At 32.7% G+C, this 54,994-nt stretch overlaps 1 protein-coding gene across 3 annotated transcripts; it reads left to right on the plus strand.

Moving 5' to 3' along the window:
- The first annotated feature begins 29,659 nt into the window (after positions 1 to 29,659).
- On the plus strand, positions 29,660 to 47,629 carry LOC110103022 (14-3-3-like protein). Of its 3 annotated transcripts, none has more exons than XM_020831566.2 (6): positions 29,660 to 29,804; positions 30,346 to 30,796; positions 30,882 to 30,960; positions 31,183 to 31,305; positions 47,064 to 47,180; positions 47,294 to 47,629. In XM_020831566.2, exons 2-6 carry the CDS (start codon positions 30,390 to 30,392, stop codon positions 47,339 to 47,341), a joined length of 774 nt encoding a protein of 257 aa, XP_020687225.1. In that variant the 5' UTR covers positions 29,660 to 29,804; positions 30,346 to 30,389; the 3' UTR covers positions 47,342 to 47,629. The 3 variants fall into 3 exon arrangements, with proteins under 3 accessions (XP_020687225.1, XP_020687226.1, XP_028552352.1); XM_020831567.2 differs by having other exon boundaries at positions 29,796 to 29,927; XM_028696519.1 differs by lacking the exon at positions 29,660 to 29,804 and adding an exon at positions 29,922 to 30,041.
- The last annotated feature ends 7,365 nt before the right edge of the window (positions 47,630 to 54,994 follow it).

A 54,994-nucleotide genomic window follows, 5' to 3' on the forward strand; every position in this document is an offset into this window, starting at 1 on the left:
TTAAGCCCCTTAATTAACTTACTTAAGCTTAAACCCTTAATTAATCATTAAAACTTCTAAAAATTATAATAAATCAATTTTAAATCTAAAAATTACAAATAATACCTCAAACTAACCAAAATTTGATTTCCTACTTAAGAAAATTAAAAGCTCCTTGATTTGATAGTAAACATGAACTTAATTTGATTATAATTAAAACTAAATATTTAATTAATTTAATTAATTAAAAATAAAAAAAAATTTAGAAAATTCTCAAACATTGGAAATCTCTCTTTAAGTCATTCCTGACCTTTGAAATTAATTTCAAGGAGTTAAGAGTTTATTTGGAGTAAAATTAATAAAAAGGCCTTTGATTAAACATTTTTTTGAAAAAATTCAATAAATACAAAAAAATTTAAAAATCATAACTAATTTTAAAAATTTTCAAATTGATCAAACTCAAACGAATTAAATTTAAAAAAAAATCTAATATTTATAAAAAAATATCAAATCTTCAAAAATAAGCCAAAGTGAAAAATTCAATAATTCGATCAAACTTTAGTCAAAATCAAGTCAAAACTTCAAACCTTTATAATAAAATGTAGAAAAATCCAAATACAACAAACTTATTGTCTAACAACTCATCTAAGGTCTAATATTTTATAAAAATATTAACTTTCCAGAATTTGAGCTTAATTAAAAAAGTAAATTTTTGACCCATTAATTAAATGATTAAAATAATCCAAAAATTCCTAAAATTTAAAAATCACTTTAAAACTCTAGAAATATTTAATTATCCTTAAAACCATAAATTAACCAACTTTAATTAAAATTTATTAATTGCTTAGGATTATTTATTTAAATATGATTATTAAGATAACCCTACAAGTTGTTGAGTCTAGATTTCTTTTTTTTATATTTAATATAATTTAATCTATTTTGGTTGTACTTTAAAGTGATTTGAGATGGGATATTTATATCCAATTTGAATTCCAAAGAGGAGAAAATATTCCTAAAGGTGAGAGTCTTTGTCCATTTGGAAGATCAAGTTAGTATACCTTTTAAGTATTTAAAGAGAAAAGATAACACCCCTTTCAAGGGAGAGTTTCTTTTCATTTGGATATCTGAAACCGATGGATCAAGAAGCTCATGAGAAGACAAAGAAGTGGAAGTTGAGAAGAATCCTAATTCTCAAAGTCACTTGTCTTTTAGGAGTTAGAATCCGGGTTGTTGTTAGTGGTGCCCGACCACTTTACTTTTCTGAAGATCCTAGTTTATAATATTAAGTGACACTTGTCATATGAAATTTTAATTTGAGTAATTAATTTAATTAATTTATTTAATTGATTGTGCTATATAATTATATATATATTTAATATTTTTACTTATATGCAAGCTCATAAGGACTCCCTTAAAACTTTTTTTACTTAAATAAAATTAAAACTTTTTTTAAATGACATAATAACTCTAACGATTTAAGAAGTATGCCTGGGATCGTCGGGAGTTCGCATGCATAATTGTTACATCTTCTTTCCTTTTGCTATGCACCTCCCCACCTGCGAGTTTTGGTAGACCACCTGATCTATGAGGGTGCAGATATGTCCAAGGGGAATTTGTGTATTCTTCTATGATAAAATCTATTTTTAAGCCTTTTTAAAATTTCTTCATTCAAATTTAAATATTTAATTGAGTCGATTTACATACATTGCATTAGATACAAACTTAAAAGAATCTAAACTTTAATTACATTTACTTAAGCATCAACACCCTACATAAGTTAATTGGGTCAGTTAAGAATCTGCTCTAGTTGTCGACCCCACTCCTTTAAACCTTTCTAAATAACACCCTTAATCACTTTTTCATAAAAGATTGGACTCATGATTTTGAAATGCCTATGTGGTTTAGCTAACTCCCTAATCTAGGTTGGGGTAAGTCTAGATTACATTGCATTAGCTAGGTTCGGGTCATTAATATTTAGTACCCAATTTAGACTTAGGTTCTGAGGCTGGCTCAGGCTATACGACCTCAACCTTCGGGAATTAAATCCCAACTTTCTAATAAAATTGATCTCTCAAATTAAAAATATCTTTCAATCAAATTCAAGCCCAACACTTAGGATAAACTAGGGCACTTCTAAATTGTTTTAGAATCCCAAGTGCCTCCTACTTCTCCTCCTTTGACTATAGAAATAAGTGTTTAACATTAATCTAGTCCCTGTTGAATTTCAATTCCTTACCTTCTTCGATATCTAACTTTAAAATCTTAAATGGAATTTTTATCGCTATTTTAATCGAGGGTATTCGTAGGAAACTCCCGTTTTCTATGATATAATTAACTATGAGGGCTTACGCTCATAGAAAATTTAGAAACCCAGATCTAAATTTTCAAAATTCAATTTTTTTAAAACCCTTAATTAATTATCTTTAGAAAAATTCAAAATTCAATAAACATTATCGTCATTTTCAAACAATCAATAGTGATTGATAACTTCTTTTCTCGGAGAGATATATCAATTACTATTGTAACGTTGATTATGAAATTAATGATTTCTTATCCGAATTATTATAGTCAAACATTTGATTGAACATCATTTTGATCTTTTGAGGTCATATGTTGTCTCTCATGAGTTTGCCTATGATAATCAAGATAAAATTCAAAATTTTGAGATTTGAACCCATTAAGGAATAATATGTTTACCTTCCGAGGTGATATATCGTTCATAATGATGCGTTCAATTTCAAAATTTTAGAAATTAATCTTTTCTCAAAGAAAATTAATCTTTTTCAAAACTACACTCTTTTAAATCAAACAATGATGTTTAGTTATTACGTTGTGCTAAGATCTTCCTGTGAGGAAGGTTGTTATTTGTAATCAATGATAAATACTAGTGGAATCATTTCAAATGGGCAATGCCCCATGATTTTTCCCATTTTTAGGAATTTTCACGTAAAAACTCTGGTGTCGCTTATGGCTCTTGGATCCTTCTTTTTCATTTGTGCTTGTGTTGGATTTTTATATAAAGCTAGGATGCTAAACTCTCTATATCTCTCTACTGTTGTGAATGTTCTAGCACGCAACAAGATTATATTATTATATATGAAATTATAAATAATAGCAAAAATTTTGAGAGATGCAAGTGAGATAGTATGTTGACTTGATTTAATTTCAAAGAATATAAAAAAACTTGATAAATAAAATAAACTTATTACAACAAATGAATTTTATCATGATTGAATAAATAAATATATTAATTATTTATAATGTTATAATATTTAATAAAATGTGCATAAATCAATAATTATTAATTTTTTACTTAATGATATCTATACATGGCATTTCCTAGTAAACTAGTTCAACTAGGAAGTTCTATCATTTAAATGAGTCGTTCTCATTCAAACATCCTTGACCTTGCACTCTAATTATTGGGACCTTACCATAATACTTAGAGGGTCTATTTAATTTTTCAAGTCTTTAGTGCCACATTTAAATACATGAAACTTTATGGTATATGATTGATAGCTTCAATCATCTTCCTCTTATATAATGTGCATTTTGTACATCTATGCAGTTTGAGTCAACACTTTATTGGTTTATTATGTCTAATCATTGTATTATGACTATAATAAGTTGATCATTATCATCATATAATTATAATATTCATTATATCATAACCAAGCCTCATATGATGATCAACAAATACAAATAAACTTGGGCATGTCACATTACTAGTTTTCAAAATTAAGTCCACTACTTAAACTATATGTATAGCCAACACTTTTAAAATTTTATAATTTCTACCTTTTTATATTTATTGGCAAATATATGTTTATCTTCAAACTTCTTTCAACCCTATAAAAATTTGTTTTCAAAATTAACTTTTATAACCTAATAAGATTAAGGTAAAATGCCATAACTTTATTAGGCCCTTGAGGTAGGCTAGCTTGGTAGTTCATCACATTCATGCATTTCCCCTTAACCTATTTTAACTTCCACACACATTAGGTGATGTAATAGGACTCCCATAGTCAATTAGCCTAGGGTTTTGGTGTAGTAAATTTTACTTACTATAAACTTTTGTTGGTGTTTAGCTTTGTGTATTACATAAATTAATGTTTTCCATACATTGGTGTGACTCTTTTTTCATACCAAGATAAAGATATTTTTTCTTTTGTAAGTGCCTCTCATACAATCATATGTCATTTTATTTTATAGAGAATATGTGTCAATATAAAATGCTAAATAATAGAGGGCATAACTAATGCTTAATATAATAAAGTGCCAAGCACTCCTTTTTTAGTACATTATACACTCTTTAGTTTGATTAGAGAAAATGTATGTAAGGACGTGATGCTCCCCCTATACTTTTATTTTTTTTATTATGTGCATTTTAGTTAGAAAAAATTTGTGAATGCAATAAGAAAAAAATAATGGTTATCAACAATTCATGTTCATGAATACTTTCCATTACCAATCTTCATAAGTACTTATGATGTTCAAAAAGTTAAAAGACCAATAGTAAAAGGACCCTAGCACTTGTGCCTTATTTCATGTGCTAGTTTAGGGTACTTATATATTTATGAATAGAACTAGGATTGGATTATAGTTATATAGAGTCCAACTATCAGTTTCTATTTTAATTGGGATTATATTTATAGACCCAACTTCATCTAAAGTTTATTTATTCCTTTATATGGCTTCTTATGTTCTACTTTCTTTTATAATATTGGATTGCAAGTTTCCTACTTTTCATTTTTTGAATTTTATATGTAATGTATTGAGAAATAATACGATGTAGTAGGTTCATAGAAAAAATCATTTTTATCAAGTTTAAATAAAGTAATACTCAACTTATAATTAGTTAAAAAATATTTCTCTTTGAATCTTAATTATATGGCATTAAGGCCAGTGTTTTAAATCAATTTGTTTCCATTATACCTTATTGAGAATATTGAGAGTATAACTTATCACCCTAACTGATGCACATGCATAATATGGCCTATCCTAATTCATATAATTAAAATCCCTCGCATTAATGACAAACAACTTTACATTCATTATTTCCCCTTTGATAGTTTTCCTAACTCGATAATATGATTTAACTGAATTTACCTAAGCAGATCTATAATATGCTAGGTATAGACAATAGGGATCCAAAAAAATTTATTAAGTTTAATTGGGTAGTTTTAATTGTAGATAAGCAAACAATTCATTCAACTTCTTTTGTTGCATTCCTTATGTATCTAAGGAATTACATTCATGGCTAAATAATTTCGAGCTTGATGACTTGTGATGATGAGTCCATAAAATATTGATTATGTCATTTCTATTTTTTTCTTGTTTCCTTGCCTGCCCACTTTATTTATTTTGTATTTTTTACTTTTAGTGGTTTATCTATCATCATTACATAGGTTTTTTATGAAAGAAGATAGTAATCTGCATGGTTAAGATGATTCACCCCTTGCTTTGTTGTTGGACTTATCTTAAAGTATAGAAAACCCTATTTAAATGTTAATTTTTGAATCATAGTCTACTTTAGATACTCACAAAATTAAGCCAAAATACAAGCATATTTTTTTTATTGAGACCACCTCTTAGAAGTCTTTGAGAGTATAATTAACCTTGGGAAATGTATTCCCTTTAAGAGACTGATGAAACATACTTTTTTATTTTAATTTTTTAATTTTAAAAATTAATAATATGAATTTTTATGAGTATGCTATATGAGTTAATATAATACTTATTAATCCTACTTCATTAGACTTTTATTTTTTTTTTCTTTGTTGAATCTTCTGTACTAAATGGCACCCTCTTATTTTCTCATTTATCTCTAAACAAGACCTTGGTGGTTCATTCATGCCAAGTTATGGGTGAAGGTTATGTATAATCCTCCTATATATAGCTCTTTCAAATGCTAGCTTACACATTAAGAGGTTATACATTAAAGGATATGCAATATATGTTATCTGGAAGATCTTTAAAAGGAATTAAAGTTGATAATATTGTAGCATTCTTGAGTCTACATGACAAGTATAATCTCTCATTTTTTTCATGTGTTTTCCTCTAAAAGTAAACTTCCTAAGTACCACCAGCCCTCTATCGAGTCCTCCACTTAGCAATAATTATTTCACTTAACATATCTCACTGAAAAGGAAGGGTCAACTATTCCCTCAAAACTCCTTTAAGCTTACATAGAGGGGGACCCCTTAACCACCTTTTTAGTATGAGGATTTTATTATACATGTTTAGATGGTTGTAATAATTTATCTAATAAGTGTTTTTCAATAGAGTAAGTTTTAACCATCTTACAAAAGTATATATACTAACCGAGCAAACCTAAAATAATGAGAGTCCATTACCTAATACTCTTCTTATGAGTTTTCTCCTCGTTATTTACATTATATCACCTACGCTTGATGTAATAAACACTTAGGTAGTTAAATTAAAAAGCCTAGTAACAAACATTATAGTAAAGAGTTAATGAAACATTTCTCATTCTCTATGTAAACTTTATCATTAATATAATTTTCCACTATAAGAAGTTGTCTTGTGATGATAGCAAAGCCCTTACATAATGAAACCCATCGAATAATTTTTTGGTGGAATTTTTGTCAGAAATATTTTTGATGGACAATCCACCGATTGTACTAAAGGAACAAACACTATTTCCCATTCACGTTGCTGTTCAAAGTCGTATGCTCTCTTATTATGTGATTTCTCCCATTCTCTCTCTTGTTCGATGCTCCTGTTTGTGTGAGTCATCTATCGTGGTTTGTCGTTCGTCGATGTTCTCTGTCATTCACTGCCTCATTTTTCATGGTACTGCCACTCATCATCTCATTCGCCGTTGTTCTCCGTAAATTTTTCAGCCACAACCATTTTGGTTTGAGCACTTATTTTCATTACTTCAAAATAAATTTCTTCAAGTTGGATGGTGGAAGTGGATGAATGAATCAGGCATGTTTTGTGATAGAAATATACCTCTCAAAATTAAGGGAATTTTCCATTAGATGGTTGTGGGACATATTTTTCAGGTCTATTTTGTGATAGAATGTTGGCCATTAAAAGAGATGCATACAATTAAGTTAAATGTTGTAGAGAGAAAGATGATCAGGTAGATGAGTGGCTTTACTTTTATAGATGGAATGAGAAAAGAATATATACATGAAAAGGTTAGACTAGTTCTAATAATAGTTAATATTAGAAAGGGTCACCTTATATGGTTTGGTCACATAAAATATCAGCTTTCTAATGACTCGGTTATGAGAGTAGGTTATCATATTTGGACTATGTTAAGAGAGATAGAGGTAAACCTAAAATGGCTTGATAAAAAAAATTAGAAATGATCTTTCTAGTAGATTTAAATGAGAATTTGACTCTTAACAGAACATACTGGATAAAAAATAATTCATGTTGCCAACCCCACATAGTGAGATAAGGCTTGATATTGTTATTATTGTTGTAATGATATATGTCTATATGAAAGTTTTATGTCAATGCCATCAATGTCAAGAAAAATGGGTAGTCTAGGTCTATCCTTTTTAAAGAAAAATGCATACTCTAGGTCTATCCATTTTAGATATAATATTAAAGAAGTGAGAAAATGTGTACTAAATAATATATTACCACTTAAAAAAACATAGTTTAAAAGCCACAGTGAACTAAGTTAAGTTGATTAGAAACTATCACCATCCAATTTGCAAATCATTTTGAATTATATCCATGTAACTCTAGGTATATCCATTTTCCTTCATAATCCTCTGACATTAGCTTTATCAACTCATCTAATGTCATTATTTATCCTTCATTACAAGTGTTCAAATTAATTAAAGCCTTTTTAATCAATTTTTCTTCGATAGATGTCACTCAAATCTTTAATAATTTCAAATTATCTGTAGAATAAATTCTTCATATTATGGATATTAGGATTCAAAGAAGTTGGATGTATAATTGATTAATGCAAGGATAAAAGATATTAACATATGAGTTAGTTAATAGGGTGAATATTTTCATTTAGAAATCCTGTCAACTACCTTGCTTTATCTCAGATTGAATGTTTTGTTGTCCGTATTCTAAACATAAAAATTAAGTGTACCTCACACTAGATAATATAATTATCGATCTATGTCACAGAGAATTCGTGCAAGAATATTGGTATTAAACTTTTCATGGTAGAGTCACATTTTGATTCTTGATGTGGCTCATCTACAAGTTCTACTATAGTTAAGAAAGAAAATAAAAGTTCGACATCGATGTTATGCCCTAATGAACTAGTCCCAAGGCAAACCAAGAGGGGGGCGGGGGGTGAATTGGTATTTTAAAAAACTTCTTTAAACAAAACACAAACTTAAACCAAAGTTCACCACATAAAACAAAGTGCAAAAATTAAATGTGGAAGCAGTAATAAAGAACATATAAATTTATAGTGGTTTGATGAACTCGACCTATGTCCACTCCCTAGAGGCGCCCTCCGAGTATTGCATTAAACTCAGTGTCTCTCCTTTTACCCCCACAGTAAGGTGGATAAGCCTATATAAATCTCCTTTTCACCAACCAAGATGAGCCAGAGAACCTAACTCCTTTTGCTTCCTCCAGAAGTAGGTAGATAACATAACTCCTTTTGCTTCCTCTTGAAGTAGACAGAGAACCTTTATCAGATACTGAAGTAGATCTCTCTAAAATCCCCAAGGAATTATGGATAATGACCAGAGAAGATGACGACGGATCCTTACTTGGAGCAACCTTTGTGAAACCCCTCACAAACTCCCCCTCACAAACTCCCCCTCACAAGATCTTCTCTCTCTCTTCCTTGCTCTCCCTCTCCTCTTGGCTCTCTTAGGTCAGGACAACAGCAAAAACTACTCTCTTGAAAGGAACAAGAGGTCTTAAATAGAAGAGCTTTAGAATAGCTCTTAATTGCAACAAACTGACTTTATCATCCAGGATGACTTATACGATAAGTATAAATTTAGCTCAATCTTCCAAGACGATTTGGGACGATCAGAAATTTTTTATTCATATCATCATGTATGATTAGTGTAAATCATTAAATAATGCCCAGAATATTTCCCTGAATAAAAGTTGGCTGATGTTTGATCGTCCAGGAATAACTAAGGTTTTTAGATTGATCGTTGTTGACCTCATTTTTCGCTCGAGTCCACTCGAGCACCTTCGATCAATCTAATCGAACTTCGTCAGGTCCTATTCGAGCTTGAATCGACCCGACTCGAGCCGGATTAAACTCGACTGTGTTCAATTAGACTCGATTAGTTTATTCTAGTCGCGCCGTGCCCGATTTTGATTTAAATATCGATTATTTTGAACTCAATTTAATGCAATTAATTTTACCAAGTCGGTTTGAACCAAATTTGATTTGAATCGAGTCAAGTTTGGACTCGAGCCTAACCCGATCTTAGCTGAATTCGATTTGATTCAGCTCAATTCGATCCTATTAAGATACATTTGACTTTTCAAGATATTTGAATTCACTTCCTTAATCCAAAAATTGCACCGACGGTTACGATCGAGCGAGATCTGTGATTCGGCCAAAATCCTGCTATTCAGAAGATTTCTGTGATGTAAGCAGGCGTCGAGCGAAGAGCAGAGCTGCTTAAGGAAATTTCGGAAGCTCGAGCACGACGACGCGAATTGGCGGGCTTCAAAGCTTATGAGGTGTTTGACGAAATGCCTTTAAGAAATTTTGTGATATTTTTGTCGGTGACTCATGAAGCACATGGAGTTACTTAATCAAATGTCTTGCGAGCATATTTAGATCTAAAGTTTCACTCTTCTTTCATGAGGATTGGACATGATTATGTTTGCACAATTCTTCATAAATCTCCTTATTGTAATGTTTAAGGCTTTTCCTGTTAACTAGTAATATTGGTAGTGAGTTTTGATGAATTTCAATTAGCTTTCGTGATTGTTTCGTTATTTTGAAGACTCTACATGCAATTTTCTCATTTTCCTACAAATACTCATGTATTGCAAGAGAAGAGAAGAGGTCTTGACCCCTTTCATTGTGAGATGAGTTTATGGATTATTAGAGAAGTTTATTTAATGAATGTGTAACCAAACATAGCGATATATTCTTGTGTGAAATGCCTTTTACGAACATGCGGTTTGTTCTCAAACCGTGTAGTTCTATTCCATATGTAGCTAGATCAAGGTGCTTCATGGTGCATATTTGTGCTAGTACTCACATATAGTTTGATGTATTTGGTGTAAGTTATTTTGCTAAATAATTACATTCTCTCATGATTCATAATTAGTTGATGGGATTTCACACATGATTCCATGATTGCATTGCCTCATTACAAAGTTTAGAGAGGAATGATATTGAATAGTCCTCTTCTTATCTATTTTTTTCCACAAGTAATTATTTGTTACAAATTGATGGCGCTATATTAATTGTCATTCTCTTTATTCGTCATGTCAATATGTGTAAGAAGAAGAAGTGTATGCCAAGTGCCAAATATGCCAATCTCTTGGGCATGTTTGATTTCCATAGGTTTTACATGCTTTGCTACTTGGGTTAAATGCTAAGGTCATATCTTAGAAAGGTATACACATAAAATTTCACATGTTTGAGACTTACTTGAAAGCGGTTATCTTGCTAGCATGAATAAGTTTCACATGCTTCTTATGAGTTTGGATATAACTATGTTCGCAAAGGTTTTTTTTTAGAGCATGTGAGAGCCATGCATGTTTCCCTAAGCAAGTTATCCCCTCTATTTGAGGGAGGTACCCTCACATATGTTCTATTTGTTTCAATATCATATTTACTTAATTTAAATGGAAAGTTTGATGGCTATGTGAGAAGTCACTTGGCAAAGAGCTTTGAGTTAGAATGGTTAAATAAGATGGAGATTTGTTTGGAGTACTGTATTTTAAAGAGCCATAGCATTTAAGTTCCTTTAAAAAAATATATATAAAGCTTGACATTCCCTTAGTTTTCTTCTCTATGTGCATACACATGTGTTTCTTATTGAATTGGTAATTACATGAGTCATGGAGGGTTTTGGAAGGATACTTAGTTGGTAGATTTGGTTATCTTATTATTATTTTACTTTAATAATGCAATATTGAAGATGGCTTTATCCTTGCTTAGTGATCTATCTCGGATATGGTTAGATTCATGCTTCTATGTTGATGAAAATTGCATAGTTATGGTAAAGAAATAAAAAATCTTCTTAAAAGCCTCATGCGTGTTTAACACAAGCATTGTCACTCTTAGCCAAATGCATAATTTTCTCTATTTAGCTTCCAAATTACCTTTTAGAGACAAAAATAAGTGCAGAATTTTACTTTTTGAGTTTCTAAATTGATTTGGAGAAGGACTGTATGCAGTTTTTTTACTTATATTAAGTCCCAAACTACTTTGGGAATGATTGAAGTGCAGTTTTTCACTGTTTTGAGCTTCCGAATTATTGTGGGAATGAGATATATGCAGTTTTTTACTATTTGGAGCTTCCATTGCTTATTTGTGAAAATTCCTACAGCTTTTATGGAATTTTTTCTCACTGATTTTGTAGGAAATAGGTGCAGATTTTTAAGGTTTTCTCTCTGTTTTTACATAAGAGCCCTCACCGCATTCGAATGGATCTTGCATTGCTTCTTGGTAGGGATTCCTACAGTTTTTGTAAACTTTTTTTTTTTACTATTTTTTGTAAGGAAAAAGTGCAGATTTTAGATGTTTTATCGCTGTTTTTGCACAAGGATCCTTATGGCATTTGGGTAGGTCATTCATAGCTCTTGTATAAGAATCCCTACATCTTTTATATGGTTTTGTGGCTGATTTTTTGTGAGGGATTAGCGCAGATTTTATTGTAAGGTTCTCGTGAAGATCGACATATGTTGTCTCCTTTGAATATCGCTCTTGTTTTATGTTGCAAAATCATATGCTTAGCATGCAAACACATGATTCCACTTGTCGATAGGAGATATTTATGCATTCTTTTATGTTCTAATATCAAATATAAACGCGATTCTCTTTTGGATATTTTTGGTCATATATAACATAAAAAATGAGATTTTGTTGGGAAGATTTGGGAGGGTTTTGTGAATGTTTTAAAATTAGAGCTTTTATGTGATTTTCTTTTTGAAGGTTTTGATTTCAATACCCCACTCCAAATGAAAGAAAAGGCACTTGATTGTTGGTCTTTTTTTTGTAGAGTTTTGGGTCAAACAATAGGAAGAGAATTTTGGTAGATGATTTATGTAAATGTTTGGTGTAGTATTTCATTTAGAAGTTTTTACAAGTCATGTTAGGATTAATTAGACTTGTGTAGTAAAGTCTTTTAGTGTCTTTTGGAGACAAATGGTGTTTTCTCATTTGAATTAATTCTCTTAGTGTTTGGTTTCTAAAAGATGAACTCTGAGATTTGAAACTTTAGGTAGATTTGTGTTGGAAGGCTTTTAGTGTCTTTTTGGGGCAAGGTAATCCTTACTTATTTGAGTTAGCTTTCTTTAATGTTAACTTTTAAAAATATAGGATTTTGGATAAATATAAAACAAAAGAGAGACTAGTCTTAAGTTTAGTTTTAGGAGTTTATTTCCCTTAGTTGTTTTGGGCTTTATTTAGAGTGTGTTGTAGGTAGACGTTTCAAATGTATCAAGTGCCTTATTTGGATTGTGGGAATATTAAAGGGCATTGAATGTTGCTTTAGGGTACACTTGACTTCAAAGAAGTGTGCCCAATAACAACAATGCCTAAATCCCTTTTGTATTTGATTTTCATTCTTTTTTTCTTTCATTGCATCTAGTTGTCTTTTGCTTTACCTTTAGTTTTCTTTGTCGCTTCTTTCGTATTTTGATACTAAACATTTGCAAAATAAGGAGAACCCAAAACACAAATAGCTCAACCAGTACAAAAAGGTACGTTCTATGTTTTATTGTATTTTTCATTTCTTTTTGGTCATTATTTATATGGAACATGTTTTGATCCACCCTTCTTTTGTGTTTTGCGAGGTACCGTTTGGAGAGCAATGGATAAGGAGCACTTGGAGAAGGAGCAAGGACAACCGGATCCGAGCATCAGTCGCCCCTATTCATTCCGGTAGGGGTGCTACGGGCGGAACCACCGGGTCGTAGCCCCCGGTGCTGTAAGTTTACTTTAAAACTTAGAAAACCTTTAGGGGCCTAGATGTTTGCACGTCTCCCACCCTTTAGGGCCTTGTAGAAGCTTCATTTATAATTAGAATTGTTTTTACTTTATTAGATTCTTAAAACCTCTTGACATATGTATAGAAGTCTTAAGGGTTAGAAAATAACACTGCTTTTAGTCCTACAACACTAGTGACACCTTAGGACAAAAATTAACGACCGAGTCTTAGAAAACATAGACTTAGAATGCATGCTCCCTATAGGATAGAAACATTAAAATAAAAAACTTAGTGATACGCTTTCCTAGATTTAGTTTCTTTTTCTTAATCCACTAATAATCAACCAACTAACTAATCTAATTCTTAAAATCTATTAAAATACTTAATTCTTAATTAAGTTATTATTAACATTTTATAATCATTAAACTATAAATCTAAAACATAAATTTAAATTTAATTCAACTAATCTAATAATTAACTCCTAACCAATCTAAAATTTAAAAGGTATAGATTTAATTAGGGGATCAAATTATAAGCTAAAATTCATTTGGGTAAGATACATCTAAATATCAAACCTCAGAATAATCTTTAAAATCAACCAACAAATTTGATTAATAAAATACTTAATCTACATTTTCTTTTTCTTTTTGTAACAAACTAAAACAATTCAATAAAAATTGGTTGTCACTGGGTAACCTAGGCCTACGAGGCTACTAAGTTAGCCCCAAGTAGGGTGAAATAAACCTCACGGCTTCGGAGTGAAAATAAAAGTGGTAATCAATCAAACACTAAAATAAAATATTTAAAATCAATCCTAAAAAATACTAATACTTAAACTTGAATTAAAAATTCCCTTCTACCTTTTAACAAATCAAATACAAATAACTCTAATTAAACTATCCTATATAGGACCTACCAAAATCACACAGACTACACACACTTAGACTGGTTTGCTAGGACACGACTACTAGTCTTAGGTTAGGCCAATCCTTTTCTTTTCTGTCTTTGTGTTGTGACGCTTTGCATGTGACTTGTGTACTGATTGCTTTTGCTACTTGTGTTAGCTTTTCTGTGATGATTTTCTGTGATGTTTTCTAGCTTTCTTTTTGTACTGTTATTGTGAGCATTAGAATACCCATAGGTTAGGCATGCTTTTTCATACTAATATTATCTTCTTGCAGGTGGCCATGCTTACACAGCGCTAAAGGGGGCTAAAACTAATAATAATCATGTATAATTGCTTTAGGTACTCGCTTCAGCTGCTTAGCCCCCAATAATTAGAGCATGGCCAAGTGCGATTTATTTCAGTATTTTCACTTATATATAACTGTTTTGATGATTTTTTATTCTGATTATAACTGCTTAGGATAACCCCTGCAGGAGAGTCTAGATTTTCTCTTTTCACTGATGTAATGTATTTGATAGTAAATATTGTGAAAATCTCTAAAATAAGGCATTTTAAATATATAGGGGGTCCAAAGGGAAAAGAAAACTCTTATAAGGGATTTCCTTTTTCATTTGGACATCCTTTTGGAGGACGTACTACAAGGAGCCCGAAGAGATGAAGATGATCCATAGACGGATCAAGGAAGGGAAGATGCAAACTGAAGATATAAAATGCCTTATTTTAAGATTTGCGTCGTTCCCGGGTTGTTGTCGGTGGAGCCCGGTCACCATTACTTTTTCGTACTCTGTGATGTAATATTGTGTGGCACTTGCCATGGACACTCTTTTTCATGGGTTTTCTTTGTTTTACTGTGTTTTCTTTACTTTACTTACGCATTATAAATGACATATTTTTCATAGGTTTCTTTCTTGCATGTGTTTGTGCCTGACCGTTAGCCTCTTTTAGGATAAAGTTTTTCTACTCATAATTAATAATAAAATTTTAAGATTAACTCATATAGAAATATAACGATTTAGGGAATAGCCGGAATCGTCGAGGGTCGCATACATGCATTCTCTCTTCTTTTAGACAACTTTCCCGCCTGCGGGTAGAGTCAGGATAATCTGGCCTATGAGGATGAAGTGCCGGACCTGGGAAAGTTTAGTCATTCTCAAAAAACTATTTTATAAGCCTTTTTAAAATTTCATACATTCCTGATTTGGAGACTTTGACTAGCATAAACTGTATTAGCAACTACTTAAAATTAAAATTTAATTGCATTAGCAACTAAATAAAATTAAAATTTAATTGCATTAGCAACTAATTAAAATTAAAATTCATAAGTGTGAGATCACTTAGAAATTTCTTTAGTTGTCGATCTCAAATTCCAATGTCTAACTACCCACCCATCTTTCATATGGACCTGATAATATGGATTTTATACGATTAGGTGGTCTTAGCTGGCTTCCTTTTTTAGGCAAGGAATAAGTCCAGGATTGCATTAGTTAGGTCGTAGATGTTAGTGTCGTGTGTACGACACTACATCTTTTATAGATTTAGGGTCTAAAGGTGAGTGGTACGAGTGTACCACTATACGCCTTATTGGTGGGTAAGCTCTCCATTATTTCGGAAGCTATAAATCCTACCCATCCATGTCACACAGGTGACGCCACCTCCCTCTTTCTCTCGTGCTTGCTTGAGATGTGTTGCCTCTTTCTTTTCCTCAGTTTTCTCTTCTTCAGACCGGCCTAATGTTGACTAAATCACATGTGATTGATTGAACCAAGTTTGGACATTCTTCCCTTTTGATTAGGAAATCCTAAAAATCCCTTGCGCTAAACCCATTTAATAAGATATTCTAACATCCTTAATCGAGAGTCTTCTTAGACCGAGGTCTAAGATGTAATTAACTACGGGGGCTTGCGCCCGTAGGAAATCGATCCCCACAATCAAATAAACTCCATTCGAGTTGATGCATCGAGTGGGGGAAATCTCGTGAAATTTTGGGTTATACATAATATTACCCATCGAGGTGAGTAGGAGAAATCCACTATCCTCCATGGCTAATCGTATGTATAATCTCATATGTCCTCCCATTAGCGGGCTTATGTCAAGTGTAAAGGTCTATGACCATTTTGTCCCACAGGATAGTGTGATCGTATTCTTTGCATTCGAACCCATAAGCAGAATCCTTTCGGAGACCCATAATTATCCCGGTCGATCTTGCGATCGTCTAGGACGATATGATCAAGTAATCAAATCTTAATTGCTTTCCTTAATTACTAGATTAATTTAGGCATAATTATGTTGCATCATCTAGGACGGCATCCAAAAATATAATGAGGTCAACAATATCTGATGGTTGATTCTTTCTGATTTGAGCTTATCGTCCCAGCCAATATGAATATTGTACAGGATGATATGCTTAATGATGGCTGCCTTACCCAGGATGCCCTAATTAGGGTTTCTATTTAACTGATCATCCAGGCCGATTTGTGGATCCTCCTAGATGATTTGATTAAAAATAGAAAACTCTAAAATAGTTAAAAAATTTCCCCCAAGTGTGTGTGCAAGACTACTTAGTATCAGGAACCACATTATTTACTTGACTCAAGAAAAGGAAAAGTTTACAAACTGACTCAGACCTAATCTTCCCAATCTTGAGCATGTTTAAATTGTTGTTTGATCTTATGGTCCTAAAATGTTAGTATGCAAGGTAATCGTAGAGAAATAGAAGAGTTTGCTATCATCAAAATTATATTTCCTGAAAATAGATTCGCAACAAAAATATCTAAAAGTTCAAGGACTTAGTTTATGACTGAGATATAATTTGAATAATATATATAAGATTCACCAAATAAGGAGGCACAAAACTTCAATGATTTATTGTGTGCTGCTCCACAACTAATTTAAATGGGGTACACTACTTACTTAGAGTTATCTATTACTTTGAAGATATTACACATCAAGATATAATATAATATCTGTTATGAATGTTTTAATTAATTTGTTGGGCTGCTTAAGAAGACCAACCAGATAGATAATATAATTCCTATAAATTTATATCAGAGTAAAAAGTTAGTTTTTAAACTTGTTACTATAAAGACGATTTATCAAAGATTGCATGTCGCCATTACAAATTGATTAATCATATGTTAACTTTTATAGGAAGAGTATACACGGCTCCGAGAGAGCCATATTGAAGCATATGAGGGATCCTATAAGGGATCTATATATTATTCTAACTACCACACTTATTCACAAGCAGAAGGTGGAATGCAAAAATGATAAATTTAAGGTTTAAGCTTCCAAGCCTACCCATTCATGGGGAAAACATCTGGTGGCTCCAACTTCTCAACAAACATGCAAGAGATAATGCATAGCCAATATGTGGCTACCCTTACATTAGAGCTAGATCAAGTTTGAAAATCACATGCTAACATGCAAATGCATCAAAGTTAGATATTGGAAGAGTTGTAGAGACTTGTTGATCTCATTTTTGTATGAGGTCACTAGGACTTTTCCAGACTCAATATCAATCTCGACCCCAGATTAATCTAGCCTCCAGAATACTCTAGATTATAAGATCCTCCTAGATCCAGACCCTAAGATCTACTCTAGACTATAGGATCCCTCTAGACTCTAGACTCTATAAGATCTACTTTAGACCCTATGATTCTTCCAGACTAATCCAGAGCTTAAGACCAATCTATAATTTAGGATCCTCTTAGACTCTAGACCTCAAGATCTACTTTAGACCCTAGGATTCTTCTAAATCCTAGATCCTAGGATCTTTCTAGAATCCAGACCTTATGATCTATCTAGACCTTATATACCTCCAAAAAAATCTAGAGCTTAGGATCTATTTAGGTCATAGGATTCTTTTAGACCCTGGACTCTAGGATTTTCTTATACTCTAGGATCTTTCTAGATTCTAGACTTTAGGATTTACCCATGCCCTAAAACTCTTCTAGATTCTAGACCTTAGAGTCCCTCTAGATTCTAGGACCAATATAGATTCATATTAATCCAAAATCACGATCAATCTAGATCTCAATTCAATTCAAACTTCAATCAAATCCATGCTTACAAACTTACCAAGATCTTAATCTCTAGTTCAAACCTTGATCATGCCTTTGATCAAGCTTCAACCTTATCCTATCATTTATAATCATCCAAATGATCATAAATGATTTAGATAACTCAAACTTAATCAATTAAATCTAGAATCTAACTCAAACTCAAAAATTCAAGTGAAAATCCAAGGTTCAAAGGCCCTGTCCTAAAGGCCTTTTCCAAGGATTTTTCAAATCTTTCAAACCCCTATCAAATGATCTTTGATTTAGAGTCTATCATTTCATATTGATAGAACATTTCTTTGGAGGCAACTCGCCAAATTTGAGCCCATTCTGAGATCTATAACCTCAGAAGCTGGATTGATTTTCAAAGGCTGTAAAACCTTCAAATATTTATTGCCTATGCCACTGAACCTATCATCTAGTGGAATTTGACTTTAGATCTTACTCCAAAGTCTCTAAACACTTCCAAACCCTCAATTATGTCAAGTTAAGTGATAAACTATATTTTGGTAGACCCACTTTGACATATAGTTGACCAGGGGTCAAAATGACCAAAATGCCCCTAAGGGATAATTTTGAAGTTTTCTCCAAACTTCAACAACCTTTTTTCAAACTTCAAAACCTCTTCCAATGCATCTTAATCATCATTAGGAGTGCAATGGACTCAGCCCAAATCCTGGTCAAGCCTGGTAGACCAGATCGACCTTTTTGACCTAAATACCCCATAAGGGTTCAAACATTAATTTCGAACCAAATGAACTCCAAATTGCTTGGAACAACTTCCAGCAATTTTCAAATATCAAACCAAACCTATTGAGACTAAACCTGGGTCTTGGGTCAACCTGGTTGACCCAAATACCCCTTAATATTTTAAATGGGTTATTTTAACCCATTTTATATCTCAAACCTCTTTCAAGCCTCAAATCAACTCCAAATCATAGCTTACATTTTTTAATGAAGGATAAATCAAACCTAAATGACTTTGACCAAGTCAACCCTATATTACTTGGTGAAATCCCTCTAATCTTTTGTGTTTTAATTTAAACTCCAAACCTAGCTTAAGTCTTGAGCTCTCTCCAACTTGTCCAATCAGTAGCCCTTCTATGCCACATCACCCTATTTTACATGTTGATTGGTCAAACCGGTTAAAAAAATGGTTAAGGGGGCTTTTAAATGGTCCAAACCATGTATGACATGGCACTCCTTTCATTCCAGCTCATTCCATCAATCTAGAGCCACTTTAGAACCTTCATAGGACTTCCTTCAGCCCTTGGATCCATATCTAATAGCCCTCAAGGATCCATGTGTCCATGAGAGGATAAGAAGACACTTTACACCTAGAATGTCCTTGGCTCATCCTTGCCCTCTGCTCCCACCTCCCCTCCTGGACAGATGGCAACATCCTAGAGCCTAGTTAAGCCATCCTAGTAGTCCCTTTGGCCTAAAGTAGGTAAAATAGGGCAAAACTATCAAGCGAGCCCTCATTCTAACTCCTACCCTCTCTCACTTAATTCTTCTCCTCCAGAACTCCTCTAGCCTTCCAAGCTTTTTCCTACAAAAATCTAGCCTCCAAACCATGTTTTGGTGAAGAGAGATAGAGAGAGAATAGAGAGAGAAAGTGAGATTTTGAATCTATCTTCCAATCCAGCCAAAATCAAGCCTTAAACTCTTCTAGGAAATTGAAGAGAACATCTCCAGATTTCTAACAAGTCCAAGAAGTTAAAAATCCAACGGTTGGATTGTAAGTTATTTTCATTTTTAGTTAAATTTTAAATTTGGAACTATAGAAAATCTACAATGCATGGAGCCTCCAAACTCTAGACATTGGAAGATCAGGCTACCATGATTCTAGGTTTCAAATTTTATCTATTTTGAAAGTAATGGTGATTTGAATATTTCAGTTCATTTTGAACTAATCTGCGCTAGCTCAATCATAGCCGTCCGATTGTTTGTTCTGTGCAATCGGATGGCCAACAAAGTGCCACATCACCCTTTCTAAAATGACGCTTCATTATTGGGTTTCAAACTCGAGCCATTTGGAACTGCGGGGTCGATGTGGCCGCATCTGAACCATCAGTTTAGATCATGTGGATCAGACAACTTAAATTACCGTCCGATGTGTTTAAGTGGCACACGGATGCTCGCCACATGTCGGACACATGTCACCATGCTGTTTACCACCTCTATTTCAGCTCTAATCATTGATAATGATTAGCGCCGGCTGAAATTGAGTTAAAATTTTAATTTTAATTATCAGAACTTTAAAAATTCATAGTAAATTCAATATTTCACCAAATTTAATGTTCTTGGGCTTTTTGGAAAGCTCTTGAGCTCTAGTATTTATGAAAATTAAATTAAGCTTTTTTTAATCAATGTATTTTGATATATTTGGGTTTGTTTTAAATCCAATTTTTTTTCAATTTTCTCTCAATCTAGTGCTCAAATGGAGTGCAACTTTTGGTGAAATAATTTTGGACATCTTAGGCATTATCTGTAAATATCCTAGGTCTAGATGTCCATTGAATTACTATGAGATGAATTTACAAAGTAATGGGTCCATTTTGGATCCAAAACTTTGAAAATTTATAACTCTTTAAATTAGTAGAAAGGCTTCATAATTATTGTGGTAAGCTTGCACATGTCTAAGGGTTAGGTGAACAGCAAATCTAAACTTAATTTTATTTTAATTGAAATTCAATATTTAATTAATTAAAAATAATTAAAAATTCCAAAAAACTCTCAAATATTTGGTAATCCCTCCTCATATTATTTCTGATCTTTGGAAATGATTTCAAGAAGTTTGGAGTTCATTTGAAGCAAAATCATAAAAATGGCCTTCCATTAAACCAATTTAAAATTCAATAGATACTCAAACTTTGAAAAACTATAACTAATTCTAAAAAAATCTAAATTAATCATACTTAAAGGCATTCTACTCAAAATAAAATCTAGTATTTATAAAAATATCAAACCTTCAAAAAAATCAGTCAAAATCAAAAAGTCAATAATCCGATCAAACTTAAGTCAAAACTTCAAATCTTCATAATAAAATGTAGAAAAATTTAAATCTAGCAAAATTAGTGTCTAACAATTTATCTTAGGGTCTAATATTTTATAAAAATACAAACTTTGTAGAAATCACACTTAATTAAAAAGTCAACTTTTAACCCCTTAATTAAATGATTAAAATAATCCAAAAAATTCCTAAAATTAACAAATCATTCTAAAACTCCAGAAATCTTTAATCAACCTTAAAACCAAAAATCAACCAATTTAATTAAAATTTATTAACTTTTAAACCTTAATCAAATTAAATCACTTAATCATACCGGATACTACTAGGTAACCTAGGCCTACGAGGCTATTAAATTAGTTCCAAGGAAGGTGAAATAAACTTCATGGTCTTGGTGAGCAACAAAGGTAGTATCCAATAAATAATTAAAATTAATCTTAAAATCAATTTCAAAACATTAATACTTAAACTTTAATTTAATATTTCCCTTAAGCCTTCCACCTAATTAAACCTCAAATAACTTTAACTAATGATTCTATTTAGGACATATCCAAACCATACAACCTAACTTACACACTTTAGATGATTTGCTAGGCCACCACTTCTAGATTTAGGCTAGACCGGTGTTTAGTTTTCTAATATGTGCTAGATTTTAAGATTTCACTAAATGTTATTTGCTAGCTTAGATTATTATGACTGCTTATTTAATTTCTACATTATGTGTTTGATTGTGCGTTAGATCTACCTTTAGGTTTGAAACGCATTATACTAATTCAATCTTGTGCAGGTGGCCATGCTCATACAGGGCAATTAAAATAAAGAGGGCATTAAATAAAAAAATATATTATTATGCTTTGCACATGTGCTTGCTACGTTTAAGATCCCCTTTAAATTAAAAGAGCATGGTCAAGTATTGTTATAATTATGTATTTTAATTCTTAAATATTAATTGTTTGGAATTAATTAACTGTTGATTATTAAGATAACACTGCATGTTATTGAGTCTAGATTTTTCTTTTATATCCAATATAATTTAAATTCAATTTAGTTGTAAATATTTAAAGTGACTAGTTGAGATGGAATGTTGAACATCCAATTTGTAATCCAAAGATGAAGGTACATCCCTTAGGGGAGACTCCCTCGCGATTTAGAGATTCAAATTAGGATGTCTTTTAAATATCCAAAGAGAAAAAGTAACACCTCTTTCGAGGGAGAGTTTTTTTTCATTTGGATATCCAGAACCGACAGATAAAGAAACTCGTGAGAAGACAAAGAAGTAAAAGTCTGTAAGAATCTCAATTCTCAAAGTCACTTGTCTTTTAGGAATTAGAATCCGGGTTGTTGTCAGTAGTGTCCGGCCACTTTACTTTTCTGTAATTCTAAGATGTAATATTAAGTGGTACTTACCACATGGACATTCAATTTGAGCATTTAATTTAATTGATTGTGTTGTAAAAATACATATTTTCTAGTCTTTTTACTTACATACCGTATTTATTTTAACTTGAAATCTGATCGTAGGCTCATAAGGACTTGTTCAAAAGTTTTTCTTCTTTAATCAAAATTAAAAATTTTAAGTCAATATAGAAACTCTAACATTTTAAGAAGTAAGCCAAGGATCGTCGGGAGTTCACTTGCATATTTGTTGCATTTTTTTCCATTTGTTAGACACCTCCCTGCCTGCGGGTTCTAGCAAACCAGCTGGCCTATGAGGGTGCAGATCTATCAAGGAGAATATGTGCTTCTTTAGAATAAAATATATTTTTAAGCCTTTTTAAAAAACTGTTTCATTTTAAATTTTGAGCATTTAATCGAGTCGATATACATGCATCACATTAGTAACAAATTTAAAAGAGTCTAAAATTTTAATTGCATTTATTTAGGCATCAAACACCCAACATATGTTAAGGGGACAATTAGGATATGCTCTAGATGTCGGCCATATTCTTAAAAACTTTTATTTAACAATGTCCCTACCACTCTACATTAAATGTTCGGATACATAGTTTTAAAGCGCCTAGGTGATTTAGCTGGCTCTCAAATCCAAGCCGGGATAAGTCCAAATCTTGTATTACATTAACTAGGTTCATATTCTTATTTTTTTAGAACCCACTTTAGACTTAGGTCCTGAGGCAAGCTCAAGCAATAAAACCTCAACCTCCAGGAATTGAATCCCTATTTTCTAATAAAATCAACCATTCAAAACTTAAATATTTTTCAATCAAATTCAAGCCTAACACTTAAGATAGACTATGACACTTTTGAATTATTTCATAATCCAAAGTGCCTCCTACCCTTCTTTCTTTGACTCCTGAAATAAGTCTTCAATTTTGATCTAATCCCGTTTGAAATATCCAACCCTTACCTCCTTTGATATCAAGCTTTGAAATCATCAAATAAAATTTCTACCGCTATTTTAATCAAGAGTATTCATAGAAAATTTTATTTTCCTATGATGTAATTAACTACGATGGCTTGCGCTCGTAGGAGATTTAAAAATCTAGACCAATTTTTTAAAATTAAAATTTTCAAAACTTTCATTAATTATCTTTGGGAAATTTAAATACTATTGAGATAGTTGCAACTTAATCTTGATTATTGATATTCTTACAACATATATATTTTTGATGATTCTAAATATTATTGTTTTAATTATTATTTCTCCTAACATATTTTGGATGCATTATTATGATGTTTGTGTATACTAACATTTCAGGAAAATCATACTCCGGATTGTTGAAGACTACAAATCAGATCAGTTTAGGTTTTATTCTAATTGAAGTACGTATTTTTCATTTTATTGAGTCTGAGAGAGTGTGATTGTAATTGAGTAACTGTGCACACACACATCGAGGGAGAGTCTAAAATCTATAATTTTTAAACTGATCTTACTATATGAAATCTCTTCTATGAGACCATTTAATCAGTTATTTTCCTCTGCGAGCAGTCAAACAAACATGAAGTAAGAAATTTTTCTAAGTATGGATAGTACTGTAAGATATCATAATCATATGTATGCCGTCTAGGGTATGAATTGGATGGGTCCCTTTTCATCCAGATGAATGTGAAGAATTTCTGAACGGTTTGTACCATACGATGATGTTATCATACGTACGCCATCTAGGGTACGAATTGGATGGGTCACTTTTTATCCAAATGAACCTGAAAATTTTTTGAACAATTCGTATCGTATGATATCGTCATCATACGTACGTCATCCAGTGTATGAGTTGGATGGGTCCCTTTTTATCCCGACGAACATTGAAATTTTCATAACTAATCGTACCATATGATGTTATCATTGTATGTACGCCATACATGGTATGAAATTATGGGGTCCCTCTTCATCCTAGCGAAGTTAAAAAGTTTTTTAACTATTCATACTAGACGATCATTGTGTACAAAAACATTTCGTACTGATTCATATAAGATTCACATGCAACAGTTTTTAAACTGTTCGTACGTACGAACATACGATCGTGCACGCTCAAAATAGAAAATTTTAGTGTTCTGTGTATTTTTTTGTGTCTTTGATATAAAAGCTCCTCTAAAACTAATGTGATAAAGTCTTGTCTTTATAAATTTTCAAGAGTAAGTGAAAGATAGAGTATGGGAGAGTGTTTGAGAGAGATTTCTTGCAAGTGGAGTCTGAAGGGTTCATAAGGTTACTCAAAGGTTAGGATCTCTTTGTGTTTTTGGTGACCACTCTTCTTTTTTTCTTTTTAGTTGCTCGTACGAAGATCTTTAAAGAAGATCAGGACTCTGTCAACACTTGGAGGGTGTGAAAGGACAACGATTCTCTGTCGCACAGGAGATTTGTGGAAGAGAGTTTTATAAAGGCTTTCCCGCCTTGCACTGGAGGCAAAAGGAGAGTCATTTTGGTAATATTACAATACTTGAAGAAGAAGTCTTCAATGAGTGGATGTATGTCGTGTTTGACCGAACCATTATAAATCTTTATTTCTTTTAATTTATGCATTTATTTATTGCAAGTTATTTACTGTGGCTAAAAGTTTATTTTGAAACTTAAATTAACTTGCTACAAGATTCAAAATGATTTTCTATTTAAAAATCTAAAAAATAAATTTAAATTACCAATTCACCCCCCTCTTGGTTAGCCTTGGGACAATAGCTTAGGTTTAACAACCTATACGAAATCAACAAATATAATGATCATTATCAACATTCTCAAATGATTGATAATAAATGATATATTCTTTTTCGGAAAGATATATCATTGTATTATCATAATTTTGATTATAAAATTAATGATCCCTTTATTAAGATTAACGTCGTCAAACACTGGATCAAATTTCATTTTGACCTTCCGGGATCATATGTGATTCTTTCATAAGTTTGACTACGATAATCAGGATGAATTTAAAGTTTTGAAATTTGAACCCGTTAGGGTATGATATATTCTCCTCCTGAGGCAATATACTATTCATAATGACGTGTTTGATTTCAAAACTAAAATTCTAGAAATTAATCTTTCTAAAAAAAAAATTAATACTTTTCAAAAAATATTTTTCAATCAAATAAGACTAAGGGACCAATTCAGTGGAAAGTAACTAGTATCGACATAGAAGGAGAATGACGAAACAAATTATAATTAAACTTTTTATTATTATTGGACATTTTATTACTATATGTTTATACATTTTATGATAGATTTTTATTGTGTAACAAATTTGATGTTTATTTTAGAATTATTTAGCAATTGCATAATATTTTTTTGTGTTCAAATATCTTATTACATATAACATTAGTGTTGATGTTCAATGTTGAAATGTGAGGATGATATATCTATGTTTTGCATGATTATTGTGTTGTAGAATAATTGAGAGAAATGGTTTTTTTTATAGTACATGTTCTTGGCATATTTCTGGTGGATTATCCACTAGAAACGTCGATACAACGAATTGCTATATTGCTTTCGGTGAAATAGTTCCACCAAAAATTATGATGGAGGCAAAACCGTCGTTAAAGTCCACCAATTAGCTTGGTGAAAATAACTAGCAGCTGGACTTTTGGTAATTCCGATGGATATATGCCACTGGAAATGCTGACTGAAAACCCGTTGGAAATAATAACCTGGAAATGTCATTTCTAAGAATACATTTCTGCTGGAAATAATTTTGATGGACTCATTTCGATCAAAAACATATTTCTAACGTGAATTTTTTAGTCAGAAATTTATCGGAAGGTTAATGTTTTCAGTGGATAACATTCATTTCCGGCAAATTTTGGCCCCTAGAAATATGAGTTTTTTCTTGTAGTGCATCAAGCAAGGGCTATATGTTCTAATGCTTTAAATTTTCATGTATGTTTTGGATTTCAAAGTGAACTCAAATATCTATGCAAAAAATTAAATATAACCAAAATATTTTTGGACTTGAAGTTTGTTTGTGCTTTCAGTGAGAAAAAAAAAATGTTTGTGCTTCCAATGGGTTACATAGCTATGTTTTGTGGGTGTTTTTATTTAAAGGTTGATACATCATAAAAAAATTATCTTGATCGGGCATTAATCTCGAGGCAAATCAAGTTGGAAACTTCCAAAATTAAAATTGGGACCGTTCGAACTCCGATTTCGCCAAACTTACAGTTGAACTTAACATCTTAATAATATGAACCAATGAGATCAAATTTGACTCAATCCGAACCCAAATGAGTCTAAATCAACGACCTGAAGTGTCATTGGAAGGTTTAAGCCACAATTTTGATTATCAAGCTGTTTCCAAACATGATGCACATATAATCAAATTGAGCGGCACGATGAGATGAATCCAACTAGCCCAATATTATAGAATTCCAACATCATCAAAACCTTCAAATGTCTAACGAACGATCCACGATCAAGTGATTCAACATTGGCCGTCCATCCAAACCACTCCCCATTTACTATTAATCTTCCTCCTATTTACGGGCCATGCCACTCTAGGAACCTATCCTTCCTCTTGAAAAGGGCCCTAAGAAAGAGAGCAAGAAAGAGATCGAAGATCGCTTTTGCCTCCTCGCTCCTCCTCGACCATCTCCCAGAGTTTAGCGGACCACTCCATGACACCCGTACTCCTTTGGACCACCACCCAAAGCCCGGAGTTTCCCCGGACCACCACCTGACACTCTGAATTCCGTCAGACCACCATGTGACACCCAAAGTTCCGTCTGACCAACACCTAACGCCGGTGTTCCGCCGAACCACCATCTAATGCTCAGAGTTCCGTTGGACCGCCACCTGACGCTTGGAGTTCTATTGGACCACAACCTGATGTCGGAGTTCCGTCGGACCCCCACCTAACGCCCGGAGTTTCGCCAGACCACCACATGATGCCTGGAGTTCTGCTGAACAACCACATGACGCCCGAAGTTCTACCAGACCACCACCTAATGCCTAGAGTTCCACTAAACCACCACCTAACACCGGAGTTCTGCCAGACCACCACCTTCCTCCAGGAGTTCTACCGAACCACCACCTGATGTCTGGAGTTTTGTCGAACCACCACCTAATGCTGGTGTTCCGCCGTACCACCACCTGACACTCGGATTTATATCGGACCACTGCCTTAAGGCAATAGTCTTTCTGACACTTATCTCCTGCCAACTACGGTCCTTCCGACCTCCATCGTCTACTATTGTCCTTCCGATCACCATCATCAGACAATAGTCTTTCTGACCTCTGTCGCCTGTCGACTATGGTCCTTTCGATCTCTATCGCCTACTACGGTCCTTTCGATCTCCATTGCCAGACAACGGTCTTTCTGACCATTGTCTCCTACCGACTATGATTCTTCCGACCATCTTTCTTATCTGATTGCACGCTGGATCTTTGTATAATGCTAAGACATTGAAATTTATATTCCTCTACCACCACAAATATTCCAAGATGCAACAAAGATAATAAGGGTTATATATTTTAATGTACATATATCACCCCATAAGCCTTGTATTTTTAGCTATGTTATCACCCGACACCTTATATTTAGCTCAAATGGGGTTATCACTTCATATCTTTTCTCTTAGATAGGGTTACCACATTATGTCCTTCTTCTCAGGTAACCCTATATACGAATAATACCTTATTGAAGCTTATTCATACATAGTGAGAATAGATAAAAGAGAAATAAGTATATGGAACTTGAGCAATGAGAGAGAAGCTCTAGAATTTTATTACTAGTGTTCACTATATAAAAGAACTATTTCTCTGTTTACACAGAAAAGTCCTCAAAATGATCCATTTTTAGGGGCTATGTGATTGACTGCATACTTGTCTATATAAAGTAACGAGAAAAACATTAGTATCATGTAGCCTAATTAGAATATCCGATTTGTAGAAGTCGTCAATTGAGTTTATCAGAAGTCATTAACTTGCCATGTAAAGGTTGACGAATTACTAACTTGGCTTGGCCTCTTTTTTTTTTTTCAGCCTTGCGGGGTTTAGAGAGTCACTTGAAATAGAACTTTTATTAGGTCCGGTGTAAGGACGTAGAGGAACGTTCGGTTTGAGGCAAAATCCTGCCAAAAAACTCGGTATTGCTAGGTATTATTTGATAATAACGAGGAATACCGCTCTGTGAAGACCAATACCGAGTTATGCCGAGCTATACCGAGTTGTACCGATTTTTTCTAGGAAAAACTCGGTACAACTTTTGTATAACTCGGTATTGCTCGGTATAGCTCGGCATAACTTGGTATTGAGTCTTCACGTGATGGTATTCCTCGTTATTGTTTGGTATTGCTCAGTATTTTCTCGGTATTTCTCGTTTTTTGGCGCAATTTGACCTCCGACCGGACGTTCCTCTACGTCCGGTCGGAGGACGTAATAATTGTTCCTTGAAATAAGTAGCAAGAGATTTACAAATTAATTTAATTCAAATCCCCTAAGTTATCAGGTAAATTGAATAATTATTAGATAGAATAATTTCATTGAATAGAGGTTGAAATTTTAATTATCTGGCAAATGGAGTTGATTTTTTAATTTTTATAAATATATATACATGTTAATTAAATTATATATTTATAAATAAAAAAGTTGTAAAAAATAAATTTTAATTTAACTATTTATTTTTTCTCTTTTTAAATTTTTTTAATAAATGATATTATAAAGAAGTAAAATTATAAACTTAAACATATAGTATTTATAAAAAACGAAAAAAAAAACTTTCTACAGTTTTTTTTTAATTTATTTAACTTTTTTTAATTATTTGTTTTTAAATTTTTTTAATTAAAAAGAAAAACAAATTGGCATTATTTTAACAGTTTCTGCATTTTTTTTTAACTATTTGTTTTTAATAAATGATATTATAAATAAGTAAGATTATCAACTTAAATATATATTATACTTAAAAAACGTAAAAAGAAAACTTGAAAAGACAAAAAAAAAACAATCATTAGCGCAACTAATGACTTGACTTTTTTTCCCCTTTTTTTGGTAAATAATATTTTATATCTTTTGTTTTTTTTTAATAAATGATACTATAAAAAATTAAAAAATGTCAAAAAAAAAAAGCGCAACCAAAGCGCAACTAAAGCGCAAGTCAAAAAGCGCAACTAAAGCGCAAGATGACGCGGCAAATTTTTATTGGCTGTCCGAACTTATCTTTTGACTCCGATCAGCTGACCCAATAATTTGCCCTATACCAGGAGGCTGTTGTCTTCCAGCCTCCGCCCTATCTTCTTCCCCAACTTGGACCCAACCCCGAGAAACTCTTTGCAGGAGAGGAAAGGAGATCGTGATCGTTGAGGCCAAGGTAGGGCTTCGTCGTCTCCCTATATCTTCTTCTAATCTTCCTTCCATCATCTAACACTAAACGCGGAACATTGGATCTTGCCCACAGAAACCCATTTTTCTAGTTTTGCGTCCCGTGATTTCAGTTATTCATTATTATTTTGCTCTCTCCGATTCTTGAATTACTTTCAGAATTCCTAATTTTTAATTGTTCATTATCCTCAATCCAATCTGCTACTTCGTGTAGTTCTTTTCCCATGTGAGAGACATTGAAATGCTATGATGTATTCTTTTTTCAATGATTCGAATTGAATTTTGCGCCTCTTTCTTCAGTTTTACTTTTTAAGATATTAGAAAGTTATGTATTCTCTACGTTTTCTTTATTTAGTTAAGGATTTGTGTTATATAGTGAAATGATTTTTAAGCTGAAGAGAAACTCATATATTGGCATGAAAGGATTGAATGATTCTTGAAGTTGTTTTGTCTACCCTTGTTAATTTTCTTTGGCAATTTTTAAAGTTAAAAATATATTTTCTTTGATGTAAAGCTCGATTTTTCGACAGATCTTGAAGAGATTACTGGTTCATAAGTTAAAGAAGAAGTAAAGATGTCTCCTGCGGAGTATTCTCGTGAGGATAATGTTTATCTGGCCAAGCTTGCAGAGCAAGCTGAGCGATATGAGGAAATGGTTGAGTTCATGGAGAAGGTGGCCAAGACTGGAAGTGTGAATGAGCTGTCTGTGGAGGAGCGCAACCTCCTCTCGGTGGCCTATAAAAATGTGATAGGCGCTAGAAGGGCCTCGTGGAGGATAATATCTTCCATTGAGCAGAAAGAAGAGAGCCGCGGCAATGAGGATCGTGTGGCGATTATCAAGGAATATCGTAGCAAGATTGAGGAGGAGCTCAGCAAAATCTGTGATGGGATCTTGAAGCTGCTAGATTCTCATCTGATTCCCTCTGCTACGGCTGCTGAATCAAAGGTTTTTTACCAAAAGATGAAGGGTGATTACCACAGGTTCTATGGAATTACTAATTTGGAATTAGGAATTTATGAATAAGCTTCATGCCACTATTTTATTCACGTGCAATTTATTTCACAGGTACCTTGCTGAGTTTAAAACTGGAGCAGAGAGGAAGGAGGCTGCTGAGAGCACACTATTGGCTTACAAATCTGCTCAGGTGAGGTCGTTTTCTGCCAATTTAGTCTAGTCTATATTTGGATAGTAAAGAAGGTCCATTTATTTGTTTTGTAATGCTGAGTGTTAAATCTCTAAATATATGGTTTACATTTATAAGCTTGATAAATTACCTTCTCTAAGCAATGGGCCACAGGTCATTTCACTAAATTTTCTATAATGCATCCTTTCTAATGCTTCATGCCTGCATTTTGACAATTTACAGGATATCGCATTGGCAGAACTGGCCCCAACTCATCCAATTAGGCTGGGTTTAGCGCTGAATTTCTCAGTTTTCTATTATGAAATCCTCAACTCTCCAGATCGTGCATGTAATCTTGCAAAACAGGTGATTTATTGCAGTTTCTGATTTAAATGAAGTTGGAAAAATTTCTCTTTCTTTTGACTACTGCGCTTTTTTTTTTTGTTGAGGTATGCATGCTATATTTTCCAGAATCATTTGTTGGAATGAAGCTTTATAAGAATGCTGAAATAATTTTATCATCGTTAGAATAGAATGTGATGATAGCTAACTAATTCAGGAATTTAAACAAAAGGCAATTTGTAATTCTCTTTTTAGCTTTCTCTTTAGTTAAACCAACATACTTACTAATGTTTTACTTTCCCGAGTGTTTGCTATCCTTGTTATTATCCATGGATATCATATCAACATTACCCATGGATATCATATCATATGACATAAAATTTTATTAATTTTACTTGAAATAGCCTTCCATGGGAATTTCAAGTGGTTTTAGATGTGTATTTATTTGGTATAAGTGTTTAAATTATTGAGTATTGTTTCAATTAATTTCACCACTGTTAATTAAAATTGTTTGTGGTTCATCATATTGACTGACTTTATGTTGTCTTGAATCCATTAGCATGGTCAAATGCAGTGTAGTTGGGCTGATTACATGTATGAGTTGATGGAATCATGGCCTTAGCATCAATTTACTCTGATACATTTTATTTGAATCTTAGTTAGAGGTAAATAGATGGTTGGAAGCTCCTATTTGTTTGCATTTTTTATGGGTTACTAGTCTTGAAGAAATTAGTAATCTCCATTGATTAAGAGTTCTCGGTGTTTGATTAATTCTTTTATGACCTTTAGATTGCAATCCGTTTGCTCCTCCTGGGAACTTCTTTTTCCTTTTGTGTTAATTGCTTTGATTTATTTTTTATTGTAAGCTCTTTGGAGAAGTCTGTAAATAGTTCCACACTTTATATGGAATTAAGCAATAAAAATCGAAATAGTTTTTCTACTTCTATTTTTTTGCATGGCGTTAGTTTAAGATTAGGGTTTTTGTCTTTCAACCTTTGTTTTTTTTTTCTTCCTCCTTTTTTGTTGAGATTCTTCCTTTTCTCCACTATGGTTGGCTTGACTTCTCTTCTAAGGAGTCAACATTCATGAATGATAAAAATCAGGATTTGGGCACTGACAAATGACTGATACAATGCAATTGGCACACGATATTATTGAATTCATTGGGTTGGGATAACAGATACCAGAACCCACAATAGATAATAACTCTTTAGCTATATACCAGCTTATAAGATTAAAAGTCAGATAACTAGAATGCAATCAACAGATAAATCAACAATTGTGAGATGTCAAACATCTCATTTAAGTTGATATGTATAGCTACAGGCCAAATCCATCTCACACAATATAATTGACATTACCTAATTACTCATATTTATTGTTATCAAGCATGGCACAACGAATCTCCATTAGTTATAGTTACCTATCAGCAAAAGTCTAGAACTTATGATAGTGCTACAACACCTAGTTTTAAAAATTACATGATACATAAATGGATCAACTATTGAAGCCGTTAACATTTTTCTGCAGTTATCTTAGTAAGATCACATTAACACTTTCCATCACCCACCCTGAGCAGTAAGAAAGATCATATATACTTCGCGCATTAAGCTCCACCTAGCAATGAAAAACTATACTGCCACCCAAGAAATCAAACTCTAGGATCCAAGAACAAATTACGAATGCTGAACCACTTTTGAAATTTCTTTCCAAATCTGAATCAAATCCAAAAAGCTTGCTCACAACTTCCAAAGTAAACTTATAAAACATAAATTTCCGAGATTCACCAGCCAAAATACTTCATGAAATTAAAATGGAAAACCAATCTAACTTCTTTCAGCAATCGCAAAAGGCACAACCTAAATCCCCAAGCTTCTTCTATGGATTTTAGTAACAACCACACATTTTTACAGAATCTATCGATAACTTGTATGATTCTGTAGCTACTCAAAATCCCACAATGTAGCATTCAATCCATGCAATTCGAACTCACTTGCAAGAAAAAAACCATGCAAAAAGACCAAAAAAACATTGATAACCTAACCTTAGAAAAATCTCCAACTGCTTGCCAATTCATATCCAAGACGATGCAAATACTTGCACACCGCTTGTTCTTTCTCGCATGAAAAAAGGTTGGCTATGATAGATGGAGCAAACAATGAGATGCGCGGGGGGGGGGGGGGGGGGGGGGGGGGGGGGGGCGGCAATTGTTGAAACAACATAAGCATAAACTTAATCCTAGAGCTCTCAAATATGCCTTTATTGGGTATTCCTCTACTAAAAAGAAAATGCTATAAGTGTTATTAAGATCACCATTAAAAAAAAACTTTTTTACTTTAAAAAGTGTCATCTTTGATGAAAAGTGAAGTTTTTCAATGAAAATCATCTTCAAGGGAAGAACTTTGAACTATACGATAAGTTTGTTTAAACCTCTAACTACATCTAAACATTCTTATAATGTAAACTATATTAAATTTTATATATTGCACCCCTTTAAGCTTTTATAAGAAGGAATAAGCCTAGCCAAAATTTCGAGGAAACTCAAGATTTGGAATTGTTATTAAGTAATATTGATCAACATACTTGTTAATTATGTATGGCGCACCATAACGCAAAGGTCCCTTTTGAGCCATGGCGCATAGCGCACGGAACGACACACACCATTTTGAATATTGTGCAAACTATACAATAATAATAATAACTAAGCATGCATATGAAATATATTTAAACTGAAATACAAGCTATCATAATAATGAAAGACATAAATATAATCATAGTCATACAGTTATGCATAAGCTCAAGTAAACAACACCTCAAATATCTCATATTTAAAAATATTACAATCTTTTTTTTCAAAAGATAATGATTTAATAAGAATTTAATCTACCTTCTTGGAAATCATCATCATCAGTAAATTTCAAAAAAGCTTTGTTAACTTCATTAGCATTTCTTCTATTTCACACTCATTCTCAATAGCAACAATGTCATGCCTAGATGAAGATTCTTTTTCTTTGCCTTTAGATCTCTCCTGGATGTTGTAGCTTTTATCATAAATGCCAGTAACGTTAGCAGCGCTTGTCCAATCAGAGGTTATACCCTTTTTGTAAAACATTCTATTGATGAAAATATTAATTCTCATCGTATATGTAGACGATATAATTATCATATGTAATGACACTAGAGAAAATGAGTCTCTCAAAAAAATGTTTATTGAAGAATTTGAGATCGAAGAGTTGAAAAAATTCAAATATTTATTGAGAATATAAGTCATTTATTTATTTATTTTTTTGAGAATAGAAGTCATTGTTTTAGAAGAAAGAATATTCTTTTCTAGGTAAAAATGTCATAAATTTATTAAAAGAAATAAAAATGGTTTATTATAAATATTGTGAAACTCCAATTTAACCAAATAAAAAATGAGCAAATTTTAGAAAGGATCTGGTTTAAAATGTCATTATGTAAAAGGAGCATGATTAGCAAAAAAATTAAAAAAAAGAGCAAATTCGTCAATTTTTTTGGTGTAGTCTGAATACGCCAAATAATTTGGCTAATTCTAAATGCGCCAAATCATTTGGTGTATTCACCTAAAGCAGGTGAGAGAAATGGTAGGTGAGAGAAATGAGGAGAGAGATGGGGAGAGAAGACAAATTGGGAGAAAGAAAGAGAAAAATGAGGAGAGAGTGCGGAGGGGGAGACAGATGGGGAGAGAGAAAGATGAGGTTTTTTTACTTTTTTCTATAATATTTTAAAGATTATTTTATTTTATATTATATAAATATTAATTATAAATATTAGTTAAAATTATTTTGAATATAAAAAAATTACTTAAATCTCTCTTTCCGCATCTCTCTTTCTCTCTGCCCATCTATCTCTCCCTTCACACTCTCTCTCCTCAATTTTCTCTTTCTCTCTCCCAATTTGCCTTCTCTCCCCATCTCTCTCCTCATTTCTCTCTCATACCATTTCTCTCACCTGCTTTAGGTGAATACGACAAATGATTTGACAAATTCAGAATTAGTCAAATCATTTGGCATATTCAAACTATGCTAAATTTTTTAGCGAATTTGCTATTTTTTTTAATTTTCTGTTAATCATGCTCCTTTTACATAATGATGTTTTAAACCTGCTCCTTTCTAAAATTTTCTCATAAAAAAATAGACATAGATGAAGAAGAAAAAGTACTAAAGATTGATAGGAAAAATGATATATCTCACATGCATCTAGGCATCACATTTGAATTTGTGCATGAATTAATTTATGGTAAAAGAATTATTTACAAAAAGCAAGATACTTACCAAGTTAAAGGGTATATTGATGCAGATTATATAGGATCACCAGCAAATAGAAGATCCACGTCTAGATATTGTATATATTTGGTAGAATATCTCATAGCATGGATGAGTTAGAAACAACCCCTTTGTTTTAAGATATAGCATTCAATCTGAATTTAGAGCCATTGCTTAAAGAATCTATTAGCTTCTGTGATAAAAATATTTTGAAAGATTTAAAAATTAAATGGGAATGACTAATAAAGATATAATGTGACAATCAATTTGTCATTAACATTAGCATCGCTCATAATATTAGTGTACCAAGTACATGGAGCTGGGTAGACATTTCGTAAAAGAAATTGGAAAGTGGGTTTATTTCCACTTCGTATGTTCCAATAAAAAATCAATTTATAGGCATTGCACCAAAGGACTCTATAACCCTACGCTAAAAAATATCATAAGCAAGCTTGAAATTGTATATTTATACCATTTAGTTTAAGAGTGAGTGTTGAAGGATCATGTCACTCATAAGTACACCAATTTGGTAGGAATCATTGTGCATATAGATTAAGGGTTCTAACTACTGAATCAATTTTCTTATGACCCTTATATTGTAATTCGTATGCCTGGTCTTTCTTCTAGTTGTCTGTCCCTCTTGGAGGTTTTTTACTTTTTTTTTTTTTTACAAATGGCTTCAATTTACTTTCATTGTAAGCTTTTTAGAGTGTCTATTGATACTTTCATATTTTGTAGAAAATCATACAAAAAATTCATCACATTATGTGGCAATAATAGGAATATTAAAATGGATTGGTTGCAAAATTAGTAAGGATAAATTAATAAATTATTTTATTAGAGAAAAAGTTGGAGTAATATATATTGAAGATAAGGTGATTAAAAATAAACTTAGATGATTTCAATTTGTTCAATGGAAAGTAGAATACGCATCCGTTAAACAAGTTCATAAAATTAGTGTTAGATGCTTAGAATGGAAAGAGTATATAAGTACATGTTGCCCAAAATGGTTTGCTAAGAATATATTGACACCTTAAATAACACTCCATAAAAATGAATGCAAAATAGGGCTTCATAATGTCGATCCTAAATAATTGGGATAAGGCAAACGATCTTGCTGCTGATGATTAGGTAGGTAGAGTTCAAATTGGGAGCCTGTAGGAATAGAATCAGGTGGTTGTTCTTGGAAATGTATTGAGAGCCTGTAAGAACTTAGAAGACATGAGTTAGATTAACGTCCTCCTTTATTTACTACAGACATTTTTTTGTTAAACTTGAATTGATTTTGGTGAAAAAAAGGAAGGGTGAGATATTAGTTACATCACTCTAAACCAAGGTTTAAAATTGTGCGGTTGGGTATTAAGGCATTTTTTGTTCGTGAGGCGAGGCATAAGCCTTAAGGCGTTTTTGAGGCGTAAGCCTCAAACTAAAAAAATGCGTATAGTAAAAAATAAATGTCAAAAACAATTTTTATATAGCCCCTAAATAATATGTTAAAGGATGATGTATTAACTTTCTATTGTATTTGTAACAAATTTGTATGTATATGAAACCAAAAATTATACAAGACTTAAAGTGGCAAGTGATAATTTGCATAAAATATAATTGAACTCTAAATATTACAAGAGCAAAATAATATTAAATATACAATTTGCATAAACGTATTATATAACATTAAGCAAAATAATTGACATCAGGGAGTGTTTTAAGTTATTGTATGTTGAAAAGGATAACAATCATAATGGGTTTGATATACTAGTTGGTTAAAGAATTGAAATATAAAATTGTTATGGTGACTAGGGTTAATAATAAGATGATTGCTATGAAGATAATTATTGATGTGGATGCTATTAATGTGGTTAATGCTCAAGTTAGATTAGAAGATAAATTAAAAAGAAAATTGAAAGATTGATAATTACTTCAGAGTATTCTTGAGGAAGAAATGGTATTATTACAGGTAATTAAATGGGTATATAGGTTATAGTAGGATAGGCTATGAGCGGATTCATGTGAGGTTATGGAATATAAGATTGAAACTTAATAGGAGAAAATATATTGGATTTCACAGTTCCCTATTATCTTAAAATAACAAGCATTTTTTTTAAAGAAAAAAGAGTATCATTTACATGTAATTAAATGGGCATATAGTGATACAAGACAAGCAAGGAGGCCTCTCACTATATCAATGTCGAAAACTTGTTATCATGAAAATTAATTGTTCTTTGTTTTTTATTTTATTTTATTTTATTTTTTCCAAGACATAAGAACACTAGATGTGAGGTTTGGAGAAAATATTTTAAATATAAAAACTTATTTTGGAATCATTTCAATCAACCCAAATAAGGATTCAAGAGAAGTAATTAAATACTTAGTTGAATTTTTTTAATTGGAGTAATATTATTTATTTTGAAATAAGGAGAGATTTTGAGAAGTTACCATTATAGCTTATTGACGAATTTTCAAGGAGAGATTTGGTGTATTTTATTGTGGATTTTCCTCACTTTCTACAACACTTAATGCACTATTTATATTCATTGATTTAATAAAAAATATTTTGATCTCTTGCAAAAACTTGGTTTACAAGAAGTTTATTTTACCAATTTTGGGATTGATTTTTAAATCAATCACAGCTAATTTTTGTGAACACTAATTTATCATTTTCTCTCTTGTTTCTTATTCTTCTATATGCCTAATACCTTCCCAAAAGCTTAAACCATTTCATACCTTAGAAAAATTGAGCCATACCTATTCAACTAAATCCTAATTTTTCCTACAAACCTATTGTGACCAATCTATATAAAAAATTCATAACTTTCTAACCACTATCCAATTAACTTAAAAATCACCTTCATATGTTAACTAATATCTCAAACTTTGATATGCAGATCTCCACCCTTTTTCATTAAAGATAACCTAACCATCCACTGCAAAAAGGTTTTATAAGAAATCCATCCCAAAACTTTAAACCCAGACATTACCTTCATTAGTCTTTGACCAATTCTAAACCTTTCACCACAACCCTGGACACATCTTAAAAGCATCACCATCATATATGTTTAACAATATGATGGGCTAGAAAAGGAATCATGTAAGCTATCTAATATGAGATAGAAATATAAAGAGAGATTTATACTTGATTTCTTAATAGCTTATGGTCTTGTAATAGCTAACGCATATTTTTTGGAATGAGATAAATACTTATAAAAGTGACTCCACCAAATCACATAAAATTTTTTCTTACTTTTATGGAAAGAAAAAACTTAAGGTTGTTAAGTTGATTCTACGAGAGAATTGGACCAAGTAATATGTAGTACTAGTTATGGATGCATATATTAGGAGCATAGAAAAAAATCAAAAGAAATTATTGCTTTAGAGGGTTTTAATTTTTTTAGACTTTGTTTGAGAGAAATAAATCATAAGTTTTTTCTGTGAAATTTAAAATTTACCTCTTATTTCATTTTTGGTGTATTCTACGCAAGTCATTTCAAAATACAAGATGTTACCTTTGTTCGTGAACTCTACATTGCGCCCTCTCATCATTCCCGCCTCTCGTCCTTTATATCCTCTTTTAGTTACCCGTTGTTGTTGCCCATTGCCCATCGGCATCGTCCCCCCATGCCACCACCTTTTGCTTGCAAATGTTGCTTTCATTCCACTATTTTTAGGGTTGAAAAGCTATTCAATAGTTTTGGATTGAATTCCTACATGAAAATTGAAAGATACTTTTTTTTATTGGTGTGGGACAAATTTTTGGATGATCATGCTACTTCCCCAAAGCAATATTTTTATTAATACAACAACCACAATAATAACATCAAGCCTTTATCGTACTACGTGGGGTTGACTACATAAATTCTTTTTCTCCATTGTGTCCGGTTAAGAATCAAATTCTCATTTAAATCTAATAAAAAGAGGCAATTTCTAATATTTTCTAACTAATTCTTTTTAGGTCTACTTCTACCTTTCTTAACATAATCCAAATCTAATACATTTACTCTCCTAACTGGGTCATCGAAAGGTCGCCGTTTTATGTGACCAAACCATCTAAGGAGACTAAAGCATTGCAGGTCTCACCACCTTCTTATATAATTTTCCCTGAGTTTGAGGGGGACTTTTCTATCACACAAAAAGTCCGTTGCATTCCACTTCAATCATCCAACTTGAATTCTACTAATAATATGCCTATTAATTTCACCATCACTCATAACAAAAGACCCAAGGTACCTAAAACATATACTCTTATTAATGACTTGATTGCCCAAAGTCACAATCCCCCACTAGATCTATTACTACTAAAATTACACTCTATATATTTGATTTTAGATCTACTGATGAGGACATCAGAGCATGAATAAAAGGCGTGGTCGTCGATCTATGGCCACGATCGCGTAGATGACTTTTTAGTTATTTCATGTATTTGTTTTATTTTGTTATTTGTCTTTTATTGTTATGTTGTAATTGTTTTTCCGTTTTTACCCCTTACTTAAAGGGAGGTCGTATGTAAGCCCTTAGGGCGTTGTTGTTTTTTATTTTGAGTCTTATGTACGAGGCTATTTATAGCCCATTAGCCCCTATGTTCTCTTTGAAAAGGAATGAATGAATGATTAATCAAATATTGTTGTCTTGTGTGAATTCTCATGAGAGCTTGAGAGTCATGGAGAAGGATCCCTAGGAGAGGGAAGAACTTGGATCACCCACCAAGCTTGGAGACGGCCGGGTTCGTGGTTTTTATTTTTTCTATCTATTTCTTTTCCTCCTCCAACCACCACCCCACCCGAACCATCATCCCACCCACAAATTTCCCCAAGCTACTTCATCCCATCACCGGCCTTCCCCTTTGCCCCAACCCAAGCAAACCGCCAGCCACCCTCTAGCCTTACCCCCTTTGGTTTTATTTCCTAATCAAGATTGCCATAATTTTGGTTGGATTTTGAATTCAAATTCACCCAATTTGAAATTTAAAATCTTTCCTAAAATTATAAAATCTATTTTAGGAAAGTTTTCAAACTTGAGTCCGTTTGAATTTTAAATTTGAATGGGATTTAATTAAACCTTTTCTATTTCCTAAATCCAAATTAAGAAACCCCAAATCCCATCCCCAAATCCCTCCTAGCCCATGATGCCGCCGGCCCTATGTTACCCTCACCTCCTCTCCACAAATTCCACTCCCTCTTGACTACTTTCCTTAAGCATCCACTCTTAATTTAGGAATGTCTAATTTCAAAATTCAAAATTACTTGAATTTGAAATTCTTCCCTAATTTAAGAAACCTATTTTGGGAAAGTTTCTTAATTAAATCCTTTTGAATTTCCAATTAATAAAGATTTAATTATTTCTTTCCTAATCCCCTACTCTTAAATTTGGACTCTTTCCAAATCTCTTTAAATCTGAAATTAATTGGAGATTCTCTTTAATTCTCTTCCCTTAATTAAATATCCTATGATTGGAAAGAATTCAAAAGCCCAAATTAATTCCCTATTGCATGGCCGGCCCCTCCCTTTCCCATTAAACCCTTTTCTAATTTAAACCCAATCAAGCTCCAATCATCTAGCCGCCCCCTACTCTCTCCTATCTGCTTAATTTCTCCTAAATTAAGTCTCCAATCAATTTCCTGATCCCCTCAACTCTAGCCGTCCACCACAAGCCCTCTTCTCTCAGTTTTTTCCTTCTCTTCCTGAAGTTTCCAAGTGCTTTCCAGATTTCTGGACACCACCTGCAGGTTGTCCAAGAATTTCAGCCAACCCAAAGCTATCCAAAAGAAGATTGGCTATTGTTCTGAACTTCAGCATTAGGAAAACTGCTGTCCAAGGACTCTGACATCTTCCCTTGGCCTCCCTACCAACGGGAGTCATTTTCAAACTGCTGTCCAAGAAGGACAACTTGCCGTCCATCAATTCCAGCAAGAGGAGATCAACAGTTTCGGTGTCATCCAACCGCCAATTGCTTTCCAAGCTTGCGAGGTGGAATCTTAGCAAGGGGTTCCAAAATTGAAGAGAAATCTTCACGAGAAACTACGACAAACTTCATCAACATCTCACTACTTGCTACCGAGTTTTGATAAGGGTGAACTTCTTCCCCTTTTTATTTACTTCTCTAATCTCCCTAATTTTGTAGGTGATGGAGATTCACAAGGAGCCGAGCTTCACCTTTGTCTATGCTGAGTAAACGTAGGGTTTTGCTTCGCCATTGTCAAAGCTTAGTAAACGTAGGATTGAGTGCACTTTTATTTGCTTCTAATCTTAATGTTAGATTAGAAATTTTTGTTGAAAACTATTTACCTTGCATGTTATTGAATTTCGATTTGTTTTGAATCTCCAAGTGTTTGGCATGTGGTTTAGCCTAAACATAGGTACCCCTCTTTTGTTTTCTATTATCGTTTTGATTGCTTATAGTGGTAATCTTACGTGCTTAATTCAAGAACTCGTACAAATTCTTATTTCATCCATTTAAGCATTTAGTCCTACATCATTTGGTATCAGAGCATGGTTAGCTTAGGATTTTCATACTAGAATTCATCCTAAGGCTTGTTGTAATCATGCTTAGTTATTTCCGCATGCATAACATCTATAAAAAACATTTTAATCTTCATTTACATTTGCTGTCCAGAAATTTCTGCATACATTTAGTGAGCATTAAGTATTGATTTTGGGTATTTAAGTGTTGTCATCTTTGTAATAACTCTTCTAGTAATCTAGGAATACTTTTGCACTTTGTTTTAGTTGCTGTCCAAATAATTCCTGCACCATTTAGTGCCATTCTAGGGAGTCTACTCTTATGATAGTGTTGTCCACTACTTTGTTTCACTCCCAAGTGACCCCTAGTGTCTAGCAATGGACCCGATAGGACTTCAAAAGAAGTTAGATGACCTAGTTAACCTAGTGGGCTCTTTAACTCAAACCATGAAGGAGAAACATGTTGACTCTCCCTACTCTAGGTATGTGCCCCATTCGTTCAATCATGTTAGTCGGAAAATTACTCACTCTGCTTATTATCCTAGTCCTAAGCCCAAGCCGCAACAACCTCACTTAGAGTCACATAACCGTCTGCCCACCTTTGATGGTTCCTCGGATCCGTACTACTTTAAGGAATGAGTTAGAGAGTTAGAAGACTATTTTGAAACACATGATATTCCTGAGTCCCACCGGGTGAACATTGTTAAGGCTCGCCTAAACGGTTGTGCTTGTCAGTTTTGGATGAGGGTAGAAGATCATAGAGAGTTTCGTGGTGAATACCCTATTTCTAATTGGAAAAGCATGAGACGAGAACTTGAGTTAAAATGTCTCCCTCTCCCACCTTCCACTCACCTTACCCCAACACCCAGTGATCTTCATGTAGAAAACCATCCTGCCTCTTTTGTTGGGACAAACCATGAACATCACTATGTTCAAGACCACTCATACCTTAGTGACATCAGGGTTGCTGCCCCACCCTGTTGGTCTCCACCTAGCCTTGATGGTCGACCCTCTATTGGGTCTTCTGTTGGTTCGGCCCCATATGACTCCCCACTTGGGCCGACTCCTAGCCATCCCAATCAGAAAATGTCCCTTAAACCTAAAATTGAGTGCATCCATTTCATGGATACTAATGATATCATTGATGACGAGGATCTCTTTGATGATGAAACCGAATTGATTGAATTAGACCCTGATGTAGGAGATTTAGAACCTTTGAGCATTGATACCTTAGCCCATCCTAATCCTAGTCTCATCAAGGATATCCCGTTAGATAAGGTCTGCCCGGATGATATTAATTTGATCCCGAAAGAAACTGATCTGACCTTGAGCATATTGAAATTGAATTCGGAAGATAGTAATCTGAATCTGAATTATTCTGAGCCTAATTTGGAAGATGAACATCCTATTGTTTTATTGGAATCTGTTTTAGGAGTTGCTCCTTTAGATTTATATTTGAAAGAGTGTGTCTATCTTGATGGGACTTATCTCACCATTCCTCGTACCGACTTTAATGTTAGAGAGAATATTAGCCTTTACTTTCATGTCACCTCTCTATCTGCTGTGCCCACTTATGTTTTGGACACTCTACCCCATCTTTTGAGTCTCATACCTACTGGTGACTTCTTGGGCTATCCCATTATGGTTGAGTCAGGAACCATCGTCTGATCATGTTTATGATTCATCCGTTATATCCTCCATATTCTTGTCCTTCCCTGTTAAGGACCATCTCTTTCCTATTTGAATAATTTTGCTAGATTACCCTACTGCCCCTAGGAGACTATCCATGACCCTAGCTGAAAATTTTGGATAATTTTGCTAGATTACCCTGCTGCCTCTTGGATAACGGGAGTCCTTTTCAAACTGCTGTCCAAGAAGGACAACTTGCTGTCCATCAATTCCAGCAAGAGGAGATCGACAGTTTCGCTGTCATCCAACTGCCAATTGCTTTCCAAGCTTGCGAGAAGGTGGAATCTTAGAAAGGGATTCCAAAATTGAAGAGAAATCTTCACGAGAAACTACGACAAACTTCATCAACATCTCACTACTTGCTATCGGGTTTTGATAAGAGTGAACTTCTTCCCCTTTTTATTTACTTCTCTAATCTCCCTAATCTTGTAGGTGATGGAGATTCACAAGGAGCCGAGCTTCACCTTTGCCTAAGCTTAGTAAACGTAGGGTTTTGCTTCGCCATTGCCAAAGCTTAGTAAACGTAGGATTGATTGCACTTTTATTTGCTTCTAATCTTAATATTAGATTAGGAATTTTTGCTGAAAACTATTTACCTTGCATGTTATTGAATTTTGATTTGTTTTGAATCTCCAAGTGTTTGGCGTGTGGTTTAGCCTAAACATAGGCACCCCTCTTTTGTTTTCTATTGTCGTTTTGATTGCTTATAGTGGTAATCTTACGTGCTTAATTCAAGAACTCGTGCAAATTCTTATTTCATCCATTTAAGCATTTAGTCATACATCATCTACTCAATTGAAAACTTATAGACTCCATAATTCAAGTTTACCTTTAACTCCCTCTTTAGTCTTATCAACAAAAAAATATCATTAGCAAAAAACATACACTAGGGTACAACCTCTTGCAAATATCTAATGAGAACAAAAGACATGGGCTCAAGGCTAATCCTTGATGTAATCCAATTGAAATAGGAAAATACTAGTCAAACCACCCTGTGTTTGAACACAAGTAATAACTCCTTGCATACATATCCTTAATGACTAGAATGTAAGCATTATTAACCCATTTCTTTTCTAGAACTCTCCTTAACTCTTCTCTTGGAGCTTTATCATATCATTCATATGCTTTCTTTAAATCAATAAATATCATATGTAGATCCTCCTTAGTCTCTCTATACTTCTCCATCAAACCTCTCAATAAATGTATAACTTTCGTAGTAGATCTACCCGACATGAATCCAAATTGATTTTGAGAAACATTCATATCACATCGTAACCTGTGCTCCATTACTCTCCCATAGTTTTAAAGTATGACATAATAACTTAATTCCTCAATAATTCGCATAATCTTGTGCATCACCTTTATTCATAAAAATAGGAATCAACAGACTCATTCTCCACTCATAATCTTGTCTTCAAAATAATATTAAAAGTTTAGTAAGCCAAAAAATTCTTTTATCTTCTAAGCATTTCCACACCTCCATTAGAATATTATCAAATCCAACGACTTTTCAACACTTCATTTTCTTTAAAGTCTTTCTAACTTCAATTTTACTAATGCACTAATAAAAATAAAATTCTTAGGGTGCTAAAGTTACTAATGTCAATCGTATTCTAACAATTTAGCAAAATATTCCATCCACTTTTTTTACTATTTTCTTCTAATAAAAGCACTTTTTGATTTTCATCCTTAATGCACTTCACTTGAACCAAATCCTTACTACTATCTCTTTATTTGGTTAGTTTATACATATATCTTTGCCCTCCTTAATATCTAAGCTATTATATAAATCATTAAAAGATAAATTTTTTTCATCGCATATTGCTGCCTTAGACTCCTTACATGCATCTTTATATATTTACCAATTATCAGAGTTTTTACATCTTAACTAATTTTTATAACAAAGCTTTTTATTTTTTATATTTTCTTGCACATTTTGATTTCACCATCAATTATTGTTACTATTAGGAATTTTTCCCTTCGAAACTCCAAGCACATCTTTCGCAATATTCTTAATATCACTAGCTAATTTTCCTCATATCATGCACAAACAAAATCTTAAAATCTAAAATATTACTCTTAAAATATTTTTGTTAATATTTTTCTTTAAATACCCCCATCTAATTCTAGAATAGTGTTTTACTTTATTTTTTATATTATCCTCCATTTTAAAGTGCAAAACTAATAAGCAATATTTGGTAAATAAACCAAATTATTTTTTATTATTAAAGGAACAATATTATAAGGCAGCAAATTTGTTGCTTGTCTAATTCCATGCTAGAAAAATCTAGGGAATTCTTTGATAATATGGATTCCAGTTCTCAATGATATTCAGTCATTTGAGATTATTGGATGAATTGCATGAAAGAAACTTATCAACTGCTCTTGCTGGGGCCTCTTTGAAGTAAAGAAAAAATAATATCATTGAAGTCTGCTCTCAAGCTACAAGCTGCATTCCCTAGGGGTCTAGGCTTTATAGTTACCATCCTTGGAATAGATGTGTCCCCATAGAAAACTGATTCATTCGTATGTTTTAATTTTTAAAATTCTCCTTGGAAAAGAAGTGACCGTGCTTTTGTTTGTGCTTCTGTGTTTCTTCTTAAATGATTCTCTTAATCAAGGATCACCATATTGCTTGGAAACCGGTGACAAATAGTGTGGGCAATGTTGAAAGAAGGATATTCTAATTAATATTAATTGATGTTAAAGAAGATTCATTATTAGTGCCAATTTTGTGATTGGCTTTAGTTGATAATCAATTTTGCTTGATCATATTCTTTTTCCTTTTTTTTTAATTGTGATTTCTTGTAGTCACGCTTTTTTGTGAAAGGAATTGAAGCTATGTTAAAGAGAGGGGGGAAGAGAAAGGTCTGATCACTTAAGAAGAGAAATCAAGAAAGTTGCCTAGGAAATCTGTGAAAGATATTTCTAGAGAAGGAAGCCTTGGGAGGTCCCAACCATGAGTGAGACAGAAATGGGGGATCTTGGGAAAAGTAAATTATGGTTTCTGTTTTTTTTTTATTATTTTGACAAATCAGGAGAGAGAAGAAACATGGGGGAATGAGTAACGGTCGACTCGAATTTCATTAATAATTAATTATCAAAATAGTAAAGTCCTAAAAATCCTATATTCTAATTTAAAATAAATATAATTCCTCAAATAAATACACTAAAATAAACAAATTAAATAATATAATAAAGTCGAGTATTCTAGAATAAATTTATCATATTAAGATTAGTGGCTTCACTAGTGCTCCTTTGAGCATCTTGGTTGCATTTGCAAGGAAATTCATCAATTACATAGTTGTTCCCAGTGTCTCAATTCAGTGATCTTATTCAAATGAACTCGTTGTAGGCCTTTGATGAGGCTATCTCGGAGTTGGACACTCTTGGTGAAGAGTCCTACAAGGATAGTACTTTGATCATGCAACTTCTCCGAGACAACTTGACTCTTTGGACCTCTGACTTAACGGTCTCTCTCTCTCTCTCTCTCTCTCTCTCTCTCTCTCTCTCTCTCTCTCTCTCTCTGCAAATTCTTGTTAATTGTTTCCTTAGCCAATTACTTGTTCTTCTCCTCGAATGCAGGAGGATGGTGGGGATGAGATGAAAGAATCCTCAAAACCAGAATCATGAGGAGCTGGTCCTCGTTTCAAATAGATACTATTACTCCTCAAGACATTGTTGTGTAGGTGAACATCTTATTTTCACCTATTAAAGTTTAGTCAAGTATTTAGTGATTGATGGTGATGATTTCTACCATTTCTAATTGGATACTGTGCTTGCTGTGTGCATCAAAATGCTCTTTAGGGCTTCTGGCCAACTATTCTTGCTGAAAAAAAATGTTTAATAGATGTTAGCTACTACTGGTACAAATCGTATTATTTCTCCCAGCTATCTAAATATGGTGTCTCTTTATATTCATTTGGTTACTTCACTACACATGCCTGTTGAGGCTTTTACACTTGAGCTTGGTGTCTGGCACCTACGCTTTACCTAAAATAGATTCACAAAAAGTCTCTCAATGTGAATCTTTGCTGTTTTGTTATATGGATTTTGGTTGAAATAAACGATTATTCGAAGATGAGATGGTGCAATTTGCAATGCTGTCAATCATCTGAAATGTGTCAAGATAAGCTAATTAGAGTTGTGTAATGGAGATATATCTAAAATAGCCTATAGAAGTTAAAATATCGACCATCTGATTGCATATGGAAAGTCACTAGCCTAACATGACTTGATTCACACTAAGGTTTTGTTTGGGACAATTTTCTTACTGTTTTCTTAAGCAGCTTTCTGGTACAAAAATTTTGAATTCAAAAAATTTTTGTACGAAAAAGCTGTTTTAGAAAGTGGGAAGAAAGCTGCCTCAAACGAAACCTAAGGCTTTGTTTGGGACGGCGTACTTATTCCATTCAGAAGCAACTTTTTAGCATAAAAAATTAATGATAGTAATAAAAATATAATGGCAAAAAATTGTCTCAAACAAAACCTAAACCACAACTTATAATCATAAGTGTCCAATAAATATGTGAGGGAATGCAAGTAGAGCAATATAATAGCATGATGGTAGAGAATAAAGAATGAAGAAAGAGAATGCCAAATAACAGGCCTTAAGGGATATTTATATAGCGATATTAGGTTTTTCATGAAAAACATCGCATCAGGCATGAATGTTAAAAATTTTAAATTTCAAATAAATTATTTTTCTCTTTATCGCCACAACATAAACCAACAATTTTAGATAAATTGACGATGTTCAAATAGACCCAACACAAAAACTACATTGGGTCTATTTGGACATTGCCTATTTATCTAATATTGTTGGTTTTTAATATTGATTTGCATGAGTTGGTAATTTTTTTACTTGGCTTAATTAACAATCGGATAATCCTATTTATATTAACCTGGATAAGGTTTTAGTTAATAAGTATTGGTTCGATGTTTTTACTTATTCTTTGTATCATGTGGATAGTTCTAAATGTTCTGATCAATCTCTTCTTATTGTTTGCAATAATAGTGTATCTCATGACAGGAATAGATTTCGTTTTAAGAATTTTTGGTTTAACAAAATCAGAATTCTACGATCTTCTTATTGATGTTTTTGTTAAAGCTTCTTATGGTAATCATATTAATGATTTTTATGCTAATTTGTACAATCTTAAAGGCTTGATCAAAGATAAGTCTTGGGCTTCTTCTAATAATATTGAAATTCTTCTTAATCTTCAAGAAGAGTTACTTAAGAAGATTCAAGTGAATTCATTGGATATTGAGCTTAATTTAGGCATGAAGAGAGTTAATGAGTTACTTAGTTATAATTAATGTTTATGGTCTTCTTGGATCTTGCAAAGAGCTAAAACAAATTGGCTTAGTCATGATGAAGATGATTTAGGCTTTCTATATTCTAAAATTTGCTAAAGACAAAACATGAACATAATTCAAATTCTTTATACTGACTTCGACGTTATTTATGATTGCAAAAATATTTCTAAGACTTTTGTGAAGCATTATAAGAATTTCTTTAATTCCCCGAAGCCGGTTTTTGCTTCTTCATATGTCATTCTAACTGGAAATTGTATTCTGGATGTTCTTTTGGCTTCTCTTACAGCTCTGGTTTCTTATGAAGAGATTAAAAAGGTGGCCTTTTTTGGGCCTGCTTCTTCTCCAGGACCAGACGGTTTTACATTTAAATGTTTTAAAAATTCTTGGGACATAGTTGGGTTTGGATTTTGTAAAGCAGTTCTTCATTTTATTTAATGCTGATTATATGTCTAACACTATTAAAGCCACTACCATCACTCTTATTCCTAAGCATGCTAATACCTCTCAAATTATTGATTATAGGCTAATTTCTTTATGTAATGTTTTTTATAAGATTATGGCTAATAGGATGAAGGGGCTATGCCCTTTATTAATTCCAATCAATCCGATTTTATTAAAAAGAGAATTTCTACATATAATATTATTCTAGCTTCTTATATGCTAAGAGATTTTAACTCTCTGAGTAAAGATAAATGCTTTTGCTCTAAATTGGATCTGATTTCATTTGGGTCAATGGTTTACCAAATAGGCTAGGTTTGAGTATTTAATGAACTATTCAAATGATTCTAAGAGACGAATTGTGTATGGATCACTTTAAAAAATCTTAAGTGAGCTTCTATTTGACCCAAATTATTGTATATGTTCCATCTAAACCATTTGTTATTATTAATTCCAATCAAATTGATTAGTTTATCTCATATAATATATTTGGGTTTAATCAAGGCAAACGAGCTATTTGGTTAATTGAGCTTAATCAAGAACCAATTGATCTTAATCCATATATTGTGAATCAATTAAAATGATTCTTAGGAGTTGGTTTAGCTCAATTTGGCTAAATTGTTCAAATTGATCATTTGGCCTTAAGAGGAATGAGATTGCTGGAGTAGAAATTCTAAAGGAGTTAAGAAAGAAAACTTCTAGAAGTGAGTTAGGAAGTCTAAAGAAGAGATTGATATATCCAAGCTTCTCAGAGTAAGCTTAGGCTTCGTTTGGGATGACTTTTTTACTGTTTCTTGAAGTAGCTTTATAATACAAAATTTTTAATTTTTATACTAAAAAATTGCTTCAAGAAACAGTAAAAAATCTGCCCCAAACGAAGCCTTAGTCTCAAAAGTAATGCTGACATTTTTGGTGCCAATACCTCTATCACGACTCGGCCCGGTGAGCTAGCATAGACGAGGCGAGAACAGAGGTCGGACGGTAGATTAAAATATCTAATTCCTAAAACAATCACCTTAACATTTGAAAGAGCCTCTAAAATATCAAATTTGAAAACATATAAACATAAAATCAAGCATATCCATAAAATTACCTTTCATCCGGTGCTCCTCTTTTACGATAAACATTTCAACCCCTTCTACTCATTTTGATTTACTTAAACTTACTTGAAAAAAATGTTAACAACTATCATTAAGCCAAAGCTCAATAAATAAAACACGATTCTAAACTACATTAATCAAGGCATAAAATGAACAGTATGCTAGATGCAACATTTCATTTGAACATAACATAAATTGATTTCTTATAAACATGCAATTAAACATATCATATCATAAAACAATATCTTTCTTTTTTATTTTTATTTTCATATTCATTATTCGTAACTTCTCATTTCGTATATATTACAACCGTCACATGAGCCACCGTCTAGTACCATAAAGGTACTCCTTTACCATTTTCTTTTTCATATCCGTTACAATTTTAACGTGTACGAGTATATCATCCCCAGCTAGTACCATAAGGGGGTGAGCTCCATCAATTCAGCATGCACATACAAGCATTCAATATAACAATCATATGACCTCATATCATTTCATTTCAAATAACACATAAACTTTATCATATAATGCAATAAAATATGACATGTAATTTGCATGATCAATCATTTGAGAAGACTAAAGAATCATGATTGGTCTATCAAATCATATAACTTGAGAGAAATAAAAGACATTACTGTAATTAAAGAATCATGTATACTTATAGATTCGAGGGATTCGATTTTCACACTAGTTCCCCTTCCTTCGAGGTCATCACAAATATCACCTATAAAAATCAAATTCTCATTTAAAAATCTACAAAATAAATTTAAAATAAAATTTTTCTTCTCTTTCTAAACCACCCTAAACTCTCTCTCTCTCTCTCCCTCTTCCTAATTTAAAACATAAGACATGTATTTTCTTAAAATTCATTTGTTATCCAAGTAATCCCTTTTTCAATTACTTAAAATAATTTAAAATAATTTCTATTTTCAGAATTACTCTAAAACCCTAATTTTGGAAAACCCATTTCCATTGATTCCCTTATATAAATATGTTAAACTTTTCCTTACAGCTAATTAATAATTTAATTAATATATTTTCGGATTTAAATTAAATTAAAATTAGAAAAATGACATTTTGTATAAAAACCCTAATTTAAGTCTTTAGAAACCTTCCTATGATCATTTGAAACATTGCTCCTTAATAAATTTCTTAAATTTTCAATAATATGAAAAAGTCCTAAATTTTCCAACTCCATATTTTGAAGAAAAAAAAAACTTCATTCAATGCATAAAATTATCTCCTAATCATTCCCAAAAAATCCCCCATTAAATGTTTTAAAGAAAATTAAAGTTTTCTCAAACCCTAGAAATCTTTTCTTGAAAAAACCCTAAGGAAAAACATGAGAAATGGTTCATAAGAACTCATATTAGCCTTCTCTTAATCTTCCCTACAATTTCCTTCCAAGAACCTCTCCGAAGAAGTCGTCGGAGCCGCCGCCCGAAGAGCTTTCGCCGCTCCCTTCCGCTCTCCTCTTCTCCTTCGGTTCCTCTTGATTTAGCGCACGATTGAATGAGGGACCGAATGTATTGGGTCCCTTTAATTCCCTTATGTGGCTAAAAGACTATTCTACCCTCACTTAAACAACAATCCAAGCTTTAAAAATATCTAAGGGTATTATGGGTATTATTAGACTTCAAAATTTTTTATCTCTCATATTAAGAGAAATTAAATATAAGTTTTATATATCAAATTTCTTAGAATTTTACATAGAATTTTATAAAATTATTTTCTTCGAAACCTGACAACTTTAAAAATTTCACTTAAAACTCGTCACAATGCATCGAAAAACGCATGAGATCTAAAATGGCATTTTGCGGGTTTTACAATTCTCCCCTCATAATAAAATTTTGTCCTCAAAAATTACATACAACATCTAGTTACAAAACAACCAACATCTTCCATTTTATTTAACATAAACTTTAACATTGAAACAGAATAAACTAAACATCTGAAATATCATAACAAAATAATCTAATCTAACCCAAACATCTAACATGACATAACAAGATAAATTACTAAATTCAAAATACCAAAATATCAGATTTAACATTGCAAGTCATTAAAAATAAACTATAAAGCCATCTCAATTATCATTGTCAGCATCTACAGATTCATTGGGCTCTTGCTAAATCAAAGTGTAAACTCATGGTCTAACATTCTATCTGGATTGATTTTGCACTGAACTTGTAGCTGATGGTTCTATCATCTTGGGTTTTCCATAATTCCTTTATGAAGGTGCTTCAACTAATCTCATTTCTCCTGAAGTCTTCTAAACCAAAGCAAGACAATATTCTGTTATATGTCCAGGCTGATGACACCAATAGCAAGTGTTGGAACCAATTAAACATTTACCTTTATGTAATATGTCACACTTAGCACAAGATTCCATTACTTTACTTACAATTGCACCACTGTCTCCACTAGGATTAAACTTGGACTTCTTCCCATTTGATCCCTCAGTTTGATTGCTTTGAATATCCTCTTCAAAACTCTTCATTTTATGTTGGTCCCTTCTCCTCTAAGTAGCTTGCAAATCTGATTCAATCCTTCGAGCCTTATATTTTAAAGTAGAATAATCCTCAATACCAAAAGGAATTAATAATTGTCTAATGGCATCCTTCAAGCCAGATAAGAAACTGTGGCACTTTTCTTCTACATTGGGTATCATATGTGAGGCATACATGAAAAGTCTAGTAAACTTGGCCTTATACTGAGTAACAGATCGATCTCCATGAACCAATCTATTAAACTTATCATGCATCTATCTCCTGGCTGACATAGGCGCATACCAGCCTCTGAATAACTTCACAAACTCTTCCCAGGAGACTTGATTATTGGGTCTCCCTCCAAATGTTTCTTGCAGCTGACTCCGCCACCACCTTTCTGTCTTGCCATCGAAGGCATAAACAGCGAGTGTCACCTTCTATCCTCTAGGCAAGACATGCCATCCAGAATTTTATTTATCTGTATCAACCAATCTTCAGCCTCTATAAGTCCACCACTTAAAAATATCGGAGGCTTCATATCTTGGAATAATTTCAAGTTTTTGTCCATTGGAGTGCTTCCACTGCCTCCAGTCTAGGTTTGAGTACTCTTAATCATTTGAGTTATAGCTGCCATCATTTGCATAAGAGATTCCATAGTACCATTGATGCTACTATTCGAAGGTTCTATTATGACTGGTATCGCCCTCCTAATCTCTTCCGTAATGCCATTAGTGGCATCTTTTTCAGGATCCAAGACTCTGAGATATAACGCGATAAAATAAAATTAGTAGTCTATAGCACACATATCTTCTCTAACATAGAGAATCATCCTATTGGCTCTTTTATATTGATCAATATTCCTAAACCCTTTACTCTGATACCACTTTTGCAATGACTTGGCCCGGTGAGCTCGCATAGTCTAGACAGGAACGGAGGTCAGACGATAGATTAAAAATATCTAATTCCTAAAAGAATCACCTTAACATTTGAAAGAACCACTAAAATATCAAATTTGAAAACATATAAACATAAAATTACCTTTTATCCGACACTCCTCTTCTACGATAAACAATTCCACCCCTTCTACTCCTTTTGATTTACTTAAACTTACCTGAAAAAAAATATTAACAACTATCATTTAGTCAAAGCTCAGTAAGTAAAATATGATTCTAAATTATAGTAATCAAGGTAAAATGAATATTATACTAGATGCCACATTTCATTTGAATATAACATAAATTGATTTCTTATAAACATGTCATTAAACATATCATATCATAAAACAACATCTTTCATTTTCATATTCATTATTCATAACTTCTCATTTTGTATATAGTACAACCGTCACAGGAGCCACCGTCTAGTACCATAAAGGTACTCATTTATCATTTCCTTTTCCATATCCTTTACCATTTTAACGTACACGAGTACAGCGTCCCCAACTAATATCATAAGAGGGTGAGCTCCATCAATTCAGCATGTACATACAAGCATTCAATATAATAATCATATCACCTCATATCATTTTATTTCATATACCACACAAACTTTATCATATAATGCAATAAAATGTAATATGTAATTTGCATAATCAACCATTTGATAAGAGTAAAGAATCATGATTGGTCTATCAAATCATATAACTTGAGAGAAATAAAAGACATTATTATTGTTGCGTCCAGGAATATTCGCGGCGGTAGAGAAATATATGGATTAACGTCTTAGCATTGTACGAAGATCCAGCACACAAGCAGATAAGAGAGGGGGTGAAATATTTATAAGAGACACCAGAGTTTTTACGTAGAAACCCCTAAAAAAGGGGGAAAAACTACGGGGCCTGGCCCAGTTTGAATGAATCCACTAGTATTTGCAGTCGATTACAAATGAGGCCCTTCCTTTGGAGAAGGCCTTGTATTGATGTAGCAAATATACATCATATA

The sequence above is a fragment of the Dendrobium catenatum genome, unplaced genomic scaffold, assembly GCF_001605985.2.
Source record: "Dendrobium catenatum unplaced genomic scaffold, ASM160598v2 fragScaff_scaffold_756, whole genome shotgun sequence".
Classification (NCBI taxonomy): domain Eukaryota; kingdom Viridiplantae; phylum Streptophyta; class Magnoliopsida; order Asparagales; family Orchidaceae; genus Dendrobium; species Dendrobium catenatum.

What these genes read in the sequence shown, in the direction of transcription:
- LOC110103022 (XM_020831566.2), top strand. Translation starts at nt 30,390, where the DNA reads ATGTCTCCTGCGGAGTATTCTCGTGAGGATAATGTTTATCTGGCCAAG. An exon ending in ATGAAGGGTGATTACCACAG is followed by an intron (nt 30,797 to 30,881) that starts GTTCTATGGAAT and finishes TTTATTTCACAG; the next exon opens with GTACCTTGCTGAGTTTAAAA. An exon ending in TTTGGACCTCTGACTTAACG is followed by an intron (nt 47,181 to 47,293) that starts GTCTCTCTCTCT and finishes CCTCGAATGCAG; the next exon opens with GAGGATGGTGGGGATGAGAT.